Consider the following 72,089-nt stretch of genomic DNA (forward strand, 5'->3'; position numbering starts at 1 on the left):
ATTCTTGTCGGTTGCCCAAGAGCTCTCTCAAATTGTACCCAATGCATTTCTTTGAAAGTTTGGTTTTGCTGGGCTTCTTACCCTACCAGTGCTTCTCAAAAATTTGACTGCAGTATCCCCAACATCAGAGGGGAAAGCACCTGATTCTTGAACTTGGGCATACAAAAGTGGCTCACTGAAAGCAAAGAGTTATTTTGAAATCTCATTTTTATTTTTAAAATCTGTGAAAATTTACATTTTTATCTATCTATGTTTAATAGAAAAAGAATTTTAAATTACTCACCATTGAATAAATTTAACACAGTAGGAAGATGGTCCATGTTGGTCTTATGGCTTCCTGTCCTCCACAGCACCCTGACAAATAACCCTGTGAACACAAGTTCCCCATTTTAAGAGGCATACCCTGGGCTTTTCTTCCCCAGTTAAGACCCTGCTTCTGCCCTTTGACTTTGTTTCCTTGATTTTGAAACTCCATACTCTTTAAGGACTTTGGTTTGAATTCAGTCCTGTTGATTTTTCCACACAGATCTCTTCAACTAGTGTGCCCCACCCTAGGAACTAATCCTCACTTACCAGGACAGCCGAGTAACCTGCAGAAGGAACTTGGCCCCACAAACCACAAGCGTGAAGATCCTTGTTCATTTGATAAATCTTTATTGAGTGCCAGCTCTGTGTCTGGCACTTAGCTAGGCACTTAGCTAGCCCTTGGGAATATTGTGGTTAAAAAGAAGGACACGATCCCTGACCTTAAGGAGTATACACTGTCATGAGGGGTACAAACAAATGTACAGACAATTACAAAATGGGCAAGTAAGTGATACATTAGGTTCAGTTACACAGAATGGTTTCTTAGAAGTAAAGGGATTGTCAAAAATGGCATTCACCGTGGGAACTTGTTTCCAAGGTTGCTGATTACATTAATCCATCGAGAAGGGGCCAGCACAAAGAGTTTGATTACTTAGGGGTATGGATTAGAAAAAAATATTGTATTTCTTTCAGATTGAACATTTTTGTGAACATCTTACAAGTGTCTTTTGTATTTTATTCAAGTCTTAGTACTATTGCTCATACTGCTTCTTCTTCCTGGAGTGAAATTCTTTGTTATCTTGGTGAAATCTTAATTATTGGTGAGTCCTTGGCTTTCTGTGAAATCTCTGGCAAGCAGAATCAATTGCTCCAACCTCTCTTTTCCCTTCGCCTCTTGTTTTCTGTACCACACACTGAGCTTCTGTATCTGCTTTTCCTGCTATGCCTTCCTTCTCACAGAGAGCAGTCAATCATTTTACCTTCTAACCTCAGAACTCTGTATAGTACTTAAATATAACAGATATTAAAAAAAAAATATGGATCAATTTGATTCAAATTTTATTATATTTTCATAGGATTTCATAGTCAAATATTTTCATGGTCAAAGAATTATTCATAGTCAAAGGATATCTTCATAGTCAAAGGATTATTTTGATTACTTTTGATTATTTTGATTAAAAGACTCTACTATCTCAATATTAAGAAATTTAGGTTTACTTTTTTCTTTCCTGTTTATCAGTAAAAGAATGAGGTAGTGGTATGACGTTGGTGCTTGTTCTGAGACTATCTTGGTTAGGTGAATATGATGTGAGACTCATTTCCCATTGAGCAATTCAGAAACAAACACACCCAATTGTTGGTGAACTCCTCTAAGGTGGAGATTGAGGGATAGGCCTCATCCAAATATGGTTAATCTGGCTGAGTAATGGAATTGAATGAGAAAACAGATGAAGAAAGTCTGGTACATATCCTTTCCGTGCCCTCCTGTAGTTGTATGGCCTTGTGCCTAAAGTTATTCAAGCAATAGACTGTTTCACGTCTGTATTTTTTCTTTTCCAACTTTAGCCTCTTTTCCCTTCCTTTTCAGGTGTACATCAGACATAAAATTGGTATGTGAAGTGACTCTTGATACTGGATATTCTCCTGAAATCTTTTCAGACCATGAAGAAATGACATATCCATTCTGACAGCTTGTTTATGGATTCTATTTTAACAATTTGTATCTCATACTTCCAGATATTCCACATCTAGAGCAAGTCTCATTATCATTTGTGCTTTTTTTTTTCCCCTGAGAAAAATTCTCCCTGAGCTAACATCTGTTGCTAATCTTCCTCTATTTTGTGTCAAGTGGGTTGCCGCCACGGCATGGCTGATGAGTGGCATGAGTCTGCACCCGGGATCCAAACTCATGAACCTGGGCCACTGAAATGGAGTGTGCTGCACTTAACAACCAGGCCATGGGATTTGCCCCATTACTTGTGTATTTTGATATAACTTTATTAGGCTCAAGCAAAGTAAGAGTCATGAATAGGTAGGAAAACATACTACTGTGGTAAAATAGGATTTGGAATGGTGATGGGAATTTGTGGCTTCCAGAGATCAAAATAGCCTTGTTTGTGATCTTAGAGGAAAACCAAAAGAATCATTAACTTAAGGCCAGTTTTAAACAGGCAGAACAGCATATTTCACAATATTTCTGGTAATTCTGTAAATGCTTTTGAGTGGTTATGCTGTACCATGCGTTGTGCAAGATGCTATGAGGAATAGATGAATAAGAATAAAGTTATTTCCTTAAAAGACATTGCAATATCAGTTAGCCTTTCCCTTCATTGTGATCAAAATCATTTTATAACTTCCAAACAGAGATGTATGTGCCCAACACAACTTGGTAGAACTTATTTAAATAGCCATTGCTAGGTTCTACAGTTCAAGTTCAATTAACTTAGCACCATTTAACCTCATTTAATTTCAACACTTCTGGTGTTAGAAAATCATCATCCATCAAATAATTAATATTGTTAAATATCCCGTCCTGTCTCTTTTTTCAGAATGAAATGTTATGTAAAACTATAGGTAAATAAATTTTAAAAAAACCCAACTAAGACTTTGTCTCTTTGGCTGGATGTTGAATAGTGAATGCCTCCTCTCAGGCAATTTAGATAATTTACGTGTATTCTCCTTCTGATTAGCTTTATACATCAAAAAATGGTGTTCTTTTAGGTTTTGAGTTTAAACTTTTCAAAAATGATTCAAGTCTGGAAAACCATCAATGTAGAAGTTAAGAATGCACTATTAAAACATAGTAGTTCACAACCCAGCCTATAAACTAGAACTAGATTGATGGGGCTCAAATTCCAGTTTAGACGCTTTTCGGTGTGTCATCTAGGTTAAGTTATATACTTCTGGCAACAAAACCAAAAATAAACAAGTGGGACTACATCAAACTCAAAAGCTTCTGCACAGAAAAGGAAATAATCAACAGAATTCAAAAGCAACCTATGGAATGGAAGAAAATATTTGCAAACCATTTATCTGATACAGGGTTAATCCTCAAAATATATAAGGAATTCCTACAACCCAAAAACAAAAACACTAATAACCTGATTTTTAAAATGGGCTAAGGATTTGAATAGACATTTCTCCAAAGAAAACATACAAATGCCCAAGAGGTATATGAAAAAATGCTCAATGTTACTAATCATCAGGGAAATACAAATCAAAACCACAATGAGATATCATCTCATACAGGTCAGGACAGTTATAAAAAAAGAAAAAGACATTGGTAAGAAGGTGAAGAAATTGGAACTCTTGCACATTGTTGGTGGGAAAGCAAAATGGTGCAGCTGCTATGGAAAACAGTACAGAGGTTCCTCAAAAAATTAAAAACAGAACTACCATGTGACCCAGCAATCCCATTTCTGGATATTTATCCAAAAGAGTTGAAATCAGGATCTCGAAGAGATATTAGTACTCTCATAGTCATTGCAGCACTATTCATAATCCCAAGACATGGAAAGGACCTAAATGTCCTTTGACAGATGAATGGACAAAGAAAATGTGATCTCTCTCTCTCTCTGTATATATATATATATATATGTATATATACACACAATGGAATATTGTTCAGCCTTAAAAAAGAAGGAAATTCTGCAATACGTGACAACGTGGATGGATCTTGAAGACATTATGCTAAGTGAAATTAAGCCAGTCACAGAAAGACAACTGCATGATTCCAATTATAAGAGGTATCTAAAATATTCAAATTCATAGAACCAAAGAGAATGATCATTTCCAGGTGTTAGAAGTAGGGGGAAAGGGGGAGTTACTAATCAATGGGCATAAAGTTTCAGTTAAGCAAGGTGAACAGTCTCTATAGATATGCTGTAGAACATCCTACCTGTAGTCAACAGCAATGAATTGTACATTTAAGAATTTGTTGAGAGGGTAGCTCTTATGTTACCACAATAGAATAGAAATTTTTAAAAAATTACATAAATCCTTGTATCTCTGTTTCCTTGTCTGCAAAATGGAGATAATTAAATAATTAATTCATCCAAGAAATATTTTTGAATGCCTATGTTTCGGGTACTGTCTAGGTCCTGGGGATAGAGCTAGAGAACATGATAAAGTTCTTAGTCTTAAGTGCTTTCATTCTAATAGAGGAAACTGACAATAAAAAAAAGAAACAAAGATATATAAATAAACTTAAGTATTAATAAATACTTTGAAGAAAAAAAAGACAGGCTAATGGGATGGAGCACGATAGGGCTATTAGTAGGACAGACTGTTTTACACGGAATGGTCAAGACTCTCTTGAGGAAATTATAGTTGAGCACAGTCATGAATGAGATGAGAGAGTAAGTTCTGGGAAAATTAGTGGGAAGGGAATTCTAGGAAGTGGAAACAGTGAGTATAAAGGTAGAACTTTTCAGTAGGTAGAACTGAATTCAGAAATTCAAGAGAAAACAGAAGGCCAATGTGGTGCAGTAGAATGACATCTAGTATTTGAAGATGAGGTAAGAGTAGCCAAATAATTTTGTGTTAATAATAGATACAGTCAATGAATCAACAGAAATGATGGAACATCATGATAAAAAATATAAGAAGTATAAAATCTTCTGGAAATTAGGGGACATAACAAAGTACACTTGTAACCGAGATTTTTGGATGTTGAGTAAGACTTTTTCTGTTTCCCATAATTGAAAAGAAGAGCTAAGTAATCCCTTTCCCATGAGAAACTCCAAATAGATGCCCAAAATTGGGGTCAGACACTGCCCCCTACCAAGGGTAGGCGCTCTGTGAAAAAAAATAACTTGCTGCCCTAACAGCAACCAGCACCCAGCTCCCAATATGTATAAAGAGAAAACTAGGGAGAAGAGTGGTGAAAGTCAGCAAATTCCTAAAGAGCACAGTGTTCACAGGGAAATGTTACTCTGCTTCCTAAGGAAAAAAGAGAGATTATTTTTCTCTCCTCCTGAAGCCAAATGATGGAAGCACATTGGGAGAATCATGTGTAAAGACTGTGTGTGTGTTTGCAAGAAGGGAGATTGGCTTCTTCTTCCTCAGCTGGGTGAATGATAACCTACTGAACACGCAGATCCATCTAGCGTTGCTCTGGCAGAGAAGTATGGTGAGAGTCTTCTTGGGGAAGTTAAGCATTTGCCACCTGAAATTTGAGAGCCACCTGTGAACCAAATCAGCTGCTCACTTCTAGTCTTCAGATTTTTGAAGAAGAGGAGCTTTCTGGAGTAGTTCACACTAGCAGGGCAGGAAGGGACTGTAGTCTAGAGTTTGTTTCTGCGAGGGAATAAAAGGCCTTCTCCACCCCTCCTGGTGTTGTTCGGCTCTTGGAGGGTACAGAAGGTGATCTCAAAATGTATAAAGAACTCATACAACTCAACAACAGAAAAACAAATAACCCAACTGAAAAATGAGCAAAGGATCTGAACAGACATTCCAAAGAAGGTATACAGATGGCCAACAGGTACATGAAAAGATGTTCAACATCGCTAATTATTAGGGAAATGCAAATCAAAACTACAATTAGATATCACCTCATGCCTGTCAGAATGGCTATAATTAACAAGACGAGAAATAACACATGCTGAAGAGGATGTGAAGAAAAGGGAACCCTCATCTGCTACTGGTGAGAATGTAAACTGGTGCCGCCACTATGGGAAATAGTATGGAGATCTCTCAAAAAATTAAGAATAGAACTACATATGATCCAGCTATTCTACTTCTGGGTATTTAACCAAAACCATGAAAACATAAATGCAAAAAGATATTTGCACCCCTATGTTCATTGCAGCATTATTCACAACAGCCAAGACTTGGATGCATAAACATCTGTATATTATCCAGCATAAAAGAACTTGGTTCAAGTTAGAGTATATTCAAGCAATGATAAAAATCATCCATGGCTAGCCACACTGGTAATATACTTCTTTAGCATATTCATGCTTACGGCCATCAGATGTCTTACTGGTGTGACACTAATAAGTGTAGGAAGGACTGTGGAATAGTTTGTTGGCTGGTAAAAATGCCTGTGGTTAATTTGCTATTTTACTAGTTATGCAATGTAACATACCTATTGTAGGTTTCCAGGAGACTCAAGTTCACAAATATATTCCTCCTGATTCTGCTTCCACATTGCACAGAAGAACACAGGGAAGACAGACTGCCCTGATCTCAGACACAAAAGGGAGGATAACTCTTTGAATACATTTTCTTCACACCATACTTTAGGCTAAAAGGATCACAGAATAAAATTTATGATTTCAGAAAAACAGCAATGAAGAATGAAAGACAAACTTTTTCTCTAAACCTTTTTTTCACTCATAGAGATCAATTAATTTAAAAATGATTGACTTAGCTTTTGTATCCTACAACTCTAAGAATAATTATGGAAGAAACTTAATGCATAAAATGCTCCATTTGATGGATAATTTAGTCTAATGTTTCATTCCTCCTTCTTTCCCTGTCGTTCTTCAAATTTCTACTGAAGTGTGAGTAATATGAAATTTGATAATGTACATTGTTAATGCTCTTTGAGTAGCTGAATGAAGGCCATTAATATAGGAAGGATGTACTTATGATTATCTTTTGATGTCTTTAAGCTGACATCCACTTATCCTTTATTTACATATCCTTATCTCTTGTTTTCCTGTTTTCTATAAATTCTAGCTTACATTCATACAGTTTTTTAAAAATTCACAAAAACTCTCTTAATTTCTGCATCTACATCTTTAAGTACACATAAATGTAAGTATATAAGACCTTAGGACCATATAAAAGGATTTATTTGAATTTGGAATCCGGATTTTGGTAAAGAAAAAAAATCATGAGATTCTGTTAAAATGAGTCTGAAAAGTCTTGGCCCAAAGTTATACTGAAAAGGAATCTGTTTCCTTTTAAAGCAAGAGTATAAATAAAATATAGTATTATTAAGTCAGTATTAACATTTCATTAGTAAGAATTTCACTTTTTAAGGGCCATGTAAGAGCAGTTTAATCTCACAATCTGGAAATTTTTACTTCCTTATTGTTACCTCTTTATTTTGGGCTAAATAGTGCTTTCAAGAGAGTATTCAGAAACCTGATGCTATATATTAAATAACTTCAGGTAAATAGATATGCTATTCTTCAGTGTTAAGTGATATATTGGCCAGAATAAAAAGGGCAGATGATATGCTCTCTCTAGTCCCAAGTACAGTGTGCTTACTGCTAGAGAATGACTCCAATTCTTGGCAGCCTAACCCCACAGTTTACTGTGGATCCCGACTTCTACATCCTTTCAGATGAACCATTGGATAAATGGATGTGTAGTAGTAATAGACAGTATTTATTTGTTTTCTTTATTAAGATTTTTAGGTCTAGTCACACACCTCCTTCCTTCCCTTCTTTCCACACTTTTTTGTTGTTGTTGAGGAAGATTTGCTCTGAGCTAACATCTGTGCCAATCTTCCTCTGTTTTTCAGTATGTGAGCCACCAGCACAGCATGGCCACTAACAGAGTGGTGTCTGTCCGCACCAGGGAACTGAACCCGGGTGCTGAAGTCAAGTGTGCTGAACTTAAACACCAAGGTGGGCCCTCCACACATATTTTTGAGAGCCCCTATGTTTAGGAATAGAGTTACTGTCTGTTAAAAATTTGGTCTAGTAGAGTTGAGGTATAAGTAAACAAAAAATTCTAGTGCAATACAGTAAGTGTTATGATACAGTGAAAGCACAGAGGAGAAACACCTAATCTAGTTTATGGGGATTGGGGAAGGCAATTTAAAGATTATACCTGACATAAATACACAGATATTTGCATACACATATGTGAACATTTTTTTAAATATATTACTTACTTTCCAGAAATAAGACAGAAATAATTCAATGTTGGCTGATATTCCTGTCTTCAGTATAATGAAAGAAATATATTGTATCAATTGAGGTTTAATATTTGTAAATGACTTGAGTTTTCCAGAAGAACAATGCCATCATAATTTTAAGGTATAAGTGCTTTTCTAATCTCTACTATATTTCCAACAGTTGACTATTAGTTAATACCAAAGGAAAACTTTCATTACATGTATGGTAGAGTGGAAGTGTGTCAGATTACTTAAAAAAATATAGATGTTAGTCCTGGTTTGGTGGTTCATAAATTATGAGATTTTGACCAAGTCATTTAACTTAAGTAAACCTCAGTTTCCCAACAGTACTTGCACATTCTAAGTGCTCAGTGAACATGATTATCTGTACTCTCTTCTGGGAACCACATCCAAATCCTAAATTCTGGATGGTGTGACCCGGATCCTGGCTCCAGGCATGGTACCTGACTGGTGTTTGTCAATTACTGTAGTTTAATGCTATTCTCCTCCACCAAAGGTTGACTCAGAAAGGGATTAATTAGGGTTACCGGAGGACTAAGGCAATAAGCACATGGGATTTCCTTGGTCAGTGGGAATGGTTTAGGTTGATACTATTCAAAGGCTCCAGACCTGAGGAAAGAAGTGGAAGGGAGTAGACTGACTTGCAACCAATAGAGAATTAGCTAGAGGCCAAAGTGGACAAGCGAAAGGGCAAGAGCAAAGAAAAAAAGAAAAAGGGAACTTGGGAATAGAGATAGGACCTGATCAAACCATTTCTGAAATTTAAATTCTCTCTGTAGACTTCAATTTTAAGTGTCTTTGTATTTGAAACAGCTTGAGTAGGCTTTCTACTGTTTGTGACTAAAACATATAGGATATAATCTGAATGTTGGCTTAAAAAGATCAATGGTTAAGTTATTCAATGCTTTCTACATTCATCACTACGACAAAAATGTCAAATTATAAAGATAAAACTCAGAATGCACACTGTATGGAACATATAAGGATAATATCTCCTGATTTCCTTTCCTTCCTCTGTCTCTTTCTTCCTATCCTCTTTCCCTGTAAGAGAGAGAAGTAATTAAAACAAACAAAAAGTCACCTCAGTTTTTTCAGTGGAAACATGAGGAGGCTGAGCAAGATGATTTAAAATTGTTTTTCTAGATTTAAACATCTGACTTTTATAAAAATTCTGGCTTATGGTAACAATTTCAAATTATTGTTATTTTATGACTTAAAAGCTTTTAAGTTCCCACTCCTAGAAAGTGCTTGTAAATTATGTTCTCTTGCTCCTTATAATGTTTGACTTTGTCCTACTAGTCACATAAACAGTTCCCACCACACTAGCCAAGACCTGTCAGACTGGTTCTGTTTGGATCATCAGTAAGTTCTTTCTTCACCTTACTCCAGCCCACGAAGTTGCTGATAGAGTCTGGATGCACACACTTGATTGCAGACCTCCGTCTCCACAGGACTCTTCCTTGCTGGTCAGCAATGTATCGGTGAGTTCCTTTTTCCTTTTCTTAAGTTAACTTGTAGTTTAAAAAGACACAAACCATACTAAGGAATGTGTAGATCTCCAGTTTATTATTTGTTGAATATAGAAAAATACTTTTGATAATTTACATGAAATTATGCCAAGAAATAGATTTCTATTCTTTCTATATGAGTGTGCCCTATCCTCTTATGTCTCATACCAAAATGTTTTCTATGTACTTTTGGAAGAATTCAACAAAAGATAAAGGTGTTTGACACCTGTCTTTTAGTTTGTTTGTTTCTTTGTTTTCAAGAATAACAGAACGTGTTTTTAGCCTGGGCATTATGTGTCTTATTAAGAAAATACTCATTTTTGGAAGTATACATGAGAAGAAAAATCTGAAATCATGCAGATCCAAATTACATGTGTTTCTGTAAGCAAATAGCTTAAATTTTAAAAATTGTAGATGTTTTGAAAGAATAAGAAACAATTTAAGAAGACAATAGGATTAGATTTTTATAATTAGATTTTTAAAATAAATCCAATGATGTACCTGATCAAGATCAACTTCTCTAATAGGTAAGTCATAATTATTTTGAAATGGTTTTCTTTCAATGGGAGAAACTAAACAGTAACAAAGTTTTAGTGTGCTAATTTGGAATCTGAAAATAATTTTATGTTCAGATTAAAATTTTATTGTTTCTAATTGATATATTAGCATATCATTTTTAATTAATTTCTACTTTGAAAAAAAGTTTGAAAAATGTCAAACTTCCAATGGAATCTAAATAGGGGAAAACACTCAGACTCTGTCATTGATAGAAAGAAAGCCCTAGAGTACTTGTTATGAGAGGTTTAATACTTTTCTATACATGTCAATGAAGCAACTAAGAGATACAGATATTACAGATTTATTCAGACCTCTTAGGGCTCCCTGCCTTTTGCAAACACGTCTCTATAATCCATGATGGTTTTGTGTCCTACCTTTTTTCTTGCATTATCTTTAAGAATATTGCTATAGAAAACAGTGCTTTTATTTAAACATATAATCTCTGTAAAACTCAAGATACCAAATAGATTCCAGGCTTTGTCTATGCTAGAACTGAGTGAGTCTGAAATTTGTGCAGAGGACCTATAATGTGGGGGTTGAATTTTTCTGAGTATAGTCTCTAATTTGAAGCAAACGATGTACTTATTTTTTAGTCCTGCTTCAGAGTAAATGGAAGGTACCTCTCAAGGAAAAAAATTAAACAAACAAAAAGCACTTTCCTGATCTGAAAATTGCCTAAAAAGCAAAGCACATCTATGTTTGAGTGGGCCTAGGAGATGTTGAGAGAATGGACTAGAGTGGAAAGGGATTAAATTTACCATGCACATTTGTTGGAATAAGTGTACCAATGGGAATGCTTTGATGAAAGGGGTATAATTGAAATGGTGGGCTATATGAAGGCAATTTCTTTTAAAGGACACTGGTTCATAACAGGGAAGGCATATACATAAGAAATGGAGAGCTTCATCAAATGACATGCTTCTTCCTTGAAAAATTTCTGATAACTTCCTCCCCCACTTCACCTGTTGTAAATGAGAACCACTATTTTAGAATTTAAGGGTAAAAAGAGATTTGGACCAGGGAAATGCTGCCATTTCTCCCAAACTCTTATGTTAGACTATTCTTTGAGCATGAAAAGATCAACCTGTGAATTTTATAAACACACATGCAGCAGAAGGTTAAAGAAAACTCTATCAGAAATAAGTTTATAGGGTAGAGATTTGAGAAGAGAAGGATATATTTATTGGTGATGGTGATGCATGGTAATTATATTCACCAGCAACCACTGACAACAATTAAAGGTAAGCATACCAAATTTATAGACATTAATAGCCACATACATTTAGATAGATGAAGGCGAAATGAGCAATACCAAATGAAACAAAATGGACAACTTTAGTTTTTACTCAGTACGGTAAGAACTGTCAAAGTATGGCCCATGGACTCCCTGCTTTAGATTCACTGGGTGCTTATTTAAAGTAGAAAAGTTCAGTTCTCATCCCAGAAATTCTAATGAATCTCTGGTTGAGGCATGGGAACCGTATTTTTAAAAGTCACACAAGGTAATTCTTATTTGCACTAAAATTTGAGAAGAACTTATACAGTGTAAAGCCATAAAAAAGGAAGGAACTTGGAAGATGGAAAGAAATTAAAGCAGAAATGAAATAGGTCAGCTGTTAAAAGAGGTAGTCCTTTGTTTTACGTAAATTGGTATGATTATATCTTAATGGGAGGTGCTCTCTCCCTAGTCACCTTTCCCTCCGAGGGAGAAGAGTACTCATTTGTGCAACATAGTGATGATTAAGGAGGAGAGGATAATTTCAGAAGCTATGGGAAACTGAAGGGAGGATGCAAACAGGATTTGGGTAGTGGGTGTCAAACAAGGAAGCTGGTCTCATTTAGATCTTAAAAATCTGTTTATAAGGAAAATCTCAATGTAAAACTAAGCTAGCAATATCGCCCCCCCTAAAATTAGTTGATAGTGATATTGGAGGCCATTCTACTGAGATTTAGATCCAGAGTTGCTATATGATCCTGCTCCAGCTGTTGAACACTGGCTCTCACTTCTTCAGCTAACATCAGCCCTGGTCAATGTAATATCTTTTAGTGAGTTCTCATTATGTACTAAGTTCTGTCTGGCAGAAACTATCTGTTGAGCACCTGTTGTGCATTTTGTAAAATGCTCTCTCATTTAATTTTGGCAATACCTTGAGAAGCAGTTATTGTTATCACTCCTTTAAAAGACGAAATAACTGTAGCTCAGTTTGGTCAGGGTTAGTACCTTTTGGACCTAGAATCTGACCTTGGCCTTTCTGGCTCTAAAGTCTACACTCTTTCTACTGTAACACATTGTCTATGATGTGTGGGGAGCTAAAAGAAGGATTTTTGGGCAGTTTGCACTCAAACAGAGAAATGGAAAACATGCACCTGTGCATATACACACACAGAGAAAATGTGAACATATAGGCAAAGAAACAGATCATATACAGATTAATATGAAATAATGTACATATATGCTGAAGGTGGTAGTATAATTTTACTTTAATTTATAGGTCTTTAAAAACATTTTAAAGAATGCACAGACTGTCCTTATTTAATTTTTTTAAACCTGTCTTTGTATTTAAAGAAGACAAGAATGTGACCTAACTTTTTTGCGCTATCTCAAAGGTGATCAATGACTTCAGTTACATCACCACTGTTTTCTAAAAAAGATTACAACATTTGCTATTGTGTGAAAATCAAGTTCATCTTAGTGGGGAATTTCGTGGAAGGAATTCATCAGTCTGTAGGATCTATAACCATCTAACAACGGACCTTTTTATTCTTTCATTGTTGTCTGCTTTTCTCCAAAAATATGCCATTGCTTCAATAAAAAGAAGGGAGAAATAGAAACATTCAAGAAAAAAGCAACATCATGTGCTTCAGTATCAGCACTGAGAGTCATAAGCATGCCTGATGGCTTTAGTGCTTGAGGATGGGGGGAGTTGGGCAGTTGTGGATCAGGTCTTCTAAGATGGTAGGTGGTGAAATGGATGCTGTGGCTGTGTTTCATAGCCATGTCAGGGTTAGGGTTTAGAGGAATTTTGCCAAGAACTTCTCAAAGCACCCTCTTTTGGACATATTCTCATTGAAGATGGTGGATGAGAATTGTGAAGCACGCTCTCACAGTTTCAGGCATAATTTAATAGGTTTGAAATGAGGGGATTAGAAAGTAGGAAAGTTTTAAGAGGTTGAGAAAGAAAAATGGGCTGCAGCAACACGAGTCATGCCAGAACCTACAAGCCCAACCTTCTTCCATGTACATACATGGTCTGCATGGTTGAGAAACTTCTGAGATTTTAGAATAGTAATTCTGAGATGATAGAACTAATCCTAGGGGAATCCAAAGAGCCATATAGTCATCATTAAATTCTATCTTGTAACCTTTCATCTGAAGATGTCAGATGATACCTCTTTTTTTGAAGTTGCAAAAGCAGATACAGGGTTTAACACTTAGTTTATAGTCAAATGTGTGTCAGTGTAGAGCAAAAAATAATTGCTATCACTTGTTTCATACATACTATGTGCGAACTATTGTCCTAAAATATCATGCACATTTAATCTTTATAACAATCTATGGTTATATTATTATACCCACTTTATAGATGAGGAAACTGAGGCTCAGAGAGGTAACATTTTTGCCCCAGCATAATAAATGGCAAAACTGGGAATTAACCTATGTCTATCTGACTTTAAACTTATGCTTTTAATCACAATGCTATACCATCCTCACAATGTCTTCTTTATCTGCCTAGATGGTTCTACTGCTATGTTGATTTAGCTGTCTTATCATGTTAAAAGACATAAAAGTTACTTTTACAAGGAACAATGTTATTATTGAATAGATAGTCTTCTAAATAGACCTCTGAGGCTGCTAGACGGGAAACATTCCTGTTTGTGTTCCATAAAGTAAGGGATACAACATTCAAAGATTCGGTAATTTGCATGTAGTCACAGGAATGAATGAGTCAGTTAATACTAGAGAGAGAATCAGTCCTCCCAGTTCACTTGTATACTGAGTCCAATATTGTCAGGTGGAAGGGTTAAATTAACACAGGTGACTACATGACCTAGGAAATATTATTATTGTATAGTTATTATCGTTACCATTTGAATTTGTATAGAAATACATGCCCTTGTTAAAATTACTTATTGTACATTAAAATATTGTCAGGTCATATTTAGCAAAATTCAGAGAGGGTACTTATGGTAGGAACATATATTATATATATATGCGATTCCAACATACATCGTCTCATTTGATACTTATCAACAACCCTGTGAGGCAGACTCTTTTAATATTACCATGACTTTACAGATAGAGAAACCAAAGATTAGGAAGATGAGACTGCCAAATCTCCGAGTAAGTGATTGGTAGAGCTGGAGTTTGAGCATACGTGTTCTGACTCCAGTCCTGTGTTGTCTAGTACTCCCTGCTGCCTCCACCACCTCATGACCCCTGGAATTACATGTGCTCTCTGGTTAAGCAGTGCTAACTTTCCTTGCTCTTCAGACAATTAGCTTAATCTTATGTCTCAACTTTCCTAATCAAGAAAATACCTAAGAGAGTAAAGACTACATCTAAAATATTTCAAACCAACCTTTCAAACTATATAATACGTTCAAGTCATAATTAAGCATTTGGACATCTATTACTGGATTCCACAGAAAAGGTAGATTTGGGCTTCATAATTAGAGTTTCTAAATCCTTGCACTAAACTGTACACTTCATGGCTGACCATTGGCCTTACTCATAGATTCTCAGAGCTAGATGGGTCCAAAAACGAGTGGTTTTCCATATTTTCTTTGTCAGTTGAATCGCTTTTGCACGTAAGGCCTGCTGCCTGGAGCAGAGTTGCTATGGGTAGATCAGAACTAAGACTTGGGAGCATCACCTGCTCTATCTTCTTATCCCCTCAGGCTCACGTGAGGCAACTTGAGCGATTTTTCAACCTGCTTTAAAAGCAAATTAATTTCTCATTATGAAGAAGAAAAAATGACAAAGCTACATTTGTGGAGCATTTACCGTTTGCCTGGCATGATGCCAATTGCTCAATAAGCGTTACTTCCTTTAACACTTAGAAGAACTCTACAGTTAGTTCCTATCATTATCTCCATTTATAGATGGGGAAATGTAGACTTGAAGAGGGTGAGTAGCTTGCTCAGAGCCACCTAGCTAGAGAGAGGCAGAGCCAGACTAAAGTCAGGCTGTTTGACGCCAAAGCGCAGACCTTGATTCGCTAAGCAAGAGATTGGAAGTCATTTGCTTAAAGTCACGCAGCTTATTACAATGAGATCCTCAGTGGAAACTTGGTCTCCTGATTTACTACTATTAGATTTATTACTTGTATCCTAAACTCATGCTGCTAGAGAATATTAAATAAAAATATTTTTATCTTTTTCGTATACAGAAACTACAAGAGAAGTGATAAATATGTTTCTTGATGTCCTCTGTTCTCAAAGATAATTACATAAAAATGTCAATTTACCTTGATTGCAACTCATCTGTTTTGCATATTGTAATAGTATCAAATCTAGCAATGAGTAACAGGAAACCTAGCATAAAGTGGCTTATCTAAAATGTAATTTTATTTAAGTTTAATGTAAAACACATCTGGAGGCAGGCAGGTAAGGGCTGATAGGGAGGTTCGCAAAGTAATTAGGAATCTAGGCTCCTACTGTTGTGCTGTCCCACCAATGTGAACACATGTCCTCCAAATCATGGCTGAATATGGTTGCCTGAGCTCCAACCAGCGCATATGTATTCTAGCTATGGAACGCTCATCAGGATTCTAGCCACTGGAACAGAGACTGCACTGGTCAGAACTTATTCATCTGGAGACTCCTATGGACAAAGGATGTTGTTCTATTTTCTAGGTGGCCACGTGCCCAACTAAAGATCGAGGATTCTACGTTAAGGAAAAAGTACAAATATTTGGGATAGGCACCTACTAGTCTGTACTACAGACATGTTAATTTGAATGATGAGAAGTATATCCTGTTGTGACACACAGGAGGTGGTGGATATATGGGTCTGAAGTTTAGACAAGTGATCTAAGCTGCAGTTATAGATTTGGTAGCCACCAGCATATAGATATGAATTAAATCCATGGACATGGTAACTGAAAATATTTGTTTTTTTGGATAAAATAATACTTTTCTTATAATTTTATGGTATTAATTTGCATAGCAAATTCTACCTTATTCTAACAAATCTGAGCATATTTTGCTATATGTTATTATTAAAATGTCAACATATTAGAGTATAATTGAGTATATAATGATCAATTTCACAAATCTTGCATTCCACCCAAAAATTAAAATTCAATACTTCTGTATATTATAGGTCAGCAATTGGGGCAGGAAATTCATTAATCAAGAAATTTCAGTTTTAGAAGAATAATATAAATTTTTACAGAATCCATACATTTTCTGGTTATCCTTCATTGCTATATTAACTCAGATAGGCTTTTATTATATCCAGGAATTTTTAGATTGTCTGAGAGGTTTTTGGCGTATGGCTTACAGTGCTTGCCAGGGGAAATAGCGACCTGGGGGACATCACAAGGTCTTAGCATGTGTTTCAACTGGCACATTCCAATTTTAGGGGTCATTAGTTGCTTATGTAAAATGCAATTTTGTGGGCCTAGGGATTTTAAAACTGGCTTAGGATGTAAGTAATAAAGAAATCTTTGACTTCCTCATAGGTCTGATACTTGGATTATTTCAAATGATTTGCAGTCCCTTGGTTTGACCATTCCAAATTATCTGGGATATAGCCACCACAAAAATGATGCATTTGAAAAATTATGTTAAAGCTGATTGCTTAATAAATGCTGCATTTTAATTATAATAATAAGCATTCCTAGGTTATTTGAGGCATGGAACACTTGGCTTTGGTGGAAATTAAAAAACATGTAGATCAATTAGAATTCCCATTATTTTTTAACAAATGAAGAAAATGAGAGCACATTCAACATCATACAAACTGGGGGTTAAGAAATACTGGAGCTTGTATGATGTTGAATATGCTTTAGATTTCTCATCTGAGAAACTTCGGACTTAGATGAAATGACTTAGTCCTTAAATGAAGACACTTAGGACTAAGACACAGGTCACTGGTCTTCTAGTGCGCAGTTTTTTCCACTATATCATGCCAACTCTTATAGGAGGCATCTAGACAAAGTCGCGCGAAAGATTTGGTGGGAAGACATCTACCATTGCAAAACTTTTCTGAAAGTCTTCACTGTTTATTAGCAGCCTCAAGAATGTCCCTAGCTCAGATTTCTCAACCATTTTTCTTCTGATAGACATGCTGTGACATACTCACATACTCCCTGTTAATTCTTAGTTTTATTCTACATTTTTAAGTGTGCACAATTCCCTATGACTAGCTGCAATGCCATTCCTTGTCAACATTTCTGTGGGAAACTGCAGCTTTTAAAGTTGCTTGCTTAGGTCATGCCAATTTATTATCTTGAACTGGAAAGAGTTTGAGGAAAAGAAAACAAATATGTTAGTGGAATTTAAGGTTAAAATGGCTCAATTTATAAATCTATAAACCCATACCTAATTACTTAATAATATCTTTAACTTGTTTGCACTTATCTGTGATTATAAATTTCTAGAGATGAAGCGAAGTATCAGCCTAAATCTGTTTGTAATTTCCTGTGCTGCACCATATCTGGTTGAGAACTGAATAAAGACCCCAATGATAACACAATGGAGATCAGAGGTACTCCTTCCTGTTGAGTTGCCACTAAGACATGTATAATACATGTATCTAACAAAGTCTGATGATATCATATGCGATCTTCACAACTTCCTTTTAAAGTAAGTGGGAGGAAAGATATAATCTTTTAGAGTTGGTTAAACATAGGAATGGTTAAGCTACAGGTTTTGCCTAAGTTAACAGTTTTAATGAGTGGTAGAGTTTTCTGTCATTCCCAGCATTTATTAAAAAGTTACTACTGTATTAAGCAAAACTGTTTTAAGTTTATGATTTCAATAATCTTCAGATACTTTACAATGTGAAAATGCCGTATGGAGCCTTTTCAATAATAATTAGGGAACTGTTTTCAGATATTTTAAAAAATCATCATAGAGCTTGGTATGAATGATTTCACCCTGCTCCCCTCCCCCCATCAAATTACTGTTACTGAATAGTAATTGATGCTATTTGCCAGTATTGAGGGACATACTAAGAGTAGTATAAAAGTAATTTTTGTTTCTACGCTAAGAATATTGTGGAGAACATAGTTCATTACACTACTAGAAAGCTACACATTTTGTGGCTGATTTAGGGAAATGTCTAGATGGGAATTATGATATGAAGCTTTAGTACTATTTCCATTTTATATTTTCATTTACATTTTGCTTTCTTCTTGCATCTCTAAATTTAATTTAATGCCATATATATGAGATATATATATATCCTTATAAACCACTTTCAGCCAGTCTGGAACAAGTTGGAATAGAAATCAAAACATTTTTAATAAAAGCATTGTTTCCTTCCATTTGTTTTGGTGCAAGAAGAAAAAAGAAAATGGAAATAGTTGTCTGGCTACTGGACTACCACCTTGTTATAACTGTAACTTCTCTGTGAGAACTGCTCATAATTAGCATTGTAGGGAATGCACATGTAATTCAGTCCAAGGCCCTGGCTGATGTGATTAGATACTTTATTGATCTGTTTGTGTATCAGTGGACAGGATAGAGATATGTTATTCACAATTTTAAAGTAATTTCTTCTTTTTCTAAAAAAAAAACCAATGAAAACATATGATCCATGCACACACATACAAAATTTTAGTTCCACTCTGGATATTTTTGTAGTCTTTTTCTGGAAAGTGTAATAAAGATTGAAGATCTCACCAATGCCTGCTGGTGTTAATCTTCCACAAAAGAAAAAGCATCTGAAGTATTTACATGGAGAGGACAAGCAGACACAATCCTATGAGCCAAGGAAATAAGCTAGTGCCAAACAAATAACAAAATTGAGTAAACATTTATTAACTGATATTTTAAATCTTAAGCACCAACTTAGAGAATTAGCAATGTTACAAGGTACTGTGCTGTTACTTCATTATGGTACCTTTCTTTACGCTTTTGTTTGTATATTGTAGCCTACAGACATTCAATGACACCAAATAATTTGTTTTCTTGAAATTAATGTCCCCTTATTTGCATTTGTCACTTGCTGTACTGTGGTAACACTTTACAGTGGATAGATCAAATCACAGTTGGAAAATCATATTTTAAACACGGGTTAAACAGAAATATTAAAAAAATCTTGATCATTATATAAAGTGTTTTATGGAAATCAGGCTTTACTTAAATAGTAATCATCTTTCAGCGTGTCTGACCTGCCTTTCCTTGTGTGTAATATTACAAGTTCTTTTCTAAGACTGAGGCAGACCAGAAGTGCTTTGAGAGCTCAAAACCCATATTGTGGTACTGACAAATGGTCAGTTCAATTGCCTTAGTCAACTTCAATTCAATTCCCTCTGTGAACATTTCTTGAGCATGTGGTCAGAGATAAGTAAGGCTCAAACCCTATCCTCAAGGAGCTCAAAATGCGTACTTTTGATGTGATACTCAGGGGTGAATAAATCTGACTGAAGGGGACTTTTTTTTTTGGTGAGGAAGATTGGCCCTGAGCTAACATCTGTTGCCAAACTTCCTCTTCTTTTTCCTTCCCAAAGTCCCAGTACATAGTTGTATATCCTTGTTGTAGGTCACTCTAATTTTTCTAAGTGGGATGCTGCCACAGTGTGGCTTGATGAGTGGTGTGTAAGTCCATGTCGAGGATCTGAACCGGCAAACCCTGGGCCACGAAAGCGGAGTGCACAAACTTAACCACTCGGCCACTGGCCAGTGGAGGGCACTTTTTGAACTGACTCTCAAATACACACAGGCTTTTATGATACAAGCAAAGAATAGATTCTAAGTTACTCCACATAGGATGCAGCAGGAGCAAAGGTAAAGAGCTCGAAAGCTTTTGGGGAAGAGAGGGAACGCCAAGCTAATGGAGGCCCACTTGGGTTTCAAGTAGTCTCAGCCATCGGCTATAGTACTTCTAGAAAGACAGTTTATTGTAATAGAAAGTGATTCTGAGCCTGGGGAGAGAGAAGAGAAACCTGTTATTAAGCTATAGGACCAGCTTTAGTGAGAATTCCCAGAACAAGGTCAGTGGCAGTGGTACCAAACATTAGATTTGCTATGCAAGTGAGACCAGAAAATGAAAAGATCATTATAGCTTCCCAAAGCAGTTAGCATTGACTTGTAGGCTACTACTCATATCAGCCATCAGTAAACTATGGCCCAAGGGCCAAATCTGGCCCACCACTTGTATTTGCACAGTGTTTGAATCAAGAATGATTTTTATACTTTTAAATGGTTGAAAACAAATCAAAAGAAAAAAATATTTCATGACAAGTGAAAAGTATATGAAATTCAAATTTCAGTGTACAGAAATAAAGTTTTATTGGCACATAGCCATGCTCATTTGTATATGTATTGTCTATGGCTGCTTTTGTGCTACAATGGCAGAGCTGAGTAGATGCAACATAGAATGTGTGGCCCAGAAAGCCTAAAATAGTTACTACCTGGATCTTTACAGAAAAGTTTGCTGACCTCTGGCTTAAGTAGTTGATAATAATGCTTTGGCTGGCACCCCCAGCTTTATACATATGTGCACGTGTTCATTGAAACTGCTCAGCTGGACTGCGCTGGTGAAACATGTGAACTAAGAATATCAGTGCAGCTCACCATTACAGAGAATGAGCAAAGAGTTTGAGATCCACTGTGAATCAGTCCATAGCGGTGGTGTTATGAAGGGATTGGTTCTGGTAAACTTTCCTTTGAAGCACTATGAGTCTTGACTTATTCTCCCGTGCTTGCCATGAGCTTTCTTTGTGTTAGTATTCTGTTTCCCTTGCCTTTTTGTTGTTGCTGCTGCTTTTCCTTTTTAGTGCTATTCTAAAAGTGACACATTAAGAAGTGGTAATGATAATGCAACTCTGGACATATTACTTGTCTTCTGGCAATTTGGGGCTTATAAAAATGTACTTTTTTTTTTTTTAAAGATTGGCACCTGAACTAATATCTGTTGCCAATCTTCCTTTTTTCCTTCTTGGTCTTCTCCCCAAAGCCCCCCAGTACATTGTTGTATATTCTTGTTGCGAGTGCCTCTGGTTGTGCTATGTGGAACGTTGCCTCAGCATGGTCTGATGAGCAGAGCCATGTCTGTGCCCAGGATCTGAATTGGTGAAGTCCAGGGCCACCAAAGTGGAGCACGTGAACTTAACCACTCGGCCACGGGGCTGGCCCCAAATGTACCCATATTTTAACTGCTATATTCACTTGTTATATTTACCTGCTATACTCATTGTCTACTCACATATGTCCCCAAATTGAAAAGAAAAATCATAGAAAGAAAGGAATTTGATACCATTGAAGCTCTAAGGATTCATCCAGTCTTTCTGAAGGTGGTTTTCCATGAGGCAGTTCAGATAAGTTTCAAAAGGCCACCGTTATGATTGGACGAGGGTTTATGTGCAGGAAGGGGTTAATTGCATATGTGTCTGTTAATATGTAAAATCGATTTATTCTTCCATTTTACTAATTTTTTTGAGCACACTTTTGCTGCATCAAATTTGGAGCAATTCAGTATTGAATCACTTGCTGAGAGAGCAACAAAAAAGTAATTAAGAAATAGAATGAATCAGTTTGAAAAGGAATGCCATACACACTGGGAAGGCAAGAAATAATGTTTCAATTGACAAACATCTCAGTAATGTGGTCATTACCATTATTATTAATAATTAAAATAATGATAATAATAGTCCTTTCTATTTATAAAATGATTTTATACTTGGAAGCTCAAAATAATAAAATACTTTATCATTTTTATCTCTACATAGCTCATCAGGTAGGGGAGGGTTTGGAATTATTATCTCTGTTTTTCACATGGAGGAAGTAAGAGAGAGAATTGAATCTGCTGGTACAAAACTATATAATAAATAAGTTGGTGGCAGGACTTAAAAAGCATACTTTCTTAATTGTTTATTCAAAGTGTTTTTGATGGATTCTCTTTTCTGTTTGTCCCATGCCTTCCCTCTTACATCCTTTAAAGCCACCAAAGACAGCATCACTAAAATAGTTGTGAAAGGTGGGGGTCAGCAAAGGAGGACACCAGGGTACCTTGGATACTGTAGTGATAGGAACTCCACGAAAAGACATGTCTAATCTTCCTTGTTAATTTTTTGTTGTTGTAAATTTTTTTTCTCTCTCTCTCTTTTTCTTTGTCTCTCTTTTGTTTAATTCACAAACCATGATGTTTCTTGTTAAGAAAAATCCGCCATAACACAAAAAATTACATAATTAGAATTAAAGTTTCTATTTGTATTATTTCACTTCTTACTGTTAACAATTTTGTGTCTCTCTCTATATTTTGCTATGCACATACATATATAGTTTTATTTATTTACAAAAGTGGAACATAGAATGCATACTATTCTGCAACATTTTTTCATTACAATATATTATTGGCCATTTGCATATTAACACATGTAGCTCTCCCTCATCAATTTAATGGCTGCATTGTTTTACTTTTCTGTTTTGATTAAAAATTATTATGGAACAAATAGAACTTCTTATTTTTCACAACTCTATATAGCAATCATATACTTTTGAAAATTACATTGTGTTTCCTACAGTTACAAATTTGTATTCTTCACCCAGTATGTTTTGACATTAGTTGAGAATCCCTTACCTCCTCATATTCCCCCAAAAGTTTTGTGTCCGTCCGCTACACACATCTCCTTCCTTCTGCAACAGGTGAACAGAAAGCATTCAGGGATGAAGGAACCAGAATCAGTTTTTAGGCTTCTTAGGCACATCTGCACCTAAAAAAATAAGCTCCTTGTGGAGACGCCTTTTCATATTGCAGTAATTGCCATTCTAGGAACAGATGTTTGGAATCCTACTCAAGGGAACTGGAGATGAAAGAGATTGGAGAGGAAGATGAAGTTTCCTTGACTACGACCATGTGGGAAAATCACAGGAACATGGGAGGAGACAAAGTAGAGTCTCTGGAGCCTTCTATTACACCCCAGTGCCTTCAGCAGGGGCAGAGTCACGTAGAGAAGATAACACTATTGATTTCTGTAACAGTGTTCCCGCAGAACCGAGTGTTGAGGCACAGCTGCATGTGATGACGGTGTAGCAGGGACCAAAGTGATAATATCACTTTCTGGTCTTATATCACCAGGAAACAGAGTCTGCTCGATTTGTGTAAGCAAAAATTATTTATTGCAAAATTCTTTGCAGTTTGCAAGAAGTTTTCACATCCATGATCTTATTCTGGGTCCCACAGTCAACACGTGCTTTAGACAGAATGGGTACTCTGTCTCATAATGACAGATGGAGAAACTTAGCTCAGAGTCTAAATGATTTGTCCAAACTAGTAAAGGAAAGAGCTGGGCTCAGAATTCTCTTCACTCTGATTCAACCCTCAGTGCTCCTCCATGATAACACCACACTTTCCCCTAGTCCTCATGCACCCGAGCTCTGGAGATAAGAATACAGGCCACTGAATCTACCCGCGTGATAAATACCTCAAGAAATTTAAAATAACAGCATTGTATTCAAACTCCTTAGCCAACTCTAACTTTATTATTTCATTTTATCTAGCTTTTGAGTTTGCTTGGCAACCAATATAACACAAGGGAACAGCAACTTTACTAACCAAATGAAAAATCAGGTTGACCAACACTTTTCAGTAACATGTGTTTTTGAAGGCAGGACAAATGGGAGAGATTGGGGAGTCTCATGCAGAAGGGATTTCCTGCAGCATCACTGAAGTTTAGAGGTAAATATTAGCTCAAACACTCCAGTTCTTTAGAAGAGGACTCTGGTTGTCTCTTATGTATATCCTCAAAGTTTGGTTGGAAATAAATCAGAAAAATAGAAGGAGAATAGAATTAAAAACTCTATCTGGAACCTGGTATGGTTCAAGTTATAACACATTTCATAAGCTGTTTAAGATTATAAAGGGTAGAAACAGGCTTTAAACATTTCGAAGCTCCTACGGGGCCTAACTCAGGATCCTGCACATAGCTGGCTCGATAAATCATAGGCTAACACTTAACATAGCACTTTCTACATGCCAGGCACTGTTGTAGGCACTTCACATATAGTAAATCATTTAATCCTTACAACAATCCTATGAGATAGGTACTATCATTATCATCTTCGTTTTTATAGGCACAAAGAAGTCAAATTACTTGCCTAAGGTCAGGCAACCAGAGTCAGGATTAGAACAAGGGTGTGTTCTAAACCAAAATAGTACATACTCTACCATCAAACTGAGTGTCTTGAATTCCCCAGAAATATCTGCTTTACCTAGGGAGTGGGCGCAGCGTGCAATGTGATATAATCCACCTATTTGATTTCTTCTCAGACCAGCTGTGGTGAGGGCCAGGAAGCGAACTTGTTTGGAGCCCTGGGTTATTGGCCTCATCACCTTTATATCTCTAATTGTGCTGGCGGTGTGCATTGGACTCATCGTCCATTATGTGAGATACAGTAAGTATGAACTTCCCTGGCATCATGATTTAACCAAAATATTTCCTCATGTACATTCCTGTTTTGATTTGCCTCAGGTTTATTCATTCATTACTAAACTTCTTTTGCATAGCTGGTACAAGGAACTCTTTACCTGCATTGTCTCTTGTTTAATCCTTACAAGCCAAGAAAGATTCTTTCTTCTATCTTTGATGTAGTGATACTTCCTGCTGAAAAATAACATGCTAGTTTTCATTAATATGCAATAATCAAGTCTTAATTAGAGGAAGACTATATGAGAGCTAGAGTCTAGTGGTTTGAGGTCATAGGGCAATCACCTTGATTTAAAACAATTCCAACACTGAAATCCTGATGGTCCAATAAATTAATTACACAATCAGGGATCATAGAGAAGTAGGCTCTATTCTGTGCTAGTAAGTTGGAAAAATGCTCATAGTGATATATTGTTGAATAAGTGCCTATTTCTGTTATTTTAAATCTCATCTTGGTATATATTGCAGGCAATTAAAGAGGACAGGATATGCTGAGAAGGTTAATTAGAAAGAGATTCACTCTGTGGTAATCAGGTACCTCACTGCTAGATGAACCATGAACACTGCTGTTATTGGAGAAGTCCCCAGGGTACTTCAGAACTGTTCTTCCAGGGTATAACTACCCTTCTGAAGTTTCCTTCTACTCTGCCTTAGGTTTTAATTAGTTGACTTCACTATGACCTATTGGTTTAGTATCTCCCTTAGTGACTAGATGGTGCTTTGATGTTCAAGACCCTGTAACCAAAGAAGCTAATCATTTGATTCTAATTTTATTGGGAATTTGCATAAGGTGCTTTCCTGATAAGAGAAATAGTGATCTGTAAATTGATGATCTTCTCCCAGCAGACACAAGTCCAATCTGAATTTCCCAAATAAGGTGGATCATTTCTGGGCAGTTTAAAGTAAAGATTTTTTTTTGATAGAATTTGTCCACATGCTGATCTTTTAATTTGGAGTATTTGCATTTTGATGATTTCTCTGGAGCATGTTTTTAATAAAAAGAACAGCTAAAATAACTTTACAGTTCTACAGTTCTGTTCTGAATATACCTAGTCCCGTTATGTTGTAAGCATCATTATTCCTCTCCATGGATGACTAGGACTATATTTTATTCACTTTCGTATTTTCAAAATTTAGCAGGATCCTGGCACATGTTAGATACTTCATGTTTATTGAACAATGAATAATAAAAATGGATGAATCATACCTATGGCATTTTCTTGGGGCATACTTTGATTTGTCTGACTTCACAAGGACTTCCTAGCAATGCTAAGGGTCTCATTATCTTGGGGAGAGAAAATCTTCCTTTCTATTCTTCCTTTGCATCTTCCCAGCCAAGTGATATAAGGCTTACACATCTTACTCATATGCATACAATGAGAACCTGGCAAGATTTCTCCATTAACCTGTTCCTGGGTCCTATTGTTTGGATAATCAGCTGAGTAATATGGACCACACAACTACCACTGCCCACACAATGCACTTGAATAAACAGTGATTGCTGTGATGATTGTTACTGTCATATTTGTGACATGCCCTCCATGTGAGAATGTAAACTAAAAACAGTGTGGATATAGCACATGAGCATTTGGGAGCTGGCACACCTAGATAACCAAACGAAAGCAAACAAAACTATTACAGAAATAGACAAAGATGGAGGTGATCAGACTTGGAAAAACATCATTTTGGCATAAAGCCCAGGACAGCATGGACTTGGGTGTGCTGTTTGTGCTCAGTGGCTTTTGGGGCTACATTTCTGTCCCCTCTGTGATTTGAAAAACAGAAGGTAGATCTATTATGAGCAACATCATTGTAGGTTATAGAATTACAAACCTGTTAGAAAATTATTAGCAAGCTCATGCTCATCTTTATTTCTCTTACTTTTCTGTTAATATTCCCAATAATATTTTTCAACAACTACACCTGCCATACAATTATGGCAAATGGGAATATGTTTTGACACTTAGTGACCTGCTTGAGTCCATCGAGCAAAGTAAAATATTGACTGTAGAGAAGTTGTTCATCTGGTTGAAGCATATGAAATTGCCTGTATATGACCATTTTTGACCTATGTAAATGACAATTTCAAATGATTCAATCTAATAATTTAAAAAAACCAACAGGTCTAAGGACATGGAAGAGTCTGTTCCCTTCCTCTTTAGAACTTGCTATTCAATGTGTGATTAGATACGACAGCACCAGCATCTTCTGGGAGCTTGTTAAAATGCAGAATCTTGGGCCCAACTTTAGACCTAATGTAAACTATTGGTCAATATTTTAATAAATTAAACATTTTACTTGAAAATGGCATATTGCCATAGACCTGCCTGCATCTCAGGTCACACTGGCCATTCAGGGCAAGACCATTTAATGAAAGGGAGTTGAGGAAGGCAAAACCTCCCTAGTCCCTCACTTGGGAGACCTTGACCTTTCAGTGTCTCCAGCCTGCCACTCATATCCTCTATGTGTCACCCTAGGCCTTGTCAGAGTCTCACTGGTGGCTTCTCTCTCTGTCCCACCAAATGCTTTGAACAGCCATGATGTTCTTTTGAAATTTACCAATAGTTTTTCTTGCATAACTCTTATATAATGAGAGCTTTCTCCTATAGCTTCAATGACTGGGTTTGGTTTTTTCCCACCTCAAGAAGTGGCATGTAAAGAAAGTTTGTGCTGGGCCAGCCCTGATGGTCTAGTGGTTAAAGTCTGGTACTCTCACTGTTGTGGCAGCCCAGGTTTGTTTCCCAGTTGCTGAACCACACCACCGATATGTCAGTGGCTATACTGTGGTGGCAGCCCACATAAGAACCAGAAGGACTTACAACTAGGATATATAGACATGCACTGGGGGTTTGGGGAGAAGAGAGAAGTAAAAGAGAGGAAGATTGGCAACAGATGCTACCTCAGGGTAAATCCTTCTCTGCAAAAAAAAAAAAAAAAAGGCTTGTACTTTGGGAGTTAGACGTTGGCTTGAAACCCAGTTCTACGTTTTCTAGCTATGTCATGTTGAGGTTGGGGAATTTATTTACATTTCTGAGAGTGTGGTTCTTAACTGTTAAATGTGGATAATACTGCCTTCCCATGGGGTTATTGTAAATTAAATGAGATATGTGAATATACCTGAGACATAGGTGCCCAATGTTAGTTTCCTTTTCCTCTGGGGTTTAAGTAAAGAGGGAAAGAATGAGGAGAAAGAGAGAAGAGGTGAGAAATTGAGACTTATTTTCCTATAATAACCATTCACAATAGTCTTATCACCATTGCATTCCTAATGCTTCACACAGTCTCTCACAGAAAACCTAGTCAGCATTAATATTTTTTGAATGTCTTTGGAGAGCTCTGTGCTTGCTTCATGTACAGGAGGGTAGACGAAAAGTTATGTAGCATTAATTCTTTGCAGGCCAAAAATGTGGGCTGCTTAAACTGGATGCAGAAAGTGTAGACAAAGGCTAAGGAAGCAGATAAGACAATCCCTTGGCTGGAAGAAGAAAATAAATGGATGACAAGGGAACCAGGTGAAACTAAGTAGTTTTCCTGGAAGGTTATGCCAGGCGGCAGCTTTAGCTCCCTAAACTTCTATATTCTGAACCCCTAACATTTTAATCCCTGTCCTCATCTCCTTCTCTAGCCAAAATAAATTTTCTTACACTAGAGTCTTGTCACCTGAATTGATGCATAGTTCACTGAACTGGGAAAAATCTATTTTTGGAATATAAAAATGCATTTATTCTTGGGAAGCTTCTGAATCCATCTCTGTTTCTATGCTTGGATGGCGTGACTTGCTGCTCCTTGTGGTTTATTTAGGAATGGATAACACATGACTAATTAACCCACAGGAACACCAAGCATTTCTTACTGCTTTTATACTCTAAATCTTTCGATGATGAATGTTGTTATCTTTTAGTCTGAGATAACCAAGAAGCTCAGGGCAGGCTGATGGAAATGATGACCTGGGTAGGGACATTCTTTACTGTCTCAGTCTTTGCAGCAACCATCAAATGGAGAAATGATGATACTTTACACAATCAGATAAAATCAGATAAGGTTTTTGCCTCTTTCCTTATAGATCAAAGGAAGACCTACAATTACTATAGCACATTGTCGTTTACAAGTGACAAACTATATGATGACTTTGGAAAAGAGGCTTCTACAAATTTCATGGAAATGAGCCAGAAAATTGAATCAATGGTAAGGGTTTTTTTCTTCATTTCTAGGGCATATGCTATCATTTTTTCCATAATTTTTAGCACCTTAGCTTCTGAAACATCCATTCAACTGATCTTGCATATCTTTGCAAAATGGGAAGAGGCCCTACGTGAGAGAGATAAAACAAAACTGACAGTAGATGACTTTCGAGAGTATGTCTTTCAGGGCTGAACCAAGTGACCTTCAGTCATTCTTTTATTGTCCCTCTTATTCACCCTTCCTTAGCTAGTGCTACACTTTTGATTAGCAGAATGCAGAAATTCTGAGACTGTGAAAGTGAACCCCAAAATGATTGTTGTATCCTACACTTCCTAAAGAAGAGAACTTGAGCAAAAGACCAGAAGATTGAAACTATTCAGAAACATACTTTAGTAGTATTTTAGTATTAAAAAATATCTAACCTTGGTCCAGTTTTTGGTACATAAGTCTATAGGAAATCCATGGATACTCATCTCTAACCTTAAGGCATCAACATTCATCCTGAGGGATAAATCGAATATTTTAAAAAGTAGAAAAATCAGTCGTATAGGCCAAAACAGCAATGGCCTGTGTGATGACTTCTCATCATTGTCAGATTACTTAGAGAACAATTGGGACTTTTTCTGATAGTCTGTGAGGCAATTAGTGGTATGATGTGATGAAAAGCACCCTACACCAGGAGTTGGGACACCTCATTCTAGTACCACCTACTATCTAGTGTTGTGTCATTTGGCAAATCACTTTACCATTCTGAACAAATTTCCTTATGCGAAAATTAAGGCATTAGACTAGATAATTTCCAAGTTGTCTTCCAGTTGCAATATCTTGAGTAAGAAGAGAATGGCAGTGACCCTCCTGAAAGCTGCCTGGTAGAATATAAGCTTGAGAATGTGGATGTCTTGCTGATGGAGAGGTTAAATCCTGGTTGTATTTGTACTCAACCACCAAATCAGGAAATATATGAGTAAGCTCTTCTCTAAGGAAAGGAAATGGAACTAAAAATGTCAAGAAAAGATGCAACTATTTTCCTGGTTCTTTGTGCCATTCACTAAAATAAATTTTATAAAATCCAGACTGACAAATATAAATGAATATAGATAGGATTCTTTAATACCCTTCAAAATTAATACTAATTTTGAAATTATTTCATTAAAAAAGCCCTTAAATAAAAATTTCGAAGTGAATATTGGCATTAGAGGACTCATCTGTACTGTGCTGATTTGTCTCAGAATCGAAGTTACTGTCCTTGAGTGCAAAGACTCAAGAGTCAATGAAACATAAGAAAGAATAAAAAGGCTGATTGTTTCTGTCAATCAATTACCAGCTTGTAGTAACTGTGTGTGGTAAATATCCACACACAGAAAACAAGAAACACTTGACGTCTTTGCCTTGATTCCTAATTTATAAATTTAAGTTGGCTAGAATTCTTACTTGTAGTAGTAAGAAATATCTCTACAAAATATGTTCTTCCACCTTATTAGAGTAAACCTTATAGGACATGTTAGGCTAAGTATGCCAGCTCACATGGGCCTTCCTAAGAGCATTTTGAGTGCTGAATTGGGCGCAGCTTATGCCAGAGTATTCGGCAAATCTTTCACCAGGTTTGGGAACCATGTGACACTGTCCTGCACACCTTTCTATGACCCAGCTATCACTTGGCAGAATTATTTCATTTCCTTTGCCTACCTACAGTAAAAATCTATATCTCAGGGTGTGAATGCTTACCCTTACTTTTCAAAAAACAGTATGTTTATTCTCTCTTTTTTTTCTTTCTCAGTGTAACACAGCAGAGGTCATTCTTGACCCCTGAAAACTATGGTTCCCCAGCTCCTATAATTCCTAAGACAGAGTTCAGTTGAAATCACTGAGTAGAATACCAAAAGGACTCAAGATTCCTCAATTGACACGTCAGTCCATGTGTTTTGCTCTTAAATTTTAAAAAATGTTTTTAAGCTTTGAATTAACTTGCAGAATTTCAGAAAATTCTTCTTACTGACATATTTTGGATATTTCTGGAACAGGTGAAAAATGCATTTCATAAATCTTCATTGAGGGAAGATTTTTTCAAGTCTCAAATTATCAAGTTCAGGTATGTAGATCTAAAATGCTGACTTCTGAATACTATTTAAAGCTAAAGCTGTTAACCTGGTCAGTTATAAATACCGCTTGAAGTGTTAATAATATGATGTAATTCAATTCAACAGACATTCATTTGGCACTTGTTCTGTATAAATCATGGGTTACAATGTGACTTACTCATTCTCTAAATCCAAAAGAAAGCATTTGCAAGATGTTTGCAAGGGACAGAGGTGTTATTGGTGGCTATGTTATAGAATTGTATCTTGGGAAACTCTAATCGGCACAAATCGGGACCCAAGCCACATCCCTTGGCTTACTAGCAAATAGTGCCCTACGTAAAATAATGTAGTGGATGAGGTTTGTCTTCACCTGTTGGTTTTCCTTCGTATCAGTTTTCTTTACTTTCTTCTATTACAAATATTTCTCTTTCTGCTCCAAATATTTAAGATTTCAGATCTGATCATCAATCAGCAATAAGTATGAGTTCAGAGCATAACATTTTAAGCAAAATGCCATGTGAGGATCTTAAATAATATGTTGTCTTAATACAAATTATTTGTATTTTTCAAAAATAGGATAAGAACTGTTTCCAATATTATTTCAATGACAAAACCTCCAAGAGTTACTTCTCAGTCTATTAATTAGCTGACATCTCTTAGGTGTTACTTTGACCACTTTCTCCCGAAAATTCTGTACTCTCTGGCATTTGAAATATTATTCTTTCTTGGATCTGTTTCTACTTCTCCAATCCCTAAATTTTCACTCCCTCAAGAAGATTTCGTCCACTCACATGGCTTCATAGGTTATTGAAATCCAAGTTTCTATTTTCAGTCTAAACTGTTTTCTAGAATTATATGCCTACCCATGCACATCTCCACATGGGATTTCCACAGAAAATTCCTTAACTCAAGGAAAACCCAATCACACTAATGGTAAACCTGGAAGTCATCATACACTCCTCCTTTTCCTGGGCCCCTCACACTTTATGAATAACTAACTTCTACCTATTCTATCTTCCAAATCACTTTCAAATTGGTTTACTTCTTTATTGTAGTAACCTTTCTACTCATTAGTCTTTCTTCTATTACTGTAGTAGGAAGAAGTGCAAGTTTGTTGGAAATATGAAGTCAGTCTTAGAGATGTTGAGTTGAGATACTGGGGGACCATATGAGCTTGAAATATCTTATTTGGGGGAGGAAAAGGGAACTGAGCTGAAGATTCTCTCATCATCAACTCAAAGCTTTGGGAAGTGTGGATGTGAATGGAATTTCTCAGAATAAGGGTAATGAAAGAAAAAAAAAGGATGATGAAGAGACCTTGAAGAACAACAATGTTTAAAGAGATGGAATTAAAATAAGAACCCAGGAAATAGACAGGGAAGGAGCAGGAAAAAAAGAAAAATCACAAGAGAGGCACCACTGATGATAAAGATAAGAAGTTTCAAGAAGAGAGTGGTCAGCATTGACAAATGCTCCTGAGAGACCAAGTAATAAGACTGAGAAGAATCCACTAGATATGTCAATGAGGAAGTCATTTAGTGTCAAGAAAAGACTCCGTGGAATGGAAGGGTAGGAAGCAGACTGCAATGAAGTAAATATGAGGCAGAATATAATTTATCCTTTCAAGAAGGTTTGCTGTGATAAGAAAGTGAGAAGTAAATTGAACAGCTGGGGTAAAGAAAGGGTTTTGTTTGTTTTTGTTTCTGTTAGGCAGCCAGTATAGGAATAGTTTAAGAGAAAGACTAAAGAATAAATAATTGATGTACAGGGCTACTGAGGCAGTGAAAGGGGATGAGATACATAACAATAATATCTTTAAAGCCCTATTTCCTCAAATTACATAAGCGATACAAAAAACATATAAAATTCAAATAACATAGTATTGCATAAAATGGAAAGTGAAAACTCCCTCTCCAATAATTCCACTCCCATAAATAACACATCTTCTTAATAATTTATTTTGTACATCTTTCCAATGACTGCATACAGATCTATTTCATTCTTTAGCTGGCTGTATAGTATTTCACTACAACTATATGTCAGGGTTGATTTAGCCAATGCCCTTTTGGTGCATGCTTGGGTTGTTACATATTTTTCTGATTTAAAAACAAAGTTATGATTGAGATATGTATACTTATCTCTTTGCACAAACAAGACTGTATTTTTTTAAAGATTTTATTTTTTTCCTTTTCCTCCCCAAAGCCCCCTGGTACATAGTTGTATATTCTTCGTTGTGGGTCCTTCTAGTTGTGGCATGTGGGACGCTGCCTCAGCATGGTTTGATGAGCAGTGCCATGTCCGCGCCCAGGATTCGAACCAACGAAACACTGGGCCGCCTGCAGCGGAGCGCGCGAACTTAACCACTCAGCCACGGGGCCAGCCCCAACAAGAGTGTATTTTAAGACTAAATTTCTAAAACTAGAAATGCTGTATCAGAGAGGATGTATAATCAAAAGTTATAATAGATAAATAAAGCTGCCCTCTAAAAATAAGATTCTAATTTATATTCCCATTGACAATTTATGTGAGTAGGAGTCGATGCAGTGTATAGTGAGGAGTAAGATTCTTTGGGAACTGATTGTATGCAAAAAAAAAAAAGAGCAGGTAGAGTAGCTGACAGAGCATGAGAAAGGGCAGTCAAAGATGATTCCAAGGTAGTAACTCATTCAAATAACACTAAGGCTAATTAATACTCCATCCTGAAAATGCAGTCACATGAAGTCAATACAATTTGGTCAAGCTTTTGAATATTATTTGGATTAGGAGTTATTTAGGAGAGCCTGAAGTTTGCTTAGGAGAAATCAATGGATTTAAGTCACTGGGAGTTAAGCCTGAAAGCCAAAGCCAGAGTCGATTTTATATTCACCATTTATTATATTTGATAATTTTGAGTGGTTGACAAGAGAAGTGTCTTTTTCTATTAATAACCATGTACTTAACTGCATCCTTTGGTAGTAAGAGAGATCATGAGCATACTAGCTCACTATCAGGGAGGCTGAGTTGGAAGTTCTATAAGTGGTAAACAATAGGAATATAGAAGGAAACAAATTGGATCTTTTAAAATTACACTTATGAATTTGTTTTTTGTGTGTGCATATTTCAAATGAATGACAAAGAAAAAATATGTTGTGATATTACCATAAATCTTATTCAGAACTATATCTTTTAAAACCCTCTTTTTCTTTTTGGTCCAAAGTCAAGAGGAACATGGAGTGTTTGCTCATATGCTGCTGATTTTTAGATTTCGCTCTACTGAGGATCCTGAAGCCATAAATAAAATTATTCAACGTGTTCTACACCAAAAGCTACAAGATGCTGTAGGGCCTCCTAAATTAAACCCTGAATCAGTTGAAATAAAAAGTAAGTTAATTTCTCTTATTTAGTTTAATTCTCTTATGTAGAATAGCTCCACGTTAAGTTTGGTCCTGGGCACTGATTTTTAAAAACTTTTTTGGATATGCTCTAATTATGGAGTCTTGCCATGAAGAGAATATTTCTTTGGGACTGAATCGGTCTTTAAAACTACCCTAACCTTGTGCCTCCCATGCAAGCCTGTCATTAACTCCTGGGCCTGGATTCTTATTTTATATTGGGCCTTGCACTTTAGCTGTAGAATCCGAAGATAAATGGAGAAAATGGCTTGCTTACATTTTACCTTCTCAGTATAACGTGTGGAAAAGTTCATGCCATCCACATGTTTGCCTCCAAATGTCATTGATATATCTTGAGATATATATAGATATAGATATAGATATAGATAGCTTTTTCCCTTAGAACATTAACCAACGAAAAATTTATAATTTATTTATACTTATTTTTGGTATATTTTACAACTAATTTGAAAAGTCTGAGGGTCCTTTTTTGTGTGTGTTGAGGGGGGACAGGGGGATGAAATAAGCAGTGGTAGGTCCTCATTATTAAAAAGTAAGAAACAGGAAATCTCAGTGGAAATAAAAGTTTGGTTAAGAGCTAAGTCATGTGCTCTAAAACGATACTAGTCTATAGAAATACTGTGCAAACCACATGTATGATCTTAAATTTCCTAGTAGCCACATTAAAAAAGTAAAAGTAAACATGTGAAATTCACTTAAATAATTTGTATATTTAACCCAATATATCTAAAGCATTATTATGTCAACAAGTAATCAACATAAAAATTATTTCATGGGGTATTTTATATATATATTTTTTTGTACTGAGGCTTTGAAATCTAGTATATATTTTAAATTTATAGTACTTTTCAATTTAGACTAGCCACATCTCAAGAGCTCACTAGGCACATATGGTTAGTGGATACAATATTGGATATGGCAGCACTAGAGACTAGAGAATAGGGGATGAGTAGAAACAGTGAAGTACTAATATAAAAGCTGACAGAGCTAACTAGAGACCTAACCATGGTCAGCCACCTTACCTGCTTAGAAAGGGAAATTTCACTAGTCAGAGCCAGTTATATAATTTGTGGGGCCCAGTGCAAAACGAAAATGTTGGGACTCTTCAAAAAGCAATTAAAAGGTCTGTTAAAGGTACTAAAATATAAGACTTTTCTTTCTTTCATGGACTCTCTTGACTTATGGTATTTTTATTTACTAATTAACGTCATGCTAAGTGAAGAAATTAAAGTCTTAAATTACTAGTGTGCGTTTTACTGCTTACTTTCCTACTGTGAAATGTCGATTTCAAATGCAAATATAAGAGTATTTAACTTCTATGTGGAATCACAAAAATTATTCAACCGTATTTCATAGTTCATACATGTGTGTATTTTGGTTCTTACCAGATCAATAGAAACACTACACAAGGCTACCTCAGAGTTTTTTATTTCCCTTGTTTAATGTGTGAAATTTTACTAATGTTCTCTACCTTCAGCTTAAGTGAAGAAAGACTGAAAGGTCCTTCTATGTCATTATTTTCAGCAGAAGCTGCTGGCTAATAAAGAAGTAATGGGAGCAAGAAAGGATATGATAGGGTCCCTTGGCTGTTTGGGTCTATTACAATGTCATTGCTTTCTTTCTGTGTTCTAAACGAGTTCTAGTTCAAACAGAAAACATGACCTCCTGGGACTGTCAGTGCCCTCTGCCTACTTAGTGGTAGATATCACTCATTTATCTTGTACTCACTTTGAGTTTGCTGAACATTTTAGGTCCACTGGAATTCTGGGTTCGTGGGGTATCGTGAATGATACATGCAAATGGGGCAGCAAGAACCTGTGGACACACGTATTGTGTGTATCTCCTCTGCTCATGCCATGCTCCATTATCCTATAGGACTTCACTTTCAAAACACAAATTATGAGACAAAATTATTAAGAATTTCAAGTCAGTAAGCATTAAACCAAGTTCAAGTTCATGCCGAGAGTAGCAGCCAGTGTAGATACATAAGTCACATATCTCTTAAGCTGGCCCTGCCAGTAGTGTCAATATGCAAAGCCAGGACTTTCTCCAGGAAGAACTTGAGATAAAGAAGAACAGCTTATTGAAACAGAGAGATTAGTGCTGGAGGTTTTTAATATTTACTGAGAATAAATGGTCACTTCTTCCTTATTTTTGCCATTTTTCCCAAAATTAACCTGAATGGAGAAAGTCAGAAAGAAGCCTTTCTAGGATACAGATTTCTAGTAAATCATTACTGTTAAATACTAAAAGAAAAATTAACATTAAAATTTTTGTATTTAGAACTCTCATCCTGCCATGTTCAAAGAGAATAGTTTTGGTTATTGGAAATATACTGAGTCAGGAAATTTGAATGCTTAGAGTTTTACATATCTGCTGGTTGACTTAGTGCTTGCATAGGGTTAGGGCCTGATAGATGAGAAGTCAACAAGCTAAGGAACCATTGGCTAGAGTTGAATGACAATTTGAGGGCAAATTGCCCTGCTAAAACTTTAGCAGAAAGAAGACCTAGAAAGGGATAACATTGTTTTTAAATGGGAGTGAACAATAATTTATGGAGACACCATTTGGATATGTTATACAAATGGGACTATGCCTATGAGTTTAGTAAAATAATCTGAAATAATGGTCAATAAAAATATTATTGCATTTGGGGAATGAATACTATGGTTTAGGCCAGTATTTCCCCCAAAGAGACTGTAGACCACTTGCATCTTATTTCTTGGTATAAAACTCAGACTCCTGGGATTCAAGACAAAAATACTAAATAAAAATTACTGGGAAAAGAAACAGGAATTTACAATATAAAGATGCTCCCTATGTGACTCTTGTCCATACAAAAGTTTAAGAAACACTGTCCAGATCTCCCTTCTCCCAAGGCAATGAACGTACAATGTCTATGATTAACTGTTGCTTGCTTTACAACCTAAAGATACTATCTTATAATGGAATTAAGCAGCCCTTAGTATTTGAAGTACTCGAGGCATTATGCTGATGTGCTGACCTTGTTCTGTTCACCTTTTCTGTATATTTCAGAAATTAACAATACAGAAACGGACAACTTTCTGAACAACTGTAAGTTTAATATATTTATTACAATTGCATCACTTGAATGTAAAAAGTTAACACTAGATCATTTAGGCTTACTTTGTGTGGCATTATAGGGTCAGAATAAAGTTCATTGACCTGTACACCGCTTATGGTGCCTTATCTTATCTATGAGGCAACTTTCATTACTTAAGAATGACAAACTTGGGAGACCTTTGGAGTGGATGTATGGGTGCCTCTGGTGGATGTGTAGTGGAAGTGAGTTGTGCAGTTATTAAAGAAAAGACAAAAAATACTCTTCAATATTTTGATTGCAGATATCTATTATAAACTCTTACAGGAGTTTTCTAAAGATGATATAAAAGTAATCTGTACATTGGTATTTTTCAACTAGAGTTAGAGACTTGTTGTTTTACAATAAATAAAATCTTCTCGATGTTATTAATCCCATATTATGGAAATTTCAGGCAATTATAGGGTTGGGGTATACATTGATGAAATTACTGAAGGCCTAAATGATATCTTTAGCCATATTTTAAAAGTAATCATATTTTAAAAGTCTGGTATTTCCCTTCCCTTGTAGCAGAGTATTTAGATTTAGATTTAGAGACACATTCGATAATTATGGAATTAGTACTGAATACTTTTCTCTTAAAAGATGGAAGGAAATGTGCAACTCGTCAGCTCAGAATGTTGGTTAATTCATAAACTTCAGAGCAAAGGATAATCCCATTACTTAAATGGCATATATTCTTGCCAGCAATATTTACTGGGAACCTACTATATGCTAGCTCTGTGTTGGGCAATAAGGAGATAAAATCGATGAGATATAATCCCTGTCTAAAGCAGCTCATACTCAAATGACACTAATGCATGAATACATCATTCTAAAACAACCGTTCTCAAACAAGGGCAATTTAGACCCCCAAGGGATCATGCCCCACTGTGGCATTTTGTTTATCATCATTGTTGGGGGTGGGACGGTGCTACTGGCATCTAGTATGTACAGGCCAGGGATCCTATGATGCACAGGACGGCCACCCACAAAAACAATTAGCCATACCAATGTGTCAATAGTACCAAGGTTGAGAAACCCTGTAATAAACAATGCCGAAGGACATATATATATAAATATATATATATATATATATATATGAAGAGAGAGAGAGACATATGTATATACCTAGAGATACATATGTATATGCACACATGGAGAATATTGTTATTATTATTATTTATATTAATAATAATATTATTGGGGCCTGCCTGGTGGCATAGTGGTTAAGTTGCGCGCTTGGCTTCAGTGGCGGGGTTTGCAGTTTCGGATTCCAGGCATGGACCTAGTACCACTTGTCAAGCCATGCTGAGGTGGCATCCCACATAAAATAGAGGAATACTGGCACAGATGTTAGCTCAGTGACAATCTTTTTCACACACACACACAAATAATAATAATATTACTATTAATATTATTATTTTCTTATGGAAGCGTCAAGAAAGTCATAACTAATTCAGTTTGGGGGCAGGAGAATTGTTAGAGAAGACATTGCAATGGAGGTAATGACTGATTTAAATCTTACAAGATGAATAGGAGTTTAAATAAATGACACAAAACAGTTTAAGGAAAGGGAAGAACAGGAGAAAATATTTGATACCACTGGAACACAATGTAGAAGAAATTTGAGATCTAGTAACACGATTTGATACTTAAATACAGCTGCTAACTAATACATCATCTCTCTTTGGCAGGCTGTGGGACACGAAGGAGTAAAACTACAAAACAGGGTCTCAGGATCGTCGGTGGGACAGAGGTAGAAGAGGGTGAATGGCCGTGGCAAGCCAGCCTGCAATGGGATGGGATCCATCGCTGCGGAGCAGCTTTAATTAATGACACGTGGCTTGTGGGTGCTGCTCACTGCTTTAGAGTGTAAGTCCTGAACCTTGAGAACGGTTGGGGGTAAGCAATGTGCACCAGGGCTTGGCAGGAAGGAAAATTCTTACACCTTAATAAGAGGTTTTATAGTCTGGAAATGGCATCAATGTACATGTAGCTAAGTCATCCATTGATAAATACACAATAATTTCTCAAAGGAAACAGGAATTTTAAAGTCATCTTTGGACTTTGAGCTTGATATCAAAGAGAAGAGCCATATCTCTCTGCTGTGTCTTTATCAGAGAAAGTGGCTAGATGGATTGTAGGTTTGACCCTGATGTGGAAATTCCACATGGTAAGAAAGCATTAAATATAAAGAAATTTGGTAGTAACAAATTATACGACTGAAAAGGTCGACTAGTTATAGTCCAAGGATGGAGACCTTTTGACCCTGTGCGGACTGGCTACAGCATACAGAATAGTAATGCTTTGTTAAATTATTGTGTCGCCTTTTTGGTTTTCAGACAAATGTTCCTGTTTTAGGGTAGGCGATATGGTGCACATAGAATACATTTAGTTTTCTCATTCTATACAGGATATGCTTTCCGTATGTCCCTTGGAGTTACTGATGCCCCCAAATCTCAAAAGGCCCTAGGATCTGGAGTGGGTGACTTGGCATGCAGAGTGGCATGTATATCCTAAGAAACACACCACTCTGGCATTTCCACCGCATCTGACCCCTGATCCTGATTCTCAGATTGGAAAGTTTGTTTCTATACATAAAAACTATAATTTTAAAAAGAAAACTTATTTTGACACCGGGAAACTAAATAGTTTAACATAAATCATTATATTGATAACATAGTGAAGTGAAATTTCTTCTTCATGCTTTCCCCCCAGATATAAGGACCCAGCCAGATGGACTGCTTCCTTTGGAGTAACAATAAAGCCTCCGAAAATGCAACGAGGACTCCGGAGGATAATTGTCCATGAAGAATACAAATATCCATCACATGACTATGATATTTCAGTTGCAGAGCTGTCTAGCCCTGTTCCCTACACAAATGCTGTGCACAGAGTTTGTCTCCCTGATGCATCCCACAAGTTTAACCCAGGTGATGAGATGTTTGTGACAGGATTTGGAGCACTGCAAAGTGATGGTGAGCATCTCAAGAAAAACTAAAATCATAGTAATCTAGTTTGGTATTCTGAGACATTTAAAGAATGGGTGTCATTATGCCAAAATATGTTGGTGAGTTGGTCATGTGGACCTGGGCCAAGTCAAGCCTTACTTGTGAACTAAGTCATTTAGAAGACACATAAATTCCTTCACACCTTAGGTTACTATCAAGTGCATCACTCCTACTGTAGTAATGGTGCTTGGTAAGGTGTCTGAAAGAGTAAATATGTCTGAACTTTTTACTAGGGAATTAACTACGTAAGAGATTAAGGATTATTAATATACCAAATTGTGAATACCAGCGAATCATAAAGCCACCATTCCCCTCTTCTGAAATTACCTTCTAAGCTTATTAATGTAATGGAAATTACTTAAAGAACTTGAGGTTCTTTCCTAGGCACCTAGCTTTTCATTGAAAATAGGAAAGAATTCTTTTCCCAAATATTACTGTATCTGAAAAAATATATATCCTAAGATTCTATATCACCTTCTTATCCACTAGTTGTGAAAGACTTTCTTCAGGTTTATAGAATATATGTATATCTACAAATATAAAGACAATTTTTTCCCTTTAGGTAACAGTCAAAATCATCTTCGGCAAGTAAAGGTGGATTTCATAGACACTAAAACCTGTAATGAGCCTCAAGCTTACAATAATGCCATAACTCCTAGAATGTTATGTGCTGGCTCCTTGCAAGGAAAAAGAGATGCATGCCAGGTAAGTGATTTGACCTATTAGTATGCTGCATAATTTTTCTTCACCTTTTATTTTGAAATAATTATAGATTTGCAGAAAGTTGTAGACAGTACAGAGGGGTCTTATGTACCCTTCACCCAGTGTTCCCCAATGGTGACATATCACATAACTATAGTATGATATAAAAGCTAGGAAGTGGACATCGATACAACGTGTGCTTCTAGTTCTATGGCATTTTGTCACATGTGCAGATTCATGTAACCACCACTGCAGTGGGGAACTGTTTCATCAACACACAGGTGTACCTTCATAGTAACCCCACTTCCTTCCTCCATCGCTGTCTCATCACTAACACCTGGCAATCGGTAATCTCTTCTCCATCTCTAAAATTTTGTAATTTCTAGAGTGTTATATAAATAGAATCATGTGGTAACTGTTTTTAGAATTCCATTTTGATTTCTCTATTAGCGCTTTTGACTAGAGTATCCCTTTGTAGAAAAATTTTCAGAGGTCCCTGAGGTTCTGTTCCTTTTTTCTTTTCCACTCCTTTCTCTCTGTTGTTTAGATTGGGTAATTTCTATCATTCTATTTTCAAGTTCAGTGATTTTTAATTCTGTCATCTCCATTCTTCTGTTAAGCCCATCCAGCAAGTTTTTTTTTTTTAATTTTGATTATTGTATTTTTCAGTTCTAAGATTTCAATTTGAGTCTTCTTTATATCTGCTATTTCTTTCCTGAAACTTCTTTTTTCATTTGTTTCAAGCATGGTTGTAATTGCTCTTTAAGACATTTTTGTGATGGCTGCTTTAAAATCCTTGTCAGGTCACACCAACATCTGTGTCATCTCAGCAGCGGTATCTGTTAATTGCCTTTCTCATTCAAGTCAAGATTTTCCCGGTTCTTGGTGTGATGAGGGGTTTTCAGATGTATTCCGGACATTTTGAGTATTATGTTACGAGTCTCTGGATCTTATTTAAATCTTCTGCTTTAGCAGGCTTCCTCCGACATGACACTGGAGAAGGTAGGGAGGTGCCACCTCCTTCCACACTCATCCACTTTTGGTACCTGGCAGGGGATCAGTGCCTCATTACTGCTGGTTGGAGGTGGAATTTCAGGCTCCCCACTAGGCCTCCCCTGATGCCACTCTGGCAACTAGAGTTGCTGCTGGGAACACCTTGTTATTGCTCCTCTTGTGGCCTCCACTGAGACCATGGGGCTATGGCCTCAATACTGCTTGGCAGTGGTGCCATTCCTGACTCTCCACAAGATCTCCTTTGCTATCACCCTATGGGAGAGAGAGTTATGCCTCATTAAAATGGGTGGTAGTCCCTATTCCCCAGCTGATCACCACAGGGAAGGATGAGGAGAGTTTCGTTACCACGTGGCAAGGATGAAAGTTTGGCTTCCCACTCAGTCTTCTCTGACACCAGTCTGGCAGGAGATTGGGCCTCATTACAGCCTGGTAATAGTGGAAGTCTAAGCTCCTCACTTGGCCTTTGCTGATGGGGGTTAGGGAAGAACCACAGTTTTTCTATGTTTGGCGGGAGTGGAGAAGATGCTGTCTGAAAGTTTTCTGTTTTCCTAGGTTGCCCTCTTTCTGGTTCTTTGGTTAGAAAGAGAAGGCTATTCTTTCTTTTTTTGTGTGGTAAGGAAGATTGGCCCTGAGCTAACATCTGTGCCAGGCTTCCTCTATTTTGTATGTGGGTCACCACTACAGCATGGCTTGATGAACAGTGTAGGTTCATACCCGGTATCGAAACCTACTAACCTGGGCTGCTGAAGTGGAGCATGCTGGATCTAACCACTGTGCAACCAGGTTGGCCCACAGAAGGCTGTTCTTGAGCCTTCTTTTTAGCTTCACCTGTTGCCAGGTTGCGAGGTTGCTGGTTTCTTCATCTCCAAGTCCAGGATATCTTTTAGAATCTTTTTATATTTATTTTATTTCTAATGCTTAGAGTTTTCCTTTTTTTTTTCTCTTTTTTTAAGCTGCATTTGGCTTGAGCAAAAAGAATAAATAAATCTATTCCATTTCAGTCAGAGCATAGGCATCTTTTTGAACTGTGATTTTGCTTTCCAGTACATAGGCTAGCACTGTCAACTTTGTGCCTTTGCCAGATATGACAGCTATGACCTCTATGTCTTCATCCACTTTGCTGATAAAATCTTAGAGGGGGTTGATAACCGATTCCTTGGGTATGTCCCTAAACATCCCTATAATTTTTCTTTTGTGATTTGACAGACTTTCTGTTTAGTGCTCTCTAAGCCCCATATTGGTCTTTAAAATTTCATGCTATTCTGTATGCTTACCAATCTGGATCCATAGAGTGGTATGCCATTCATTTCTAAGTTTTTTTTGTTTTGTTTTTTGTTTTTTGCAATTTTTCATGCTTTTTCTCACATATGCAGTGAACCTGTTGTCTTTGGGTCCACTTTCCTGAATCCACAACTGGCCGCACCATAGTCCTTTCCCAACTTTTACCTCTGGATTGGTCACTTTAGCATTGTTCAGTAGGCTACACTGGACTCTTTCACCCAGCTGACATTTCTTCACACTTCTGACAAATGCTCAAGATTGAACTTACTTCACTGTGTTTCTTTTTGTGTTCTGAGGCCCTGACTGTTTGTGGAGGAAGACATGGAACAACAGAGATTGGTCCCATTACAAAATTTTACAGAAAATTCAAGTTGATTCCATAAATAAATCTACCAGAACAAAAACAACTTAGTAAAAGATTCATTTGATCCTCATTATTTGTAGATTCTGTACTTGCAAATTCGCATACTTGCTAAAATTTGTTTGTGAACCCAAAATCAATATACAAGATGCTTTCCTGATCATTCATGAACCTGAGCAGAGTGGCAAAAAATGAGTCACTCAAATGCATACACTCTCACCTGTGGTTGAAAAACGTGAGGCTGGGCTTTCTTGTTTCATCTTTCATACCAAAAAGGACTTGTGTCCTTTTCGTGGTTTATTTAATGCCACATTTTCCACATTTTTGTGGGTTTTATTGGTGATTTTGCTGTTTCAAGTAGTACCTAAGTGTAGTGCTGAAGTGAAGTGCAAGAAGGCTGTGAGGTGCTCTATGGAGAAAACGTGTGTTAGATAAGCATCATTCAGGCATGAGTTACGGCACTGTTGGCAGTGATTTCAATGTTAATGAACCAATAATACATATTAAATAATGTCTTTAAACAGAAACACACAAAATGTGGTTATGTGTTGAACAGTTGATGAAAATCTGACCAGAAGCTCATGGAAATCTAATTGTGTTTCCCCTAGGAACAATGATTCAGTATTCGCTAAGTGTTTGCAGCAACTTCTCAGAACATAACTACTGTGAATAATGAGAATCAACTGTCTTTTATCTTCTTTGACAGTCGTAGAATCATTGTTTAGATATTCTACATCTCTCATCTTAAACCCTTTCATTCTACTTGCCTTCAATTTTACTAAAACTATTGAAAACATCTTATGCTTTGACATTTGTGATCATCATTTATGATTTTCATTCAAATATCTTGGCCTCTCTTTACAGTAACTTCCTCCTACAAGTTTCAGAGCTATAGCTGTATGCCTCTTTAGTCTTTTATTTTTAAGTTTTTATTACAGAAAATTTCCAGTGTATGCCAAAGTAGAGATAACTGTATAATGAACCCCCATATACTCATCATCCAACTTCAACAATTGTCAACTCATCAACAATCTTATTTCATCCCTATATACCCTAACATAATCCCCTTAACCCTCCCCTCCCCACCCTAAATTGCAGATATATTTTGAAGTAAATCCTAGGTGTCATATAATTTCATCTGAAAATATGTCCCCTATTACAATGCCATTTTGATGCTGGTATTAGAGGTGAATATCCTTTACAAATTTGGAGAAATAAAGAAGAGGAATCAAAGTGAGCCCTGTTATTACAATACCCTGCTTTCCTATCATTGAAGGGACCCAGAACCCATTTTTTTTTCTCTTTTATGTTTAGCCTCCACAATTTTTGTCACTTGACTGGCTTCATACATTTTTTTACATCTCAAAAATCATCCTTAACCTCATATGTAAAAATATTTACTTAGATCTCCTAGTCTTTCCTACCTCAATGACATTTGGCCACCCATTGTTTCTTAAAATATGATCCTTCTCTGAATTCTAGGATCCTGAAATATGCTGATTTCCTGTCTCCTCCTCTAAGCACTCAGTTCTGGTTCCTCCTTTTGGTTCCTCTTTCTCTCTCTCCCTAAGCCTGGTTATGCCTCAAGACTCAGGTCTAACATGAAATTTTTCTCTGCTCTCTATATATTCACTCAAGAAGCTATCTTTTCTCTGAACTCAGCTGTCAGTTTAATGACTTCCAAATCTATTGTCTCCAAAATTAACATCTTGTCCATATTTAGTCTCACATTTTCACCTATTTTAAAACCATTTCTATTTATATATTTTAAGGCATTAGTATAAGACTAAAATTTTTATATGTGCCATCTCAAACTCAACAGTCATCATGAAATGTTAACTAGTTTTCTATTGTCAAGTTTCTCATTTATGCTGTTGGGTTTCACCAGCCTTAGAGTCTTTTTTTACTCTTGTATCTTCTTCCTGTGTAATCAATTAAGTTCTAGAATATCTTTACCATATCTTCTAGATTTCTCTCTTTTGTCTCCATTCTTTCCGTTAACATGTTAATCTATTCCTTCATTCCTTCACATCTTGATCAATACAGTTGCTTCCTGGTTTGGCTTCTTCTAATTTTAAAAGTTTCTGTTAGTGCATTCCTGAATAAACTTTTATGTTCTGTTTATCACCAAATCACTCACTAAGAATAACAAGATGTACGGGGAAAATGGGTTAGAAACAGACCAACAGACCCTTCAAAAGCTATGCAACACTATAACCAGAGAATGAACAAGAAATAATAATAATTGTACCTTGAAAAATAAGTTGGACAGTGTAGGCAGGCAGAATGCACAAGGGTGGCTGGTGGCTGATTTAGGGGATGTTAAAAATACACAGAAACAATAGAGTGAAAATACCAGCTTGCTGGGGCTGAGACAATGCCTATGGGAGTTTAGCCCTGAGCAGACGAGAAAGTACAAAGTGCCAGAACCAAAGAACTAAGTGAGGCTAGGTTGTGCCTCTTTGGTGGGGGAGTCCTGGACAGGTACTCATTTAACTCTTTCTTAAAATAGATCCCCAAAGACTTCTGCCTGTGTATTAGCTGAGTTGAAAGCTTTTTCCTTTTCTTCTGAAGAGTATAATTCTACTCCTGTTATTCTGGCTTCCTTGCCTAAGACAAAACACGTATAAAGCATCATAACTTCCATTTTATATTGACGTAACTCCCCTATTCACCAATCACGTGTGAGCTAACTAGTGTTAGCAGAACAGACCATATCTTTCTCCATTTGATACTTGAGGGACTCACCTTATTTTTCAGCTTGTAATGGCTGTTAGATACACTGCCATCTTTTTCCTTTGATTGCTTTATTTTTAGACTCTTTCACTCCTGTCTCTTAAATGGATTTAAGCTTCGTTGTCTCTGGCATCTTCTATTTCTTCATCCTATCTACACTACTTTCATATAGGCTTGGGTTTCAATTATCAAAATGCTTCAGTTAGGGGTCGGCCCCGTGGCTGAGTGGTTAAGTTCGTGCACTCCACTGCAGGCAGCCCAGGGTTTCATTGGTTTGAATCCTGGGCGCGGACATGGCACTGCTCATCGAGCCACGCTGAGGTGGTGTCCCACATAGCACAACTAGAGGGACCCACAACTAAGAATATACAACTAGGTACCTGGGGGCTTTGGGGAGAAAAAGGGAAAAAAATAAAATCTTTAAAAAGAAAAAAGCTTCAGTTATTCAAAGAGCTTCATATGGTGCATCTTATTTCTATAACCAGACTGTACACTCCTTAAGGGCAAGGCCCATGTGTTTACACTCTTTTTACATCTCCTATCACATCTGAGGGTGTAAGTAAATACTTATTGGTTAATTGATTTAAAAATTACAAACACATTATTTTAAATTCAGTTATTATTACTATTAGTTAATATTTTTACACAGACAAAAGAAAATTCACAAGGAAGTTAGTATAATGTAGGGGTAAAAAAGCATGGTCTTCTGCGTTTGATCACTCTGGATTCAAATTCAATTCTGCCGCTGCACAGCATGTGACATCAGGCAAATTATGTAATTTCTATGAGTTTCGGTTTCCTTCTTGCTAAAATGGAGAAAATGAAGCCCAACTCCATGTTTTGTTACCAGAATTACACAAGTTAATGAGATAATATGTTAATTAAGAGCTTCACAGAGTGCTCAGCACTTAATGGGTGGACCCCAAGATTTTGAGAAAAGATCAGCCAGTACCTTTTTTTATGACCCGTATAAAGAAACAGCCCTCTGGAATTTATAGGCATAAACAATCAGAATTTGTGGTTTTGTATATGTATTTACTAAGTTCTGTTTTGTGCCAGGCTCTATGCTAAGCACTTTACATTCACTGTCTTACATAATCTTCAAAATTATCATCAGGCGTAGGTATTATTAGGAGCATTACAAATAAGTAAATTAAAGGTCTTAGCCAGCTTGGAAGGGCCAGACTTGAGACGTAAACCTGGGTGTCCGACTCTAATGTTTGTGCTTTTTATCAGTAATAGACTCTTCACCCTTCTTTGGGGAGCTATGTCACACTGATAAAGAGCAGGAGAGTTGTTTTGTCAGATGTACTAGATAAGTTAAGAGTACTGTTCTCCAAGGACATGGAACCTTTAATCTCAGTGTGCTGAACCCTGAGGCTAAGCCAATTTTCCCAGAGGTGGAGCTCCTCCTTTATGTGAATTACTGACTTAGACAGTAGGAATCACTTCTGCATTTAAGCACACTGAAGACTTTTGAAGATGGCCCTTTCATTAAACTCATTAGAAAAGTAGCAAATTCCACTGTAATGAACTGAATTATTAATCACTAATATCTCCCTTCTCCTTTAGGGTGACTCCGGAGGACCACTGGTTAGTTCAGATGCTAGAGATATCTGGTACCTTGCTGGCATAGTGAGCTGGGGAGACGAATGCGGGCAACCCAATAAGCCTGGTGTTTATACTAACGTGGCTGCCTTCCGGGACTGGATTGCTTCCAAAACTGGCGTCTAAGAGAGAAAAACCCATAGAATGGAATGCATTTTTGTGCATAAGCCATTCTTAGAAATAGAATTGCAGAAGAAGCCTTGCAGGTCACCCAGATCTGACGGATCTAACTCAACTGTCTACTTGATGCATATACTTCTTTTCTAGCTCTCCTTCACACTGGGCATCCTGCTTCTGCCAGATGGATTCTGTCCCAACTTGCATTCATTTGTTTCATAGAAGTTTTCTGTCCTCGAAATTTTGGCTTGTTGACATAAATTTCTCATGCGTAAACACAATCTGAAGTGATCCCTTCCTTCATTTCCTCAGCTGCTCTCATCTCAGAAAATTTCTACTTTCAAGGTGCAGGACAAAGAGTGAAAAGAAATATAAAAATGAAAGAACTACATTTTAATGTACAGAAAATTATCAGGTTTTTTTTTTTCTTAATGAAATGTGGAAAATGATCCTATTTATTATGAAAGGTCAAGTAAGCAGACAGTAAAATACCAAACACTTCATGATGGAGAAAGAATGGGAACTAAGTTAAGAAAATACAGAGAAACCAAGAAATAGCTGTATTTTCCTTTCCAGCAAACAACTACAGAGAGAAACGTGGGGAAGATTCTATTTTCTTGTGGACTATGATAATTATACAAACTTATATAATGTACTTGTTCTGACTAAGTTAAAGCAAACAATATTTATTTAACATTGCACTGCTGAGGATATCGATATATAATAAAGAACAAATAAATCATCCATTTGCTTGACATTATAATATGATAGCCCATGAAGGATGGGGAAGATGGGGAAAATGTCACTAATTAATTTATTGCAAATTCTTTTTTCTGGGGCTAGAACGAAAATTCATTTAAGAACCATCAACATACCTCATGTGTTAAGATTTTTGTGTGGTTGAATGGGAGGGAATGAAGGGAGAACCAGTCCAGACTATGAATGAAATGGGATTATCACCAAGTGCTTGCGTGTTTGTATTTAAAGCTTTCCCAAACTGCAAAACCTTGGGGGAATAAGGTCGAGGTGTTAGTGTGTAGCTGTAGTCGTGCAAATGAAGCTAGAGCTCAGACCTCCATTTTGAGAAGATTGCACTCCCCACCCCCGCCCGCACGGGGGCGTTTCCCTCCCGGTATGGGACCAAGGGTCTCCTAGACGCCTCTAATGTTTACCTCAAATGATTGTTGTAAGGATTAAAATGAGATAATGTTTGAAAGTGCTTACTCAGCATAGGGAAGTCGTCGTAGGGAATTTATTCTGGAAGCTGTCTCCCTGCAACATCTAGTATGGCACTGAATTGCTAATTGCTTGGATACAAAACTGAAGAGTAAAGGCCTAATATCAGCCACCTTCATAATTTTAGTGTTGGTCTATTACTTTTGAGCTGTTCAAGACACAGCATGCAAGTGATCCATCCAGGCCATTATGGAGTTAGGACTGGTGTGCCATGACCTACGCTGTGTTAATGGTGAGATTTCACTGAATCTTTCCGTTACCCTTTCTTCATTGTATACAGTTACTCATACAAGTTCTGTATTGCACCGTAACCACTTTGAAAATCAACATTAGTGGGAAAAATTTGACTTTTACTCACCGAAATAATATTGGCGTATGAACTGATAAAATTTAGGCACTTGGCTAAAACATGAAAACTGACACGAATTGATAGTGTTAAATAGTTGGCACAAACTATTTTTGTTCCACTTAATGAAATCTTTTGGGAAAAAACAAAATTGAGGCACGTGATGAATTTTAAGCAGAGGTTTAAGTACCTTTCAAACTAAATTACGCTGTGTTCCGCTAAAAGTTGATTCCCCCGTTTCAGTATTTTCTACAGTTGGCCTCTAGGTGGCACCCGCAAGCTGTTGGACGATATAGGGAAGAAAGACGTTCGTCTCTTCAAATAATAATGAGAACTGTAGTAGAAATTCTTTATTAGGGTCTTGTAAAACCAAAAGAATATAATTTGTCTTTGTGAAGCCACTTAAAAATGAATTCATATAAACTGACATCATGATTAGTGTTTTCCATATTTCTGGAGGTGAGTTTCCAAACTGAAATAAAATTTATAACGTGATATGAGAAATTTCCTCTGCAGACAAACTTGGAGAGATTTAAACGAAGGAGAAGTTTTAGAAGTTTAATTTCACAATGGCATGATATTCCCCAGAGAAATATTTTTGATATTTTCTTTTACAAAAGATTTGAGAAATAGAGGTTGGGTCACAGTGAAAATATGAGCAATAGTTCAACCTTTACGTGCACAGAGAAATAGATAATACAGTATCATAATTTTTAAATGACAACTTCTTTTGAAAGATAACGTATAAAAGGTTTCAGCATTCTTGGACATGTCTGTTTTAACCATTTCATTGGAGAAAGCTAAGTCGTGACTGAGATAATATTTGTAAGTTGTACAAGATGGCGGCAGTTCCTCTTCTATATCTTCTATGACTCTCCCCACAGCATCTAGTAAAGTGCTTTGTATATAATAGTCTTTCAATAAATTTTGTTGAACCATTCTTTTATTTTTTTGTTATGCGGAAAACATAGCTTTATTATCATCTACACATTGATTTTAAGAAGTAATCCCAGAATTTACACTAACTGTGCGACTTAAGCCAATTAATTAAACACTTGAAGCCTCAATATACTCATTGATAAGACCGGGATAATAATGTTTACCTCAAATGATTGTTGTAAGGATTAAAATGAGATAATGTTTGAAAGTGCTTACTCAGCATAGTTCTTAGAACATAGTAGGAGCTAGAAATGGTAACTTTTATAACTGTTTTTTGTAATTAAACTACAGTCTTGTTTTAAACAATTGGTACTTCATCATAATACGTTGAATAAATATTTTTGAAATAAAGAAATAGTTAGACCAACAAAATGGGCTGGTTCCTTGTTCTGATTCTACAAAGGAAATTTTCTTTGGATCATTCCAAAACATATCATCAAGTTGTTTTCTGACTGTTATTCTAATTTTTCATTTCCACTTTTAAAAATGATAAACCTTATTAACCATAGAGTGACTGGATTATATCAAGATCTACAGTCTAGTTCAAATGATGCCTCCTCCATGAAGCCTTCTTTGACTTCCTCAAGGGAATATAACATCCTTTTTTCTGGAATTCCTTACCAATTAAAAAAAACCTTTTTATTTTCCAAGAATCATAGATTCAATACAGTTGTAAAATATAATACAGAGAGATCCTGCGTATCTTTTATCCAATTTCCTGCAATGGTAAAATCTTACTTAGCTATAGTACAATATCACAACCAAGAAGTTGACATTGAGAGAACCCATCAAACTTATCCAGCTTTCACCAGTTAAAAAATATGCAATTATGTGCGTGTATGTGTGTGTATATGTATTTAGTTCCATGTAATTTTATCATGTGTGGATTAGTGTGAACACCACCACAGTCAAGATACAAAATAGTTTGGTCACAAGGATCCCTCATGCTACCCACAGCCACTTGGCTCCCTCCCTACTCCTGTTTCCATCTCTAACCCCTGGTGACGACTAACCTGTTTTATATCTTTGTAATTTTGTCAATTCAAGAATGGTATGTAAATAGAATCATACAGTATGGAACCTTTGGAGGTTAGTTTTTTCACTCAGTATAGTTCACTGAGATCAATCCAAGTTGTGTGTATCAGTAGTTCATTCTGGTTTTTCTTTGCTGCATAGCATACCGTGGTCTGGATGTACCATAGTTTGTTTAACCATTCACTCATTAAAGGGCATTTGAGTTGTTTACAGTTTTTGGCTATTATGAATGAAGTTACCATAACATCTGTGTGTAGGTTTTTGTGCAAACATAAGAGTTCATTTCTCTGGGATTAATGGCCTAGAGTGCATGAATGGTCATATTGTAAGCACGTTTAGTTTTTTAAGAAACTGCCATGTCCTTTTCAGATGGCTTCTTACCATTTTTTAACCTCTTTGTATCTACACTCTCTCCCCATGTTCTTTTAGACATGTGTGAATAGATCTGATTTCAACAACTAGACTGTAAGCTTAATGGCAGTAGGCACCATGACTGATTCATTTTTATAACCCTCAGAAGACATAGGAAAATATATTACTTATAGCACATGCTCAGTAGAGATGTATTAAAGAGTGAAGATAGTAATAAAATCAAGCAAACATAGCAATATACCTAAAATGAAAAAAAGGAATTACTTTGGGTAGAAAAAAATTGATGGTATTACCTTAATGAATGTATTATGCCTTCATTTCTATAATTCTGAACTTTACCACAGTACCTCCAACTGTCTCATGCTGGTTGATATAAAATCTTAGTCTCCACTTTCCCCCATGGTACACACTCAAATGCAGACTAAAGACATGGCATATATGATGACCCTATCTTCATACCTGAACTTATTTCCTGTTACATAATATATTTAACAGTTTTATGACAGAACTGTATCAGTTTCTACACTGTACTTGTGGAATGGATTCCAGTATAAGGATATACTCAATAAATATTTGTTCGTCTTAATTTTTATAACCATGACTCTAATTTGTTTGTCCTAATATAATTTTTATTATACAACTCTCGAGGTGGAGTGAGAGACGGAGGCCTGTGAAATGCAGTTAGAAGATCTCCCTTAGTTGACATTGATCCATTAACCAATACCTCTTTGGCAGAGCTGTATCCAGAATAAACACTACAACAAATCACTGTAATCACTGCTTTGCATATATCCTGACTTCTGTGTTTCTTTCTTGTTTCATCACTCTGTGACACTTGCTTTTTACCACAAGCTTGATAGAATCCAAATCTTCACCTACTCTTCCTATACCATGCAGTTGAACATGTTTGGAGAAAAATACACAACCACACTGACTGGTCTGCCTTCAAATTCATGATCACAACCTCCAGCAGACTCTTAATGCTTCCCCACCATCATACTATGCTTCTCCATTCACTCTTGCACTCTCCTAGGTGTATATTTCACATCTTTTCCTCTCTTCAGCAATTCTGCACCTCATTATGCAGCCCCGTTCTCCACTGACGATCTAGCTTCTTACATCCTTCATGAATATTGAAGCATCTGAAGAAACTCCCCACCACCTCTACTCACTCACCAACAGCCGCCCCTACACACTCAGCCTTCCTATCTGTTGTCCAGGTGCTCCCATCGAAATCCAGTCCCTCCACGAGCACACTAGATCCTATCTTCTCTCACCTGCTTAAGGAATTTGCTCCAGCAACTCTTTCCTTCCTTTCTTATATGCTCAACTTTTCTTTTTATTATTTCTTCAATCTTAAAACAAACAAACACGAAAAAAATTATTTTGGCCTCACTCTCTGTTCACCAGTTGCTTCCCCAAGACTTTGCAGGAAAACCTCTTGAAAAAAATTGGTGTATAATTACTATCTCCTACACCCTTTCTTCCATTATTCCTTAAGCATATTTCAATCAAACTTTGGCCCCGTAGTTTCACTAGAACTGCTCTTTGCAAGGACATTTATAGTCTCCATGTTGCTAAATCTACTGGCGAATTCTCCTCTTATATGTCTTCTCAATAGCATTGGCACAGTTGATCTCCCCCCACCCTTCATAAACCACCTTCTTTGTCTTCCGGGGCACAGCGTACTCCTGATTTCCTGCTACTCTCAGGCCTTTTACTCACAGGCTAGTCTTGTTTTCTGGTTGCTAACCTTCTTCTCGACCTCTTAATGTTGGGTTACTCCGGGGCTAAGACCTTGTTACTCTTCCTTGGTGATCTCATTCAGTCTCAAGGTTTTAAATACCATCTACATGATGTCATTTCCAGATTGTTATCTTCAGCCCACACCTCTCTTCGGAAATTCAAACTCACATGTCTAATTGCCTATTGGTTATCTCCATTCAGATGTCTAATAACCGTCTCAAACACAACATGTTTTTTCTCCAAGCATGTTATATCCACTGTCTTCCCCATCTCAGTCAATGCCATCCTTACAGTTGTTCAGGTCCAAAAGCTTGACATCCTCTTGACTCTTCTCTTCCTCCCACCTCCCACATCTAAAACTTTTATAGCATATTAGTATTCTCTAGAATTTTGCCTGAACTTAAGTTCACTGGTCAATTCTTTTACACTAATCTGCTCCCTTTTGAAAAGAATGTCATTTGCCACTTCTCCCATTCTCTGAATCTCTATAGTTCCAGAGACATTAGGTTTCTAATTCAGTAATTATTTTCAACTATTCTGGTTACCATGGAATAGAGCTCATTCTAGGAAAAGAAACACGAAAGCATTTATAATAGCAGAATAGCTTCCCAACCTTTTTTTATTCTTCCTAAGCTTCTGCTGTCTGCAATTCAGCCTCCTGTTTGTGAGTTATCAAGTAACCTCACTTAGTCTGAAGCTTACTCTCTTTAGATATCAACCGGAATAATCAACTTGTCTGGGCATTGAGTGACAAGAATTGGTCTCTAATTTCCTCATCCTCCAAAATTTATATTTCCAGCTACAACCTTTTCAATGAATTCTAGTCTGATATAAGCAATTACCTGTTCAAGAACTCCCCATAGATGTCTAAAAATCTTCTCTAATGAAGCATTCTAAAAACAAAGTCTTGTTTTCCAATTTCTACTCCCTGTTTTTCTCTGAATGTTACCGTCTCAGTGGCATCACCATGCATCCAGTTGCTCAGGCCTCAAACCTCCCACCACATTCGATCCTGCCAGCCCTACCTTCAAAATACAACAGACTTCAACAATTTCTTACTAACACTGCAGTCCAAATAGCTGTTTCTCTCACCTGGACAAATACAAATCCTTTTAACTACCTGCCTCCTGTTCCTACTCAGCCCTGACACCTAGTTTGTTGCTTCACAAAGCAGCCACTGAAAGCCTTTTGAACTACAAGTTGGACCATATCATTTCCTGTTTTAAAATCTTATAATGGGTTTTCACCAAACTTAGAATAAAATTCAAAGTTCTTACTACATCCCATAAGGTCCTATTAAAACTGTTTCTTTTTGGCCACTACCTCTATAACTTCTCATCTTTCTACTCCTTCTCTAACTCTCCAACTGCTTTGGCCACTTTGCCGTCCCTCAAGTATCTCATGGATTCTACTGCCTCCACATTTTTGCTTTTGCTACTTTTTCTACCTGGAAAGCTATTTCCTTAGAAAGTCGTGTGATTTTTTTCCCCTACTCATTTCATTTGCAGGGGAGCAGAATTTGCCACCCCAAAAGGTGTCTCTTTGGCTTGATTAATTTTAAGAACAAAAGACTCAGAAAGAGACTTTGACTTCCCCCTAAGAATTTAAGGTAGAAAACCTGTTCCAGGAAGGAGCACTTACCATAGATAACTACAGTGTAATATGAACTAGTTGTGGTACACAGGGAGGAACCTAGCAAAGCCCATTTGAACAGAGTCCTCTCCATGTCCCATTGTCTCTGTGAGGCATGGAAAACACTTATTTACCAAGCATTTGTCTTTCCGTCTCCATGTGAATTGCCTTCCTCCCCTTTGAAGTCCCAAATAACTGCTCCCAACATCCTCTTATGTCTTTAGCTGAAGGTGATATTTAAGGTGGTACCTTTGGCTATTTTGGGAAGTGACTCAGTTTTCCTGGGTTTCTCCCAAATATACGTGTTATTAAACTTTGTTTGATTTTCTCCTGTGATTCTATCTCATGTCAACTTAATTCTTAGACCAGCCAGAAGAACCTAGAAGGATAGAGGAAAATTTCTTCCTCCCCTATACATTCTAGTCTCTGCTCTATTGTCAGTCATTCATAAAGGGTACTTTGACCACCATTCTTGCATGGTAGACTCTGCTATCCTCCTTTACTTTTCTTTATAACAATCATTTCTGCCTGACACCACAAACACACACACAAGAAAATGTATATTTGTTTTTTGTCTATCTTCTACACTAAAATGTAAATTCCGTGAAGCATGGAATTTTCCTCTCTTTGTCGTTGTATTTCCAGTGTGTCTGGCAGATGGCAATTATTCAATTATTATTTATCAAATAAATAAATGAATTAAACAGTTCCTTTAAACTTTAAGATCTGTTAAGAAAGGACTTGAAAGAAGTCAATCAGGGCTCAGGATACCTGGCTAGGATGAGTGGCATTATTTTCCTTTGTCTTAAAATTACATGGTTTATCACTGTTCAAATACTATTCTAATTAATTAATTTTCTTAACATCCTTGAAATGAGAAAATAGTACCTCAGTTAGTAGACACAATACAAATATGTTTTGACTTTTGGTCCAGGTTTTTTTTTTTAAAGTATTTGAGCACATAGTTACATGTGTTCCTTCAGCTACCCCAAGTATGAGAATGGCTTTGTTATTAAAATGGAGTTGTAGCATTAGTCTCTCCCCTAAGACTAGAGAGAGACACTATTCTCTTGTTTTATATCAGGCCACCAGTAGTTCTTCTTATCTTTCATGGTAGAGCATTAAATTAGCTATCTATTGTTTGAGAAATAAATTACCCCCAAACTTAGCAACTTAAAACAATGAACATTTAATATCTGGTAGTTTCTGTGGGCCAGGAATCTGGGTGCAGCTGAGTTGGATGTCTCTGGCTCAAGATCTTTTATAAAGCTTCAATCAAAGTGTTGGCTACGGCTGTAGTCAATTCAAGGCTTGACTAGAAAATCTGCTCACTTATGTGACTATTGGGCCAGAATCATCATTAGCCTTTACTTATGTCAACTGATAATATGGCAGCTTGTTCCTTCAGAGAGAGCAAACAACAGAATGAGAAAGTGCCTGTATTAGTTTCCTAGGGCTGCCATAATCAGATACCTCAAACTTGGTAGTTTAAAACAACAGGAATTTCTTATCTCACAGCTCTGGAGGCTAGAAGTCTGAAATCAAAGTGTTGTCAGGGCTATGTCTTAGAAAGCTCTAAGGAGGAATTCTTCTTTTCCTCTTCCTACCTTCTAGGGGTTGCCAGCAATTCTTGGCATTCCTTAGCTTATAGCCTTATCATTCCAATCTCTGCCTCTGTCATCACCTGAGGTTCTCTCCTACGTGATTGTGTCTATGTCCAAACTTCCTTCATCTTACAAAGACACCAGTTATTGGATTAGGCTTCATCTAATCTGGTGTAACTTCATCTTAACTTATTACATAGACAATGACCCTTTTTCCAAGTAAGGTCACATTCTGAAGTTCCACTTGGATGTGAACGTTTGTGGGACAATATTCAATCCAGTACAGTGTCCAAGACAGAAGCCACAGTCTTTTTGTATCCTTGGAAGTGACCTAATCTTGGAAGCAACATCTCATTACCTTGGCTATGTTAAACTGGGTAGAAGTGAGTCACTAAGTCGACTCCACACTCAGGGGAGGGAATTACACAAGTGTGTGAATTCCAGGAGGTTGAGACCATTCGGGGCCATTTTAGAGGCTGCCTACCATGAGCATGGACTTGGAAGGGATCTTTTGAAGTTAAGGCTCCACCCTGCTGCTGTGATTCTGGTTGACGCTATGATTTTATCTTTGGTTATGCTGAAAGTAGAACCTGAAACAATGACTTCTATGGAGATAGTTTCCTGGAAGTAAGCCCCAAAGTAGTGGATTAGGAAGAAAAGAATAGAGAAAGAAAAGCCAAGACCTGGATAAGTTGAGTTGGCACCTCTGGGGGAATGATGTTCCATCCCAGAGGGGTTTCTGAAGAACCCTATAGAATACTTCTCAGAATTATCCACCCAAGAAATTAAAGCAGAAAACTTTCCCCAATTTGTTGAGAGTTGCTCTATGGTGAATTACCTGTTTGCACTTCCTGGTTGTGCAAATGTAAAGCCTGATCTGGCTCCCACAGGCATTTCATGCTGAAGTTTCTAGAAAAGTCCTAGGACACTTGAGGGTGGTGAGATCAGACTGACGGAGGCTGAAATCTGTGCAGAACTGTTCACCATACTTGTATCTGGAATTGAGATGAGACCAAGAAGATATAAAGCAGTGCCCAACGGATTTATGATCTAATGGGAGAGGTTAAGAAAAATTGGAAGTTCAATAGTGAAACTGAATTTGCCTTTTCTAAACCAGAAACAGCTACCCCCATGACTGTTCCGTGTTTCTCCCCAAAATTTTAGTCCTTACGACTAAAAATTCTGGCTGTTCTCCTGTCTGAGCCCCAACTATTTTCTGCCCTAGAATTACTGTTGATCAGATTAACCATTGTCTTCCCCCACTGCTCCCAATGAGTATTCACGTACACATAATAGTCTTGTTTTAAAGGCACTGGTCCTAAAGTTTAGGCTACTAATTTATATCATAGTCATTTGATACATATGGGGACCTAAGAAGATAGAGAGGAAATAAGCCAAAATGCTAAAAGTGATAATCATCTCTAGAGCAGTGTGATATAACAGAAATACAATGTAAGTCACATATGTCATTTTAAATTTCTAGTAGATACATTTTAAAAAGTAAAAAGATACAAGTCAAATTAATTTTCATGGTGTATTTTCTTTAACCAAATTGTGATATTGTGATTTATAACAAGAAATATGTGTTTGGTCTTCGTCCACAGTTCCTGGCTTACAGCTCCCAAAAATCCTTGGAATTTTCTGAGTGATAAGAGCAATGGAAGCATCTTTTGTTACAATATGTAGTCTTTTGTCTTCAGTTCCTGAGATAGTTTTTGAGCCATAACGGTGAAATGGGCATCTTCTTATTCATAACAAGCCCTTTTCCACCACAACTGGGTTTATGTTAATGAGGTAACTTGTGGAAAACAACTAACGATGGAGGCTGGTTGCCAGGGGAACCAACCAAAAATAGAGGGTTAGAACTTTCAGTCCCATCCCTCCTCCCTGCTTCCAGGGAGGAAAAAAGGGCTGGAGGTTGAATCAATCACCAATGGTCAATAATTTAATCAATCATGCCTACATAATGAAGCCTCCATAAAACCCCAAAGGACAGGGTTCTGAGAGCTTCTGGGTAGTGAACATGTGGAGATTCGGAGGGGAGTGGATGGCATGCTAGGAGAGGGTGGGGAAACTCTGCATCCTTTCCCCATACTTTGCCCTATGCATCTCTTTATCTAGCTGTTGATTCATATCCTTTAATATCCTTTGTAATAAATCAGTAATCTAGTGAGTAAATGGGTTTCCTGAGTTCTGGGAGCTGCTCTAACAAATTAATCGAACCCAAGGAGGGTTCTTGGGAACCTCTGATTTATAGTCAATTGGTCGGAAGTACAGGTAACAACCTGGACTTATGATTGGCATCTGAAGTAGGGGGCAGTCTTGTAGGACTGAGCCCTTAACCTGTGGAATTTGATGCTATCTCCAGGTAGATAGTGTCAGAATTGGGTTAAATTGTAGGACACCCAGCTGGTGTTGGGAGGGAGAATTGCTTGTTTGGTGTTGTAGGGGGAAATTCCCTCTCCCCACCACCACATTGGAAATTGATATCAGAACCTCTTTTAACAATATATTAAAAGTATTATCGTCTCAACATGTAATCAGGGGCTGTCCTGGTGATGTAGTGGTTAAGTTTGCATGCTCTGCTTCGGTGGTCCAGGGTTTGCTGGTTTGGATCCTAGGCATGGACACACACTGTTCATCAAGCCATGCTGAGGCGGCACCCCACATAGAAGAACTAGAAGGACTTACAACTAGGATATACAACTATCTACTGGGGCTTTGAGGAGGAAAAAAAAAGCAAAGAGCAAGATTGGCAATAGATGTTAGCTCAGGGCCAATCTTCATCACCAAAAAAACCTGCATAAAACAAGTAATCAATATAAAAATATGTACAAGGTATTTTACCTTTGTTTTTTTATACTAAGTCTTGGAAAGCTTACTAAGACATCTCAATATGAACTAGTCACATTTCAAGTACTCAATAGCCATATGTGACTAGTGGCTGCCATAGTGGGCAACAAAGATCTAGATGGTAGATTAAAGGTGTTTGCTATCTTTTCTTAAAAAAATAATTTCCTCAGTTTTTTTATAGTGAAAATATATGACTTTTATAAGGACCAATAAGTAGCCATCAATGGTGTTGTTATTTCACAAAATTGGGGTTCTCTTGCTTGATGCACATAAAAAGCCAATTAATTATAGCATCAGCCTTTGGGGAAAGAGATCAGCTGTATTCTATGAGATCAATCTGCAGGGCGTTGGGGCATGTGCCCTCAGATCCATCTCCCTGATTCAGGATTTGGGGTGAAATTTAAGAGGTTAAGAACAACAGGCTGGCATGCAGAAATGCTGATGGGACAGGTTTTCATTGGTGCACTTCTAAACATTTATGACATGGTTCTAAACATTTACAATGAGGTTCTAAAATTTTATGATGAGATTCTAAACTTTTATGATAGTGTTCTAAACACATGATGAGATGAGGAAGGAATTTTAAAACCAGATCTTCCTGAATGAGGGACCCCTCACTGCTGGTAAGAGCCTGACTTTTAAGTTCCAGTCGTGTCCTGGTCCTTTGGTTCTCTGGGGAGGAGGATCTTTGGTTTTGCAGTCATTTCAGGTCAGGGTTTCTTCTTCTGTACATGCTTTGGCTATGTGACTTTGCAATTTTCTGAAAGACAATTCTTAATCAATCTGCTGATAAGATGGGGTCAGTTGAACTGGGCCTTGAGGGCCTGTGGTTACAGTATTCTATTTCGAAGTCGTTCTCTCAGTGGCCTTTTTATATCTTGAAATTCTAGCATTCCCTGGTTAGTATTTTCTGTCCTAGTCCTTTAAAGCTCAAAGCCCTGGGAAGGACTACATGAGACATTAATTAAGTCAATCATACATTGTGACCCAGGTTGACAGATCTTCTTGTTTTCCAGCTCATTCATTTAATTAACTATGTGGTACACTCCAGCAGGGGATATAAGGTGAATGAGATATTACCCTGCTCTCAACATTGTAGTTGAGGAGGCAGATGCATTAACAGAGAGAGGCATGTAATGGATGCATTGGGTGCTCTGAGGAAGGATATCTCACTTAGATTAATTGTGTAGGGTAGTTTCTAGGAGAAGATGCTTATTCTATGTTTCCTTATTAGGCTCTCTCATTCTCCACATTGCTTGTTTCAAATCATGTATTATCTACTTAAACCCACAAGCTTGTCATCTTCCACTTAATTCTTAGCAACAGAACTTGCCTTTTATTTTACTAGGAAAAACTAACTCATTAGATAGCACCTACGCTTTTTTTTTTTTGCCACCAAACTTACTAACGGATATGCTCTACTCCCATTTTTCCCTTCTGTTGTAATGAGATGTGTTTTAGATTCCATTTCCCATCATGTTCTCAAAGATCCATTTTATTGACTAGGTAGGTACTTTCTTTCCTGAATCTGTACTTCTTTCAGGTGTCTCCTAGTGGTATTTAAACATGATCAAGTCAATCTCATCCTCTCCACCATCTACTCCCCAAAACTCCCTCTCTCCACTCACACACTTTCTCTCTCACCACAACTTCATCTCTCCATTAGGCACTTTGTTCTCAAAGACTAGTGTGTGTGTCTGTCTTTCTCTCTTTCAACATATATACATTCTCCTCAGCTGCATTTTATGTCAGTCTCACAAATTAGTTCTCTTTAACCTACTAGGATATTAGTTCTTTCATTCCATTTAAAATCTCATTATCCTAATATTAGCTTCAGTCATGCTTATAGCATGCCTATAATATAATGTTCTGACACTGAACTGGCCAACTCAAGTTATATAGTACTGTGCTAGTTAGCAGATACTGGCTAAATACTTTTTGAGCAAATGAATGTTTGCAGATTACATTGGAACTAGTCATCATTTTTATTTCTTTAAAGCCATGAAGAGAAACACTGAAAAAACATTCTGTGTTCTATTTATTTGCATTTTATTTCTTTTGAAACTTTTCACTGTAAAACTGCTCTTCATTTCAATAAACTTTAATACCATAATTTCCAAGTTTACAGTTTTATATTATCTTTTTAGATTTAGAAGAGTGTTAGCTAAAAGTATTTAGAAAACTTACTACATAAGTTTTATGATGGGTTAGCTGAGCAGTTTATGTTTTTGAACATCACCTGGTGAGGCACTTTAAGTTCATGAATAGAATCTCCCAATCATGTTTTAGAATGGGTCATTTTTTAAATGTTCCTTGTACGTAGCTAACCATAATCTACAAATTAAGTATGCCATATTTCTGTCACCATAATAGGCATGCTTACTGTAGGAGGAAATTAAACTGACTTGGCATTAGGCTTGGTGACATTATTCTATTATCTTCTGATTTTTAAAAATGTGACACATTATATTATCTGGATTACATTATATTTAGAGTCACCAGCCTAAAACTGGCACTAAGTATTGCCTTTCAGTCCTACATGTTTTCTTAATAGACACATTTTCCCTCTTCCTGAGACACTTTTTCAATTCTTATTCTCTCTTCTTGACCCCTTCACCACCTTCAGCCTCACTTTCAGCTGATGACCTTTCTTCATTCTTCCTTGAGAAGAGAGATGCTATCAGATATGAATACTCATGTCTTCCCCTGCCAAACCTTCACACCTATATGTGACTGCAACCATATTCATATTTCACCCTGATACAATAGAGGAGCGTCTCTGCCCCTCTCACCAATGTTGTATTGTCAAGAGGGCATTGTAACGTGGAAGTTTGTTTCCAGAGATTCACTCACTAGCTTGGTAAACTGGCAAATCATAACATGATGGCCTTTTAGGCACATCAGAAACTCTTGGCCTAGAAATTTCCAAGGAATGTACCTTGCCTGATTTGGCCGCCAATTGAGTACAAACTCCCATACTTTTATTTTTGTCAGACACAAGCACATTTGCAATATATTTGCTGGACAAAGGAATCATACTCAGATATATAAATTGGAATAATAGGCTTGTATACTGTTAGAGATGGAAGTAATGTTGTAGTGGATCTTGTTCAATCCAATCTTTTGAGTCTTGAGGAAAAATGCTGCATGTATTACAGCTGAAACCGTGGCACAAGCCACAGTAGTTGAAAACTGTTGTTAGTGCTGTTGAGTGGATTCCAACTATTAGCAACATTGGGTACAGCAGAGTGGAACCCTGCCTGGTCTTTTTGCACCATCCTCTCACCTTATGGGGCTATATCAAACAATGCTCCTCTGCTATTCATAGGGTTTTCATGGCCAATGTTTTTCAGAAGTGGGTAGCCAGGTGCTTCTTCCTAGTCTGTCTTCGTCTGGAAGCACCACTGAAACCTGTCCACCGTAGGTGACCATGCTGGTATTTGAAATACTGGTGGCATATCTTTTCAGAATCACAGCAACACACAGCCACCACAATATGACAAACAACAGAAGATGCATGGTGTGGTTCCCTGATTGGGAAACAAACCAGGGTCACAGAGGTGAAAGCGCCAAATCCTAACTACTAGACCACCAAGGTTAGCTGTAGTTCAAAACACTAGGTTTATTTTATTATTTCTGCAATAAGATCTTACTAAGAATTATTCAAAGACATTAGTGGCTTTAAAAAAAATTTTTGTTTTGAACTAATTTTAGACTTGTAGAAACCTAAGTTGCAAAAATGGTAAAAAAAAAAGAGTTCTCGTATGTTACTCACCCCACTTCCTCTAATGCAAAAATTTTGCATAACCATAGTACAATTACCAAGAACTTGAAATTAACATTAGTACAATATTATTAATTAAGCTACAGGCCTTATTTGAACTCTTAAAAAATCTGGTAGCTAAGTGGGCAAGGGTGTACTAATAATTTCTTTCAGTACTTTCAAAATATGCCAAAAGCCACTGGTGTCATCCCTTGAGGATTAAAATCCTTTAAAGTTCTAAAGGAAAGACAGTAACTCTTTTAGATCCTAGAGTTCATTTTTATTATAACTCATCCGAGTAGTCTTAGAGCAATGGTTTTCACGTTTCGGTGTCTATAAAATTTACCAGAGATATTTGTCAAAAATACAGTGTCTTGAGCCCCATCCCCAGACCCATATACAGTTGGTGTAGGGGGCCTAGGAATCTGCATTTTAAACAATCATTTGCTGGTGGATCACTCTTTGATAAACATGGACTCAAAGGTAGATTTGGCAGAAATCAGTGTGGTATATTGGAGGAATTTTGAAAGGCCTGGCTGTTATGAGTAAGTTTTCAATTTGATTTTTTCTTCTTTACAAAGAATTACTAACACTTTTTAAAAAAGTTCTAATACTAATGCTAGTATTTTGCTGTGAAAACATGCATTTATTACTTGGTGGAACACATAGGTTACCTATTGTTTTTCCTGATATAAATTGTCATGCTATCAGGTAATTACATGGTGCAAGAGAGAATGGGAACAAGATACGGGATGGAACTCCAGTAACCACAAATCCTATAAAGTGTCCTCAAGGCAGGAAAATCAGTCCTGTTGGCAATCCAGCCTCTAAAGGCAGGGAAGTAGATAGCTCACACAAAAAACTGTACTAACTCCCAGTTCGCACAGCACCGAAATGTTTGTAGCTTTCCTTCTTTTTTCTCAATCTCATATAAAGTACTATGCAAACACATCAATTGTCAACCCTAATGTCGTTTGGCGCCCATATTCGACATTTACCACTGTTCCTGCTGCATTCTCTCTCTATGTACCTACTAGTCACTTAGAAACTTTGCATGGCCAATCATATATTCTAAAACAATAGGGTGTTATCTTAATAGTAGAGATATTATCTTAATAACGGCTTTTTACATACGTGTAGATAATTTAATAATTAAGTTCTGTGACATGCAAGAAATTCACAAAACATTTTCAAAGAAACAGCTTGTAGCAGAAAGCGAGCAGAGCAGCAATGCCTTTATCAACAATAAAATATTTCTCTTGTTAGTTCCAGCGCTTCTGGTGACATAAATGAACAGATACTGATGACGTTTAGGTTTCTTCCTGCAAAGAGAAGCAGCCTCGCAAGAAACACAGAAGCTGTTTTACAGTAGATACTAAAGGATCACACAAGATTCATAAATGCAGATTCATTTTCCCTTAATATTTTAGGTATTTAATTATTTTTGTAAATTAATTTCTATTTCTTACATTTCTATACCATACTAAACATGAGAATACTGAACCAAAAGTTTCCAGAATTTAAATAGGAAACATATTATTTGCTTAAATCTCACATTTTCAGCAGTGTCTGGATAGTGAAGCCTGTGTCTGAAGAGAGTATGGAAGGAGGGTGAAATTGCTGCCTGTAATTTGGGAAGAGAAGATAATATTGGTGGAAAACGGAGAGAAGTGTACTAGTTGCAATATCTTGCCTTACCATTTACTACTTACATTAGGACTTGACAATAGGTAGCATATGCTGAATTCTTTTGTGTGTTTTTTTTGGGGGAGGGGGTGGTGTTAGCAAGTTTTATTTGATTGCCCATCAGCTAAGAGAGACGCCACTCCTTAAGGGCAAGTGTCTAGAAGAGTTCCCAGGGGAATTCTTCTTTGTTTCACTTTTTTTTTTTTACTGCATTTTGCAAAAATCAATTACAGAGACAACCCACTTAGGTCATTAAAATGTTTTTTGGGTAACAACATCCAAGAGCGTGACAGGATAATTAATTCAAGCAAACATCACAAGCATTGTTTCTACCTCTATTTTACAGAAGCAGAATTCTGGTAGTTACAAAGGGTAGAATGACTGAAGGCTGTTTCTAATACTTCTTCTGTCACAGAACGCAGACATAGCAAGTAATGAGCCAGGACCCAGGAGGGACTGAATGCTTCTCAAAGAGTAATAAAATCCCTCAGTAGACAGCTGCTAGTAAAAACAGCAGCAGCCAGCCCATGTTTTCTTCCCTTTCTGCTCCCAAGAGTTTTTTTCAGTGGTTTCCACTGTTGCTTCCTTCTGTCTTCCTATCTCTACTTTCTTCCTACTGGTGCCTTCTGATAGAAGAGATTTATGTTCAAAGACTCCAAAAATGGAAAAAACAATTTTATTAGGAGAATATCATAAAGGAGAAGTTTTGACCAGTGAAAACGTTAAATCATAAATTTTTTTGCAGGTTTTTAAAAAATTTTTTTTGATTTGAGTTCATAATAGTTTACATCAATGTGAGATTTCAATTGTACATTATTTCTTGACTATCACCACATAAGTGCTCCCCTTCACTCTCTGTGCCTACCCCTCACCCCCTTTACCTGGTAATCACTGAACTGTTTTCTTTGTCCATGTGTTTGTTTATATTCCATATGAGTGAAATCATCTGGTGCTTGTCTTTCTCAGTCTGGTTTATTTTGCTTAGCATAATTCCCTCCAGGTCCATCCATGTTGTTGAAAATGGGATGATTTTGTCTTTTTTATGGCTGAGTGGTATTCCATTGTGTATATATACCACATCTTTATCTAATCATTGATTGACGGGCACTTGGATTGTTTACACGTCTTAGCTATTGTGAATAGTGCTGCTATGAACATAGGGGTGCATATCTTACTTTGGATTGTTGATTTCAAGTTGTTTGAGTAGATACCCAGTAGCTGGATAACTGGGTGGTATGTTAGTTCTGTTTTTAGTTTTTTGAAGACTCTCCATACTGTTTTCCATAGTGGCTGCACCAGTTTGCATTCTCACCAGCAGTGTATGAGGGCTCCCTTTTCTCCACACCCTCTCCAACATTTGCTATTTTTAGTCTTAGTGATTATAGCCATTTTAACAGGCGAAAGGTGGTATCTTAGTGTAGTTTTGATTTGCATTTCCCAGATGATTAGTGATGTTGAAAATCTTTCGTGTGTCTATTGGCCATCTGTATATCTTCTTTGGAAAAGAACATCTGTTCATCTCCTCTGCCCATTTTTTCACCAGGTTGTTTTTTTTTTTTTTTATTGTTCAGTTGTGTGAGTTCCCTATATATTATGGAGATTAACACCTTGTCAGATATATGATTTGCAAATATTTTCTCCCAATTGGTGGGTTGTCTCTTTGTTTTGATCCTGGTTTCTTTTGCCTTATTTTGATCCTAGTTTCTTTTGCCTTATTAGAAGCTCTTTAGTCTGATGAACTCCCACTTGTTTATTTTTTCTTTTGTTTCCCTTGTCTGAGAAGACATGATATTCGAAAAGATCCTTTTTTTTTTTTTTTTTTGAGGAAGATTAGCCCTGAGCTAACTGCTGCCGATCCTCCTCTTTTTGTAGAGGAATGCTGGCCCTGAGCTAACATCCATGCCCATCTTCCTCTACTTTATATGTGGGATGCCTACCACAGCATGGCATGCCAAGCAGTGCCATGTCCGAACCCGGGATCTGAACTGGCGAACCCTGGGCCGCCAGAAGCGGAACATGCGCACTTAACCGCTGCGCCACTGGGCCAGCCCCGCAAAAAAATCCTTTTAAGTTCCATGTCAAAGAGTGTATTACCTATATTATCTTCTGGGAGTTTTATGGTTTCAGGACTTATCTTCAAGTCATTCATCTATTTTGAGTTTATTTTTGTGTATGGTGTGAAATAATGGTCTACATTCACTCTCTTGCATGTGGCTGTCCAGTTTTCCCAACACCGTTTATTGAAGAGACTATCTTTTCTCCATTGTATGTTCTTGGCACCTTTGTTGGAGATTAGCTGTCAGTATATGTCTGGTTTTATTTCTGGGCTTTCAGTTCTGTTCCATTGATCTATGTGCCTGTTCTTGTACCAGTGCCATGCTGTTTCGATCACTATGGCTTTGTAGTACATTTTGAAGTCAGGGATTGTGATGCCTCCAGCTTTGTTCTTTTTTCTGAGGATTACTTTAGCAATTTGGGATCTTTGGTTGCCCCAAATGAATTTTAGAATTCTTTGTTCTATTTCCATGAAGAACGTCATTGAGATTCTAATTGGGATTGCATTGAATCTGTGGATTGCTTTGGGTAGTATGGATATTTTAACTATGTTTATTCTTCCAATCCATGTGTATGGAATCTCTTTCCATTTCTGTATGCCATTGTCAATTTCTTTAAAAATGTCTTACAGTTTTCATTGTATAAGTCATTCACCTCCTTGGTTAAATTTATTCCTAGGTACTTTATTCTTTTAGTTGCGATTGTAAATGGAATTGTATTCTTGAGTTCTCTTTCTGTAAGTTCGTTATTAGAGTATAGAAAAGCGACTGATTTTTGTAAGTTGATTTTGTACCCTGCAACTTTACCATAGTTGTTAATTATTTCTAATAGTTTTCCAATGGATTCTTTAGGGTTTTCTATATATAAGATCATTTCATCTGCAAACAGTGAGATTTTCACTTCTTCACTCCCTATTTGGATTCCTTTTATTCCTTTCTCTTGCTTAATTGCTCTGGACAAGACCTCCAGTACTATGTTGAATAAGAGTGGTGAGAGTGAGCACCCTTGTCTTGTTTCTGTTCTCAGAGGGATGCCATCCAGTTTTGCCCATTGAGTATGATATTGGCTGTGGGTTTGTCATATATGGCCTTTATTATGTTGAGGTATTTTCCTTCTATCACCATTTTGTTAAGAGTTTTTCTCATAAATGGTTGTTGGATCATGTCAAATGCTTTCTCTGCATCTATTGAGATGATCATGTGGTTTTTATCCCTCAGTTTGTTAATGTGGTGTATCATATTGACTCATTTGTGGATGTTGAACCATCCCTGTGCCCCTGGTATGAATCCCACTTGATCACGATCTGTGACCCTTTTGATGTATTGCTGAATTCAAGTTGCAAAAATTTTGTTGCAGAGTTTTGCGTCTATGTTCATCAGCGATATTGGCATGTAGTATTCCTTTTTTGTTTTGTCCTTGTCAGGCTTTGGTATCAGAGTGCTGTTGGCCTCATAGAATATGTTAGGAAGCATTCCATCTTCCTTAATTTTTGGAATAGCTTGAGAAGGATAAGTATTAAATCCTCTCTGAACGTTTGGTAGAATTCCCCATGGAAGCCATCTGATTCTGGGGTTTTATTCTTTGGAATCCTTTTAATTATTGTTTCAATCTCTTTCCCTGTGATTGGTCTATTCAGATTATCTGTTTCTTCTTGATTCAGCTTTGGGAGGTTGTAAGAGTCTAAGAATTTATCCATTTCCTCTAGATTATCCATTTTCTTGTCATATAGTTTTTCGAAGTATTCTCTTATAATCTGCTGTATTTCTGTGGTGTCCGTTGTTATTTCTCCTCTTTCATTTCTAATTTTGTTTATCTGAGCTTTTTCTCTTTTTTTCTTTGTAAGTTTGGCTAGGGGTTTTTCAATTTTATTTATCTTCTCAAAGAACCAGCTCTTTTTTTCATTGATCCTTTCTACTCCCTTTTTGTTTCAATACCATTTATTTCTGTTCTGATTTTTATTATTTCTCTCCTTCTGCTGATTTTGGGCTTTGTTTGTTCTTCTTTTTCTAATTCAGTTAGGTGTAATTTGAGATTGCTTATTTGGGATTTTTCTTGTTTGTTAAGATGTGCCTGTATTGTGATGAATTTCTCTCTTAATAAAGCTTTTGCTGCATCCCATATGAGTTGATATGGTACGTTATCATTTTCATTTGTCTCCAGATATTTTTTGATTTCTCCTTTAATTTCTTCAGTGATCCATTGCTTGTTCAATAGCATGTTGTTTAGTCTCCACATCTTTGTCCCTTTCTCAGCTTTATTCTTGCAATTAATTTCTAGCTTTATAGCATTATGATCAGAAAAGATGCTTGTTATTATTTCAATTTTCTTAAATTTATTGTGACTTGCCCTGTTTCTCAACATATGGTCTATCCTTGAGAATGTTCCATGCTCACTTGAGAAGGATGTGTATTGTGCTGCTTTTGGATGAGGTTTTCTACATATGTCTATTAAGTCCAACTGGTTTAGATTTTCATTTAATTCAACTGTTTCCTTGTTGATTTTCTGTCTGGATGATCTATCCATTGATGTGAGTTGACTATTGAGGTCCTCTACTATTATTTATTATTGTGTTATTGTTAATATCTTCTTTTGTTTGTTAATAGTTGCCTTTATGAAATTTGGTGTTCCCGTGTTGGGTGCATAGATATTTATAAGTGTTATTTCTTCTTGATGGAGTGTGCCTTTGATCATTATATACTGCCCCTCTTTGTCTCTTTTTACCTATCTTATCTTGAAGTTTACTTTGTCTGATATAAGTATTGCAACACCTGCTTTCTTTTGTTTGCCATTAGCTTGGAGTATCATCTTCCATCCCTTCACTCTGAGCCTGTGCTTGTCATTGGAGCTGAGATATTTTTCCTGGAGGCAGCATATTCTTGGGTCTTGTTCTTTAATCCATCTTGCCACTCTGTGTCTTTTTATTGGATAATTCAATCCATTTTCATTTAGGGTGATTATCTACATATGATGGCTTAATGCTGTCATTTTATCACTCATTGTGCACTTCTCCTGCATTTCCTTTGTTTCTCATCCTGTGTGTTTTGATCCACTGTCATGGATCACAGTCTATTAGGGGAGGGAGCGAAGTTCTCTCTTACACCATTCCAGCTCTTTCGAGGGGAGTTCCAGCCTCTCTACTCTCTGTAGTATGGCTATGTGTGTCTCTCTGACATTTTTGTGTTGTGTTAGGATGTCCTCTGTTGGAGTACGAATGTCCCTTTTCATTGTATGTTGGAGGGGAGAGAATCCCAGGCAAGTTCACTCTGCCATGATGCTGATGTCACTCCATAAATATTTTTTAACATGGATCTCTCTTACTTGTTTTAGAGTAATTAGTATTACAGGGAATGATCTCCAAAGAAGATTTTCAAGTCTTCGTTCAGACACTAGGTGGTCTTCCTCTCAGCTATATACTTGGTTACAAATGAAATACATGTTAATCCATTGATTTTTCCTTTATTTTCTCTGTCCCTACACAGCATCTAGTAGAAATGAGGGGGAATGACTTTATAATAAATCGCTTATACAGCATCACGTTGTTCATAATATTTGCTCATCTGAATTTCTACTGTGTGTAAAGTAGTAGTCTAACTCTAAATAGGAATGGATAATGGAATAGCATAAAGCCCCCAATTTCAATGATATTAATCTATCAGGAAAGATAAAAAATGGTTCATGGTTATCAATCTCAGGCACATTAAATATGTTAAGGGTTTTTTTTGTGCAAAAATCAATCCCGGTCGAGCAGCACCAAACTGCAAGTGGTTAGGAGCCGTCCACCAACAAGAACCAGGAGACTTATATAGCAAAGAGGCAGAAAGTAAAGCAAGAAAACAATTTGATTGCCTATAGCTTAAGTATTTGCCTTATAGCTTAAGTGTTTGTAAGTGGTTGTCCTTAGGTTTTGATTTGTTAACGCTGAGGCATTTACAGGCTTAGGTTTCAGTTTACTTATGTAGGCTACTAAGGTATTAGAACCACCTCAGTCTGATGATCTCCTTATTTAATTGATTTAACAAAAGGTAGCACATGTTGGATAAATATAATTCAAAACAGAACTTTCTCCCAACCTAGGAATCCTTTCCATAAAAGTAGTAGAGAAATAGATCTTTTATTATAGAATAAGTGTTAAAGTAGGATGTGATGTGCATCACAGGCAATCTACTGAGACTAAAAAAACAGAGGCAGATTTCACCTCTTATATAGCCAAGCAGATATGACCCATTACCTACGTGTTCTCAAGATAAACAACATCAAGTCCTCAAGTAAGAGGACTTGACAGCACCATTTGTCACACATAGTTTATCCTAACTTTACCTGATAATTGAGCTGACCATTCATGTTAGCTAATCGGCTTTATCTAGGGGAAAATGAAACTTCTCATAT

General features: G+C 36.8%; 1 protein-coding gene across 1 annotated transcript; it reads left to right on the plus strand.

The window, feature by feature from the left end:
• Positions 1 to 9,540: 9,540 nt before the first annotated feature.
• Positions 9,541 to 51,329, plus strand: TMPRSS11E (transmembrane serine protease 11E). Its single transcript, XM_014738862.3, has 10 exons — positions 9,541 to 9,666; positions 24,695 to 24,819; positions 28,915 to 29,036; positions 31,055 to 31,122; positions 34,308 to 34,471; positions 37,540 to 37,578; positions 39,301 to 39,478; positions 40,325 to 40,584; positions 41,180 to 41,322; positions 48,284 to 51,329. Exons 1-10 carry the CDS (start codon positions 9,659 to 9,661, stop codon positions 48,443 to 48,445), a joined length of 1,269 nt encoding a protein of 422 aa, XP_014594348.1. The 5' UTR covers positions 9,541 to 9,658; the 3' UTR covers positions 48,446 to 51,329.
• The last annotated feature ends 20,760 nt before the right edge of the window (positions 51,330 to 72,089 follow it).

This window comes from Equus caballus, chromosome 3 (assembly GCF_041296265.1).
Source record: "Equus caballus isolate H_3958 breed thoroughbred chromosome 3, TB-T2T, whole genome shotgun sequence".
Taxonomy (NCBI): Eukaryota; Metazoa; Chordata; class Mammalia; order Perissodactyla; family Equidae; genus Equus; species Equus caballus.

Bases quoted from the DNA above. Each gene is read 5' to 3' on its own strand.
- TMPRSS11E (XM_014738862.3), top strand. The intron at 37,579-39,300 runs GTAAGTTTAATA...TCTCTTTGGCAG, and splicing joins GGACAACTTTCTGAACAACT to GCTGTGGGACACGAAGGAGT. The intron at 40,585-41,179 runs GTGAGCATCTCA...TTTTCCCTTTAG, and splicing joins TGGAGCACTGCAAAGTGATG to GTAACAGTCAAAATCATCTT.